This window comes from Porites lutea, chromosome 14 (genome assembly GCF_958299795.1).
Source record: "Porites lutea chromosome 14, jaPorLute2.1, whole genome shotgun sequence".
NCBI lineage: Eukaryota > Metazoa > Cnidaria > Anthozoa > Scleractinia > Poritidae > Porites > Porites lutea.
The window spans coordinates 12,810,230-12,882,318 of NC_133214.1; the positions used below are offsets into that span (position 1 = coordinate 12,810,230).

The following is a 72,089-nucleotide window of genomic DNA, read 5'->3' on the forward strand; positions in this document are numbered from 1 at the left end:
TTGGAGCTCGAGAGTAGAAAAAGTAAAACAAGTGCCCAAAACTATAAAGGTAAGTTAATTTATATTGCATGTTAGCAAATTAACTATCGTACTATAGAGATACATCAGGATTCTTCTGAAGAAATGCCAATGATCCCTTTCGGCAACAGCAAGCCGTTGGTGAATTATGCAAATGTCTCATATTTCACTCAAAATTTGTTCAAGTTCAGAAGGTTCGTCTGAAGCGCAAATTAAATTACCCAAGCCAGTTCTTACATATGTTTTAGTACAATGTTTAACTAACTTATAGCTTGAGTTTCAGGAAAAACCAAGGTGTAGCACATGCCTAAAAATTAAATCGCGACTTTAGGTCTAAATTTAAACTTCGTTGAGTTGAAAAAGAACCAAAACTAAAATAAAATTGCTTACCTTCCACATTATCGTTAAGATAAGGATTAACCGCCATACTAGGGCTAAAACCCTTTATAAATTGATTTATCGGGGAATATGTTACCACGCTTTCTTCCTTTTTGCGTGCGAGTGAAGTTTTAAGACCGCCTCATTTTGCCTCAAATTTTGGTTGTTGTCAAGTCGCCGACCACGAAAATTGATTTTGTCGATTTTCTCCAAATCCAAGCGGCCTTTTGAAAAACAAACTACACCACGTTTAGTTACTTACTAATAAGTATGTATGGACAAGATATGAGCGAAATTTAATTTTTGATCGTGGCCGCCGGTTGCTCGATTTTTACAGACATTCGCTCTTAAGTTCCCTAATGACACATAGCTGGACTGGGTGGTCTGCTGGGTAACCACGCTCAGCCAGCCTGCGCAGCGTACTGAAGGGTTTCTAATCGAGTTATTGCGCGAAAGTTGGAGCGAGATCGAGCAAAAACACTGAATTAAATTCCTCTAGCTTTTTTGCTCCCGTTCCATCTTTCTCTTCGAACTCGCGCTGAAACGCTTGCCACGCAGCTCAGGCTTAAGGTGATGGTACAAGGGACGATTCGCAACGACGATTTTTAGCGCAACACGGCGTTTCAACATTGTTCCAACATTGCAATGCTGTGTTGCGCTAAAAATCGTCGTTGCGAACACTTTAAAGGTGATGTTGCACAAGACGATTTTTAGGGCAACACAACGTTACAACATTGTTGTGACATCATTTCGAAATTCTGCAACATTGTTCAAACATTTGAACCCTGTGTTGCGCTAAAAATCGCCGTAGCGAATCGTCTCCTGTGACGTCACCTTAAAAAACAAGGTTAATATCAGAAAATTGATCTACTGGACTTCAAAATAGATCTTTTTAAACGATAAATTAAGGCCGGTTGACATCGAAAGACATTAATTTAAGACTAGCCCACATTACACGTCAAATTTCGTTGAAACATTAGACAGAGGGTCCACAATAGGGGTCTCAAATCCCCCATCTCCGCTTGTTTTTTCTTCTTAATCCCGCTATCCCGCCTGTTTTTACGTCCGCATCCCGATCCCGCTTCTGCTAAACAGCCACAAATTTTGTGGGGACTAGCGTTGCGTGACGACAATAAAAACGGCTGTGTTGCAGACTAGATCCCGCCCTAATTTTTTTTACGAGTTTCTTGCTTTCATTATTGAAATATTAAAACGTTATGCGTTCAATGCATAAGACTTGCCTTCTTTCAATAGGCAGCTTTGATGTTTAAGGTCTTGACTTAACCATTAATAGCCTGGGATCAGGCTTCCGTAGTGGGGAAAAAAGGCAAAAAACGGGATCAATTTTTTTTCTCCCTTTTTCCCCAATGCGGAGCCTGATCCCAGCCTAAATCATTAACGACTGTAACTTTATTTTCTGTTTTGCTTATGTGAGCGCATCAGTACACAAAAGAAGGTTTACTTCGATCTGAGTTCTGGCCCGCTGGAAACAGCCAGTCGAGTTGGGCAGATGTATTTTTCGATTAATTTACTGATAGGTTGCATTAGGCGATGAAGCCAATTGTCTACGCTGACTATGGGTCGTGGAAAGTGTACATGAACACACTGGTTGGACAGATTGATGAAATATTCTCTTTTATGGAAACCCAAACTCCTATGGAATCGAACAGTACAACCAAATGTAGACAACCCCCATGCGGAAATTTTACTTTTCGACCGGCTTCTTGCGCTTGGTCCTCGATTTCTTCCTCTTTTGTACTGCTACTTGTACTCATTCCTGTTTAAAATCTCTTTATTTTCTTCCATTCTTAAATCCGCACAAAAATAGGTGCCTGTGCCCGCGAATAGTAGCTAATAGTTTGCAAAACAGTCCTTTGTTTTTTCTCGCAATCGGTTTTAAAAGCTGCGAAGTACGGGCGAAGACTGTATAAAATTTACCGCGTATTTTTGGCGTCCCTCCCTAGTCTAATTCGTTTTTTGGCCTCACTCCAGAACTTTTCATTGACCGTTCACGCACACCGTCTTTACCAAGTATCGGAATAAGACGAAAACACGCAAAGATGATAATGGCTAAAATTCACAGGCATCATTTCCTTGGGGACTAGTAGTTCCTAGTACAAAGGCGGTGTACACAAAAGAGTCAAACTGTGGTCACGACAAAACTTAATTCCCGTATCCCTCTACTTTTCCCTTACGATTCCCGCATCCCAACCCAATAAAAATAGGAAATCCCGCTCCCGCTTATTATCAAACAACCTCGTTCCCAGGGTTCTCTCATACTCCGAGAGAGAACCCTGGGAACGAGGTTGATTGTCAAAATTCCTGCTTTCCGCTCCCTTTTTTTTAGCTCGCATCCCTAGTATCACCACAAAAAAATAGCCAAATCCCGCATCCCGCCAAACCTATTGTGGACCTTTTTTTGAGAAATTGTAAATGCCGAGACTAGGAATGTGTTCGAATAACTTGAACTACTTGCAAAAAAGGACATCACGTCTTTACCACATTCGACGCACGTAAATGTAAAAATAAATGTATAAATAATGTGATAAAGACGTGATGTCTTATTTTGCAAGTAGTTCAAGTTATTGTGAACCCTCTAGAAAGAAACTGACGATTTTTTTATGTCACGCCTTCCCAACCAACTTATCTATCGATATCTAACTTTTCCCTGATTGTACTTCTTCTTCTCTCCATCCGGACTCCAATGTTGAGATTTGCTTTTATTTGCATATGGTTGGTATTCGTGAATCAGGGCACAACGTGACAGGCCTTTCCACTAAAATGTGACGAGCATCATGAAGACTTGATTTCCGCCGCTCTCTCGGCCTCCCGAGAATACAGTCTTTTCATGGAAAGAGGGCGGACGTGACTCAATTCCCCGCCGAAGAGTGGCTAGTAATCGAGTCTAAGACTAACCTCGGCAGAGGAGAAATTCTAGCTTGATTGCAGTAAACCTACATATATAAAGCTACTAATCAACTATATACTTTTTAATCTACTGGTTAGCTATATTTCCGGTTTACCCAGTATAATTGTTGTTATATTTTGTATTGGGTGTGTTCATTTTTTGATTCAATATTGTGTGTCTAAAGATGTTCAAGGTCACAGAGACCTTCAAATCGCACTTCCGGCAGAAGGGAAATCCGACGGTCTCCACGATACTCAAGCCATTTAACCCAAGATAATGAAGACATGCACGTTTCATCTAAACGTATTGACTTATTTGTAGATAGTTCGTTCCTCTTGTTACACATCTCATATATCTGACGAGGCGAACAAGAATTAATCTTTTCTGTCTCTGGCGTCTTTAGCTTCTTGACAGGCCATGGCCAGCTCCTCTCCACGATCACAGATTATACAGGAGAAGACATGAGTCAGACATGAGAGACTACCTGAGTTGTGAAAGGAGGGGAGGAACAATTTAATTTTTCTTTTACCGTGCCTTCTTAGGAAGAGGGGTTTCTTTAACTGATTTCCTAGATTTTTCAAACACGATTTAATAGCACAAACAGCATCCAGCGGAAGACTCTCTTTTTCTGCTGGGATCTGTAAAATTTCTCTCGTAGCCGGGCACGAAAAAAAAACGAGAAAACAGCACAGAGAGGTCTGTTTTTGAGGTATGTACACTTTCATGTCTGGTGATGTGCATTTTAGAACTTACGATAAATTCACATATATGTAATTTGGCTTCTTAGAGACCCTCAGAGGCTGTTGGGAGCGGTTGGGAGCCTGGGTTCCCCGTACACGCACTGCACTTACCGACCTGGGGCACAACCCGGGGTGGGTATTCCCTTAAATGACCTAAGTATACAGGGATGTACCACTGAACAGGGTATATTTCGTCCTCTCTTCCCTAAGCAGGGTATCTAATTTTGCGCCAGTCTGTCCTAAACGCGCAATTGCAACGACGGAAGTCTGCCGTAAATAGTTTACATGTCCGGCTTTCAGTCAAAAGAGGGTACTGAATAAAATTGACCCTTGCGGCAAGGAGATGAGGAAGTACACAAAACAACAAAACAAAAAATATATATTTAAATAAATTGCCCAATATTTCGACTTGAAAACAAACCTTCTTCAAGGGCTAAAAGAAAAATGAAAATAAAACTCAGTCTTATTTGTAACGAACTTTTAGTTTTATTTTCTTTTTTCTTTAAGCCCCTGAAGTAGCCTGCGGAAGGTAAACGTTTCTCCTCACTCATCGCCGCTTAGGGACGTTTCGCGATATTTTTGTACAAGTTTAATTGTACTAATCCAGGTCTACATCTGGGAGATCCGCCACCACTCATTGGTTTGTTGCTGTGGGCTTGCTGATATTTTATATATAATAAAATTGAGGCTTTTGTCCTAAACAGGGTATATATTTTAGGAATTTTTTTATCCTAAACAGTGTCAGGGTTTCAAAGTCTCAGCGGCTCACCTCTACCCAAATATATTGGTTAAGTCCCCCTCCCCCCCCCCCCCCCCGTCACCTGGGACTTGAAACGCATGCAAACAGTTGGGTACAACAATGTACAACGAATTGCTGGGTTTCTCCGAGGATACATCTTTTTTATACTACCAGTTAAGTGTTTTTAGGCTTTGTTCATACTATGATATCGGATACCTTTGCGCCCGCAAAAATAGGGCTTCTGTTCACATATAAGAACGGTGATTTTGGTAGGATTCAGACTGTTCGCCTGGGTAGGATTTATGTAACGGAGCGTAGCCAAGCCTAGCTTGGGACCAGGCTCCACTGAAGGGGAAAAAGAAAAAAAAGGCAGTGAAAAGGGGGTCAATTAGGAAAATATCGGCGCGAATCTACGAGCGAAGCAACCCTTTCAGCTGACCCTTTCTCCTCCCCAGACTACCTCTTGTTTTCCCAGCCAGGCTGAGCCCTTCAGCGCTGATCTCTGCAGTTAGGGGAAGAGTCACATACTGGTAAGTGTGAAACTGAACTGTCCGCGCTCTCATGGTCGACACGAAACGCTGTCCTGTATGGCCGTTATAATCACAGTCTTCGCTAGTTTTCAGATACATTTTGTCAAATACATTCAGGTCACAGGCGTATTGTATGGCTACAGCAAATTTGATTATGTAGATCAGTGTGTTAAACAAACTTTCGTACTTATGAAATGGAATTTGAATATCACAGTCATGCAATTCCCCGGGGGGGGGGGGCACTGCCATATATGGGCTATATAGGTATGTGCCGCTGTGAAGGGTATGGTTTTCAAGCAGTTTACTCTAGGATAGGGTATATCAATCAGAGCGTTTGGGTCTAGAATAGGGTATCATTTTTCAGGAAATTGATCAGTTGGTTGAAGATTTTACCTAGACTAGGGAAACAGCTACTCTAGGATAGGGGGGATTTGAGCAGTTTACTCTATTATAGGATAGCAAAATTCAGCTCAACTAGCTCTGGTAAAGGTTAAGGGTTCCAGGGTCCCAGCGGCACACCCCCACCCAGAAATTCCTAAAGTACCCCCCCCCCCCCGGTGCAATTCCCCCCAAAATTCCCCTATCAGTCAACCGGAGAAAAAGGGTTTTTATCTGTTTTTCCTTTTTCGCTAGAGCAATAGTTGCATCAGTAACTTGGCTGCACATATACACGTATACGAGTGATAAAGGTTTATTTAAGTGCTGGTCGCATAGACGATGAACTGTCGGAATATAAATGTTTACAAAATGACAAGTGGTGGAAGAAGATCGCCAAGAATGTGTCCGTGCATAAATGTGGTGGACTGGTAACTCCGTTACAGTACATCACACGACACAAACATGGCGGCAGCGTCTGCGGGCAGCGTTTGGTATAAAACGAACAAAAAACATGACTTCCTAAAATTTGAGTGGAAAGAACCTTTCACCAATTAACGGCCCTCACTTCATGTTTTGTCATGAACGTTTGTACTTGAGCAAATGTTGATTTATTGGCATTCACAGCAAAAAATCGTTGAAGCTGTTGTTCTTGTAAAATGAGTCAACTAGAGGAGAAGCTTTGGAAGGATTTTCTGCAAGGGATACGGGACGATAATGAAGATCAAGTAAAGAGAATTCTTTTGGAGACAAGAAATCTCAACCTTGGTGGAGGAAAGTCCAATTTTTTGACGCGAAAAATAACAACAACTCAGGTAAGAATATTTCTTGGTTTCAAGGGTTAAGAAAAAAGGTAACGTGGAAGGGGCATTTTGCAGAAAATATGGAAACCAAGTCGATATATTGTAAACTAGCTGATTAAGCTAAGCGTAAACTCCGCGTTGAATTAAGTGTCGTGTCGTATATTTGAATCTACGTTACGTACCCGACCACTTATTTGCATCACTTGTCATGGAATAATATTAGCTCAAAAAAGAGCCATGACGTAATGGAGCATTCCATTTTTAAAACGTGGATTACGCGTAGCGTAGAACGAGTTATTGTGGGCACTGCGATATTCAAATGTACGGTGGCTTATAAGGGACATTTAGATACTTTTCATTTTCACTTAATAATTTACGATTTGTCTTATTCTCGGTTTTCACATGATGTCACCAAAATTCAAACTAAGAAACTATCGATTCTTCTGAGTTTCTGAGTTTCATGAGGTATAACAGCACCTAAACACCTTTATTTAAACAAAGTTTTGGTTTGAAAGGGTTCTTCATTTTGTGACAGAGGACTTTTCAATTTCTAGGGTTTTGCGTCACGCGGCATGTAGCCGGCAGCCGGGAAGGCTCTTATATGGGTTAAAAACATTACCAATTCTGGAAGATTTTGCTATCTAAATATTCCTTGTCTCAGAATAAATATCACTTTAATCCTTTATGAGTTTTTCAAGCGATGAATTCACGTATTAGTAGGAAAACTCAAAAACAGATGTTTCTGTTGGTTTCCGGCAGCCAAATTTGTGCCCCTCAAAGGGACACAAACATGGCGTCTCCATACAAAGCTTTATAAATTTGGGTAAAATGTTTTTCAAATATCTCGCATATGAAATATCGCACACCCCTGATTCTTGGTGAGACCTTTTGCATATTTATCTTCTTTTATTTCCTAGATTCTGGACGTTCTGTATTGAATGGTAAATGCAATTTTATTTTTGATTACGTGACAGTGAAAACCCCCAATACTCTCAATCAAATTTAATAAATAGCAATACAAACTTATATCTCTCGATTTCCACTCGAATGTCACGATAGTAAGTTATAACTCTTACTCGCAACTTCTAACTCGCGATCACCACATATAACTCTCGATCGCAACTGATAACCCATGATCACCACTTGTAACTTGTAATCACAACTTACAACTTGGGATTGCCACTTATAGCTCATGATCACTACTCACGACTTGTGATTGCTACTTACAACTCGCAATCACCTTTTATGACTGGTGATTGCCAGTTGTAGCTCTTGATCACCACTTATAATTTGTGATGGCAACTTACAACTTGCGATCGCATGCATGCTTTACCGCCAAATTTCCACATAATCACATGTGGCATGAAATTTCCTCTTTTGCTATGTGCTAAAAACAAGAATCGCCACATAATGCATTGCTAATAGAACTGTACTCCATAAAAGACCATCTAAAATCTACAAGATTATGAACTTATAATTGTGTGTTGGATATGGTATCAAATCATGATTAAATTGTCCACAACAGTTATCTTTTTTTGGAAGATGAAAGACATTGTCTGCAGCTTCAGAATGCAGGAAAACACATCTCTGCAACTGTAGAATTTCAAAATTTTCCGGGGGAGCATGCTAGGGATGCAAGGCTCAAAGGGCCTTTGCCTGGCTGTCAAACCTGCCCTCCTGTTCGAAACCCTAATGAAACCCCGGTTATAAAAGGCGATCATGAGTTATAAGTAGCAATTGCGAGTTGTAAGTAGTGATCATGAGTTATAAATAGCGGTCATGAGTCATAAGTAGCAATTGTAAGTCATAAGTAGCAATTGCGAGTTATAAGTGGCGATCGTGAGTTGTAAGTTGCAATTATGAGTTATAAGTGGTAATTGCGGATTATAAGTTGGGATGAAGGGTTATACGTTGTGATCAGGTGTTAGAAGTTAGGATCGAGAGTTATAACTTACTTAAGTTTGTATTACTAACTATTATTAACTTTGATCGAGGGTAAGTCAAATCACAAATTATTAAGCAGAAATTAATGAAAAATATATAGAGATGTCCCTTATGGGCCACTGTTCAAAAGTGTCACTCAAGTGTAGAGTCAACACTTTTGTAATGAGTTGGCTCGCAATATAGAACGCCCCATATATCAAAATGACAACTGCCATAGATTGATCGTTCCCATTCTGTGATCAAGGAAGCTTGCTGAACGTGGATTGTGCCCAGAGCTTTTGATTGTATAATTTTGTAGCTTTCACAGGACTGTGATAGATTTTATTCGAAACCAATAGATCTCTAACAGTACGGGCTTCAATTCCGATACACTTGCCAAAAACAATAGAGTTCCACAAAGTAACGGGCTTCAAAACCGATACACGTGCCTTCGACAAAATTACAATTCTCTAAATCAAAAAACTACTCCGTTCAAAGTGTCACATGATCACGTGTTCGAAACGTGATTGGCTACATCTAAGATCAAAAAATGTCACGCGCGAAATGTAACACAAAACTCTGTGACAAGGACGATAATTATAAGTTGTCTTCAAGTGGACTTTGAATGTTTTATTATTAGCGCTATGGCCAACTTGGAGACAGAAGTTTATGAACTTTTAATTAAAGCTTTTTCACTCATCCAGGAGATAAACATGATGAAGAGATTGCTTTTCAACTCCCTAAGCTGGTCCAGGCTCACGATTCTGCTGTTAGTCTCACAATTTTCTAACTTTTCTTACAACAGGACTCCTAATCCCATTGCTTTTAGGGAAATGTCATTCTGAAATGAAATGTTTCTTTGTTGAATAAAAACAGAAATATTTACTGTTGTTGAATCTTAATTGATTCTCCTCATGTAAATGCAGAGAATTACGAGCTGTACAACACCGTCAGCAAGATAAAGGTTTTGTGAGACACTTAATTGATATCACTTTAATTTGTTGGCCATATGTTCTTCAAATGTGACGAAATGAGTTAAAGTATGGCTTTTACCATCAAAATCCAGCTTATTTTCCTCGAATATATCTTCATAAATAAAGCTCTACCAGCTTCAAAGAGCGTCCACTGGCAGAATTTCATGGGCAAAAACGTTAAAGATTATTAATTAAACATCAATGCTTAACACTTGTTGTCATGGTAGAATAGATAATGCGTCGACCTTACATGTTAATGGTCTGGGGCTCAACTCCTGCTGGAGGAAAATTTTTTCCTTTCTTTTTGTTTTGGTCGTTTTGTTCTTGTTTTCTTAGTTTTGCTTTGTTTAATGTTTTGTTTTGTTTTTTTTTAAAAACATATTTTCATTTTTTGTGAGACTTAAAGTATACTGGTAGACTAATAATTAGTCAATTATTGCAAGTTCATTATCATCTTTCATTTCTAAAAATTAATCCTTCCGTCAGCCATAGGCCAGTGGGGGGGGGGGGGGGGGAGGGTACTCCTGGATTTGAATTTGCATGTATGTCCAAGGGTTAATCTAAAGTGTAGTCAGATCACAAGAAGATCTCAGGGTTGGCTCAAATTCTCAAGTGCTTTTTCATTTGTTAACAATCAATGGAAACTAAACGGGTTTGTAAATGTACCTTTTTCACTTTAAGCAATTCAACTTAGGGACTTGTTTTTCTAATTTAAAATAAAAGTATGTTTTCAGAGATACGTCAAACTTTCAAATAACATTTTAAAATTAAAAAAGGTTCAAAACTGTCATTACTTTTTTGTTGTTATTCTTATCTCTTAGGGAACACTTACAGTATTGCATTCAGCAGTAAAAAATGGTGCAGAGAATATCATAAAATTACTGTTTAAGAATGGAGTCAAAGTGAACGAAATCAGCAAAGTAAGATTTCTTTTCTTTTGCATTTAATCAGTGGTAATCAACCTGTTCCTCCTCTTCGGCACCTTACTTGGACCTCTAAAAGATGTTTTTATTGTTGCATTAGCAGGGCTGGAGTGCTGAAGTATATGGGTACTTTCCATTCAACAAAAATTCCGGTTTGAAATTTCGGAAACTTCACTTGGCCTTGCTCAATGGAACGGTACATTCCGGTTGCACAGACCTGACCCAAGCCACCGCGTGTTTTGTTATTGTGGCTTCGCAGCACACTCATAATGACGCTTTAAAAGAGAAAAGTAAATACTGTTTATATCCTAAAGAACACTCAACTGTCGAAAAGGGGTGGTGGAAAACTAAAGGCAGAGGAATCCTATTTCGTGTAGAAAGCCTATGAATGCAAGTGAAGGTAAAAAATTCTTGTGAATTGCAGCAATACGTTTCTCAGAATATTCGAATGATTCGAAGCAATTCCTGGAACTGTACGGTAAATAAATTTGGTGTTTTAGCCGATTTGTATTCAGCCAGGCTTTGTTGTATTCATTTCAGCTTAATTGATAAATTGCTTTATCGTTGACAGGTTTCAGACAAATAATACGCTGATTCTTACTGACTTTTAAACAATTGTAGCTTGATTACACACACTTTTTCTCACCTACGTGTCATGTTACGTCAGTTATTTGACACTGTTAACCCATTCGCTCCTAGAGATTTTGCCGAAAAACGCGTTTTGAAGCTAGTCGAGTGGTTTTCTGGTTACTGTCGTGCTATAAAGAGCTAAAACTTACCACAAACTGGTTTACAGGTCGAACACTTCGCGGTCTTCCGATCCAGATGCAAAATATCAGCTTGCGAAGTTCGGGCATGCGCAGAAAGCAAAATTTCGACATAGTTTTTGGGTTTAAAAGTGACACAGCAGTCTTGACTTTTACTTTTCGCTTTCTCTCCTCCCTTCTTTTTTTGCTTTTCTTGCCTCATTTTTTTTTTCTCTTGCTGGGCATTTAGTAGGCTTGATTTTGGTGGGAAGAGTTTTTAGGAAAGCTTTTAGGATCTTAAGATTAGGCGAAAGGAAAGGTAGGTGGGTAATGGGACAAGATTTTCATGGAGATTTTCAGGTCAATGTCACCTGGTTTTTTGCTTGTTTCTCCGGTGTCCTTGACTGAATTGTGCTCATTCTGGTATGGTTTGAAAGATCTCTTCACTCTGCACAAGTTAGTGAAGAAAGTTGTCCTTGACCGTTAAAACTGATGACGTCACAATGGGTAGAAAGGACCTGGATCCGCACGGGCGGTTACGGGCGGTTCAGGGGCGAATGGGTTAATGGCAAATATCAAAAATTGAAAAAAATTGCAACTGATTCAAACTATTTGAGATGTCATGCTGTACTCACAGCACTTCACTTTCCATTGGAAACTACTTGGTCTTGTAAGTAGGATAGAAAAGAGCGGTACTGGGGACAACAATTTTGGCAAATGGAAAGGGACATTTCGGTCCGACCGACCGAAATGACCAGACCGGTCACAGTGGACCACCTTCAAAGCTGGTCGCGAATATTCCGGTCGGACCAAACCGAAATGGTCCGTCCCATTTGATGAACCAACCAAATTTTCCGGAATTTTGGGTTGAATGGAAAGCGCCCTATATAAAGTGTGATTCTCCAGGCACCCCCCTCCCCCGCCCCATAGTAACCAAATATATAACCCTGTATATCCTAAAGCATTATAATAAGAAATATATATGGAGATTGAAAAGTGAGAAGATTGCACATATGTTGATATTGGGGCTCAAAGGATTAAATTTTTGGAGGTGATCTGGAGTCATGTCTGAGATCAGCCATTAAATCAAATCTAAAAGTCCACAGCTGATCAAGGAACCAACTTTCCACTCAGTGTATACATTAACCATTTTTAAAAATAATGTCAGGTAAAGATACGCTGTAGATTATTGACTCAAGATTGTTATTAGACCAAAAAATGAATGCCAAATTGCCACAGTAATTCCACATTTGATCTGTTTGGACCAACACCGAAGAGCTCCTTGTGCTTCCTCTTAATGACCTCAATAAATTACTGTGTGACTTCTATAACTGGGGCCACCTAGAAAAAGTGAACCAATTGGATGGCAGGAAAATAGCAATACAGTCTGAGAAAATTACTTGTCAATGATCATAATTACCACAAAACAAAATAAACAACATGGATCAAAATCAACCAATTACAACCTTAACAGACATGACCTTTTGAACTGGCTGGAAAATAGCCTATGTTTTACTGAGAGGTCAGTTAGAGTGTCAACAGAGGGAGAAAATGAAAACATAAGGCATATTTTTGACTTGAGGGTGCATGTTATTGCAAAATGTGGCAATGGTCGCAAAGAAATTGCTGGTAGATGACAAAATAACAGCTTGTGTCAGACATATGTCTCCAGGGCGTTATTAAAATGTAAAGTTTCGTATAGAAAAATAATTGTTGTCTGGTGAAACATTATGCTTTCTTGAAAAACGTTTGCTATCATTATTTAAATTTTGTGCTTTGAGTAAACTATTGTTTTCTTACGAGCTGCTGATTGGCCCATTACCAACTTTCTTGGAATGTATTGTTATTTACCTGTGATCTGGCCGGTCAACTTTGTCTACGGTGGCCCCGGTCACAGTACTCGCACTGTACATTTGTTGCTGATATTTGCGTTATTAAAAATACAGTGCACAAACAATTGACCAAATAGGTTATGTTGTCAATGCTGATTATTGAAACTTTCTCCCTCACAAGGTCAATGGAAAAGGATTTCTTCACCAGAAACCATGAGACTTTTACCAGCAATCAAATGGCTGCAAATGCTCAAAAGCATGTCACAGGCCGTTAAGATTTAATGATGTTGTTTTTTTTTGCTCCACAGCCCCACAAATTCACTGCTCTTCACATGGCAGTAGAGCAAGATAACAATGGAATAATTCAGTTGCTTTTGTCACGAAAAGAAATTAATGTCGATGCATGTGATGAGGTCAGTTTATAAAGTGAAAATAATTGAAGTTAACATTTGCATTTACTTACATGTATGTGTGGGATCAATGGACAATGTAGATGATATGCATTTATCATTTTTCATTATGACCCCTTTTTCATCAAGTGCTATAAATTACTTCATTGCCTTTAATTTTTTCCTATCTTCACTTTCATGCCTGCCCTGTAAGGTTGTAAAAAATCTCTTTTAAATCACCCCTAGCTGGAAAGGCACATGAATAATATAAGGGATGTGTGGAATAATTTAAGCCGTGGGTGACTCGTGATGTGAAATTGCGTCAAATTCTCTCTTCATTTCCCAAGCATAATTATTTAAAAAAACTATCAGAAAAAAATCTACAGCCCCAGTTATAGCAATTTCTGAAATGCTTGTTGATTGTTGTCCTTCTTCCTCTTCAATGTTGGTGTTCAGTGGCAGATCCAGGGGAGGGCCCCACCCCTTATTTTTAGACCAAACTGAGGCCTGAAGGGCCGAAAAAAAATTTGGGGGGACCACCCCCCCTTATCTCAAGGTCTGGATCTGGCACTGGGTGTTGACAAGGTAATGAGGTCCAAGCAAACCTGTCAAACCAACTTTGAAGGGAAGAGTGGGGAGATATATGTGTGTTGCAGTTAATTTTTTACTTCAGTAAGTTTTTGTTTTTCCTTTGTTTTAAATTCATTAGCATACATAATTCTCCATACCCAAACACAAATTTGGAAAAAAATAAAATAAAAGGAAATAATTAACTGAAATAAATAATTAACTACAACATGTGCCTATACAGTACTACACAGTTGAGTCTCTTGTGTTCTCTAGAAGTGTTCCAAGGAATTATAGCATTCTATCACAAGTCACTCATGTTTTTTTTTACCAAGCATCCCATTTCCTATAAATTGAGGCTGATAATTTAACTGGGAGTTTTTTGTCATATTTTTCTCCCTCTGTGAGGATCACAGGTGATTCTCTATATGGGCTATTTGCACCAGAATCAAAGTTGCGTAGATAATAGATGAAATGATAAACTTTATAAATTAAAAATTAATATAAAGAATTGATTATAAGTTCATGAATAATAAGGAGTATGAGACAAAGGAAATAGAGAATCAACCATAAAGGTTAAAAAATCTTAACCTGAAATTAATTTTGAACTGTAACATATATACAAGTGGCTCCTGCTCCTAAAAGAATAAGGAGACCCCCTGATTTTATTTAAAAAGTGAATTTTTATTAACAACATCCTGCTGTAAATTATAACAACCAGTTGGTAAAGTTTGAAGAAATCTCACTGCAGGTTCTTTTGCAGAGGATAAAACTCTGAGCAATAAAAATAAGACTGTAAAATGTAAAAACATTAATTATTTTTTTTATTTCCATGGGAAATTGAGTGTTTCGGGAAAACTTTTATCGTATTTTTGTCTTGTCTTTCTTGTAGTATGGGCATACTCCACTAAAGCTGGCAGCTGAGAAAGGAAATCAACAGACAGTTAAATGGCTTATTGAGAAAGGAGCTGACATAACCAAAGCTGACTCAGTAGGTTTAATGTTTTTTAGCTCTTCAAAAAGTGTTTTTTTTTAAGCTAATACTTTATATTAAGTGTCATGATTTGTTTTTAGGTCTATTACTATCCAGGAATGATAATATTTTTTATAAAAAAAGTGATAGTCACCATTTCCATCTTCATTCAGCTTTTGCCATTGGGACAGCGATGCTCTGTACAGTGACACCTGATCCAGAAGTAAATTGTTTGTAAGAGTGTCCGTGTTGAATCCAGAATCCATTAAGACCATAATTATCTGGCCATGGATTGCGATTTCCCCTGAATATACAGGGCTGTTAAATTGTGCTTTTAAATAAGTTTTTGTCTCTTTTTGTTCAGGTTGACAACACAGCCATTCATGTGGCAGCTGACAAGGGGCACTATGGTGTGTTACAGTTGCTATTGTTGTCAGAAACTTTTGCTAAGAATCAAGGGATCATTGGCAAGCAAAATAAGGTACAGGTTTTTAAATTCTGCTTGGGGCAATGGGGGTTGTGGGATGGGGGAGTGGTGTGGATTGAAGGAGGTATCAATTAAATCCACACCCTTTCTCCCAAAGCACTAAAGTTTACTTACCCTGTTATGTTAATTCCTCCTTCGACCTCGCTCAATCAGAAACTTTAAGGTAATTCCCTTCAAATGGATAATAATGTACTGTCCAAAATTTTTTCAAATGTGGCACAATTATTGAAGGTCATGTATAGGACATTGAAGAAGCGATGATGATGGGGTCACTGGCTGTGTTTTTTCCCAGCTTGCCTGTTATACTTAGAGTTTTTAACTGCATGTTTAAAACTTGAAAACTGTCAAATGCTTGTAATTCTTTTTGTATTATTTAGCAAGAACTACAAAAATTGATAGTCATGTATAAGACATGCAATAAAGGAAATGCAATGAAAATATGGGCTCACCACTCCGTTTTTTGTCTGAGTGTTTTTTCTGATTTGCGTGCAAAACATTCAGATCTTGAAAACTGTCTGTAACAGGACAGTGAAACGGCAATACAGTTATTTACGCTTCAAATCAGTTTATTTTATGCCAAGGGACTGGGTTAAAACCCTTGGCCCAAAACTTATTTCATCTAACCAGCCAAAAAATGAAACAGAATTTACCAGCCTGGGCTACTGGACATTACTTTTGCATTCTGCTACATCCAAACTATACCCCTGCCCCCCCCCCCCCCTCCAAAAAAAAAGATTTCATCTCTATTCTCAGGCACAGTGTAGTATTTTTTTTCAAAGAGAAGTGAAAAGAATTATGGGCTGTATAGAGAGAAGTTGTCCCTGGTAGTCCCAACTAGCTACCTGGACTACCCTGGGCGAGCCAACTTTACTTGCATGAGAAACAAAAAGCAAGGTCGGTTAGTAGCATGGCCCGGCTAGCCAGGACTCACCCTTTTGTGATGGTAGGGGCTCCCCAAGGGGGGAGGGGGGTATTCCCTTTTAGTAAAATCCAACTAGTGGTCTATTATCAATGTTGCATTCTGATTGGTTGAACTACTACTAAGCTATATGTTATAGCCCACTAGTAGCGATAAGCACAGGCTTTGAAAACCAAAACAACAGCGGCTGAATCACGTTTTGCTAGTTAAAGTTGTTTTGTCCTGATATTTTTGACCAACTAGTTGGATTTTACTAAATCAATTATTCCTCTCTCCCTCATGGCCACTGAGGCAATAGCCCATTCGGCCTTAGGCCTCATCCAAGTAATGATGACAATATTTCTTAGAGTCCAGGTCTGAAAACGGGTGTTAAAAATGACATTTTTTGGTCTTAAGTAGGGTCAGGATTTGGACAACCGGGCGGCACAGTAACAACAAGAATTCCCAGGAGTACCTCCCCCCCCTCCAGGGGCACCCTCCTAGCTGGGCCAACTCTCCTCCATATAAACAAAGCCAAGTGTGTCCTTCTTTGTTTTAGCAATTTAATATGTGCTTGACCATTATCTAAACACGCTTAGCATGCAGCGGAAGCATGTTGTGAGAATGCTTTGGAACATCTTTAGCTTCAAAATCCTGTGGTGGGTGGATCACATATAAACAATTTAGCTTGCCTAGTTGGGTCAACTTTGGTCAAGGCAAGACAATCAGAGCATACGCAAGTGCTGTTTTGACAATCAAAGCGTGCACTAAGTGATGTTGGCTTGGGCAAAGGAGTCAACTTTTCCTCATGTAATCGCTTGCTAGGGTTCAGTGACTCGGCTGAGACAGGTTTTTTCTGTAAAACAGGGCCTAAGCAAGCCTGAGAAAACAGTCGACATTTGGCGACGTTAACCACTGGTTTTCCCGCCAAATGACGTCAGCGAAAGACGCGTCACTACCCAGATCTGGGTAGTGCTTCTGATTGGTCGTGCCGCGTGGGAAATTTGATTGCACCAATCAGAAGCACTACCCATTTCTAGGTAGTGCTATTTATTGTCGCTGTTGCCATAATTTGCACCAAACGTACATGGTATCAAGTGTAAAACTGACTGCAAACATTGATCTTTAAAGACGTTATTTACATGTATTTATGTTGTAGAATTATGTGTAAATAATCCTAAGAATATATCTTTCCTTTATTGTAGGATAAAAATACTCCTCTTCACTTAGCTGTCGCGCGGGAGTGCAAAAATTCTGTTGCTCTGTTGTTGTGTTATGGTGCTGTTTCTTCACTGGAGCTAGAAAACAGGGTAAGAATCCAGCCTCAATGTATTGTGCACCGGCAATGGCGACAGCAACGAGAACCACAAAAAAAGCAATAGGTTTAGATCAGCAAAAGAAAGTTTTTCACGTTCATCACCCTATTGTGTACATTTTTTTACAAACTGCTTTATTTCACATTTTGTTGTAGACGTGAACACAAACCAACTATTTCCTAATTCTTTTTTTAAACTTACAATACAATCATTTAGAATTCAGCCCCAGAAAAGATCACCAGCATTTGACAAATTGAACGACACCGTTTAAGTGCGATGAAAGCTCTCTATTCTCTATGTCACACTCTTATAGATCATAGGTGTTTCACTCAGAAGTTTGGGATCATAACTGGGCCTGAGATGTAGCTGAGCTGGGGATGAGTGCCTCCTACTGGTTGAGGCCACGGTGGGGTACTCAATACGTATAAATTGGAAATTGTAGGCTAAGAAAAATAGTAACAAATACCGAGATCTAAAACCTATGAATAAAAATTATATCGTTTTTTACATTACTCAGTTGGTTAGTGCTATTTACATGGAGAAAATCGACGCAGTTGTGATATAAAATTAAATTCTTGCAAATTAGCCAGGATCAGCGCCCCTTTAAGGCCAATCCAGAGCCTCTGTTAGCACTGCAGTGCTCTACCAACTGAGCTATGAAGACCCATACATTGGGAGTAGGTCAATTGTTGAGTTCCTACGAAAGTTAGCGTTATGTTGCACTTAGCCTGAGAAAAATAATTGGAACATCATCTGCTACTATCGCAAGAAATATTAGCCCTTGTCCCCCGGCTTGGCTCTTGACCACTATAACGTGCACAGAAAATCCCCGGAAAATGTAGTCTGCTACACAGCCGTTTTTAGTGTCGTCACCTAACGCTCCGGCTGTGTAGTAGACTACGGAAAATGGAAAAGTGAAATGATTAAAGATGCTGTAAAGCTCATAGAATTCCAAAGAAGTAAAACAGACAATTTTTCAATGTTTCAATGTCTCTCTTTTTTTGCTGAGATAGAATCGAAATGGTCTTCATTGTGTAGATTACCAAGTTAAACCGAGTTTTTTCTTATAGTCCTCGAATAAACGCCGCATTTTTCTGATTATCTAATCTAGGATGGAGTTTATTTGAATAAATACGGTACATTATATAATTTCGTTGAAAATTTTTTCGAGTAAAAGGTGTACAAGTGTTGATTTCAATTTGACCCGGTCTCAAGTTGTAGGATAATGCAGTACTGTGTATCAGTTTGCACTGGTAACCCATGTGGTACCAGTTGGGTGAGCTATTAACAAAATCAGTTCCTAATTACTGACTTTGCAGCATAATGAAACACCCAAGCAGCTAGCAAAAGGCAACAAAGGCATCCTGGATCTTCTGGAGAATCCTTTTAAAGCCAGACAGGTTAGCATCATGAAACATCATTTCTCTTACGGGTATTATCTCCACCCATGGTCCTAGTTATAAAAGAAAACTTACTTGGTTTGTTTTGGTTTGCATGTACAGCATTTAATGGAACCGACCAGACCAGTTGTCAAAGAGATTGGAAGAGGTGGTTCAGTGGAAGCTGACAGTGGTACATTTTAGACTCATTACACTTACTGTGAAACTCACACAACCGTGAACACCAGAAATATTTATGGAATGTTATTGTGGTGCGAGAAATAAGCCAATAAGGCGTGAGATAACTAAACCGCAAACAGCAACGGTAATTAGTTTGTGGTTTTGAGGTTTGCTTGTATATCCTGAACTTTAGTGTGATTGGCCAGTACACAATCAACATTCCTGAAATTTTTCAGTTGTTCACGGTTTTCTGAGTTTGACAGTAATATAATTATGTGGTACAACCAAGAGATCATAATAGGACAAGGGAGGGAGTAACTAGCCTGCGTAGCAAGCGTTTCCGTTTAGTTTCGGAGCAAAAAACGACCGAGGAACGGGATTTTCCATTTTGACCGCGCGAGAAATGAAACGAGAGCCAAAAAATGAAAGAGGGGGAGGGGGAGGGGAAGGGGTTTCCTTCCTTTCTTCCCCACACCCTCCCCGCTCTTTTACTTACGCCATTTTTCGCGCGGTCTTTGACTCTTGTTCTTCGTTCTTTGCTCTTAAACCACACAGAAACGCTTGCTACGCAGGCTAGGGAGTAACCTGAGATCAGGCCCAAATTTAGCGGTTCTCATACATTCTCTTTACCCACCGGAATGTTATTTACAAAGCGAAACGAAAATTGAGCCTGATCTCAGGTTAGGGAGGGAGTGTCCCACTGCAGTGATGCCACTGGGATATCTTAATTTCAAAAAAGTTATTTTTAGAAACTATGCAGACCATGTGGAAACAGTTTCCGGTAAACTAGTTGACTTCCCATTGATACAACACATTGTATGCAACCTTCTTAGTGTTTTGTAATTCGTTCCTTCCCACAAAGATCTAAGAAACATTCCACGCCACAAGAACATGTCTAAAAGAATCCTAGTATTGGTTATTTTTTTTATGTACAGAATTTCCACTTTGAGCATAATCGAGTTATTCTAATTGGACTCACTTGTTTCTTATCTACATTATGATCGTCTACCCCCTCTCCCCCTATCGAAATTGCTAGAAATACAAGACCATAAATGCACAGAAGATCATCACAGTTAAATATAATTTTTTTTCTGCATTTATTTCGTCTTTCCGTAGTTCAAATAATTATATGAAAGTCATAATTATATTCATCATTCCAGTACAAGACCTAAAAAGCCTGTTTTACGTCGGAGGGACTCTTCGTTTTTGCAAGTAAATGTAACTTCAAAGGTGCATTTTTCGGCAAAGTATGATACGTTCTTCAGTATCCTTCCCTTAGGGGATTTTATAGCTTAATAAGTGAATCCTGAATTTTCTCTCTCTTGGTATTTTAGTTCCTTATTTTATTCCCAGCACAGTTTAATGACTATCGAGCTACATATCTCGTATAGCATTTTTTGTTATCTAAGGTCTAGGCCAAGCGTCGATGTTTCCATGAGACGAAGTAAACTTAAGTTCGTCTGAATGAGTTTGGATCGTCTAATACCGTCGTTCTATCAGTCTGCTTTTGAACGCTAGAAGATCGTCTCCGGGTCGAACGTCGATCTTCACATGCGACGAACTAAACTTATAAATTAAAAATTTGTTTGATAATGTATATTTAGCCTCGTTCGATAGAAAATGTATTAAAATTGCTTTTTGGTCTGATTCAGTTGATTGGCTCGACGCGTCCTAAGTTTCACGTCTGATGACCCAACAGACGATTTTAACTTAATTTAGGTCGATCCAAAGTAGAGTTTGGTTCGTCTCATGAAAAGTTCAACGTTTGGCCTAGGCCTAAGCCATCTTATACCTTTGCACGCTAGATCGTTATCCTGTAACAGAACAAATTGTGTCACAACCCACCAGTACTTCACTTGCAACAGTGTTATCACAAGCGACACCTGGCTTTCAACCAACCAGTAAGTTGTGTATTAAGTAGATGGTTGAATAAATAAATGAAAATAAATAAGTAAATATTAATAGGACTAGGTGGAATCCGTTTCGGTCTGTAATCATACGTATCCGAATTGTTTAATCACGAGTATGATTACAGACTGAATTGGACAACACGAAATAAGAGCCACGAATTAATCATAACTTTGAAAAAAAATTGCCATATTTTAAATAAGCTTGTTTAAAATTAAAACGCAGGATCTTCAGGTTTTACAGAACTGAATAAATTGTCTGGTGTACATTTTAAAGGTTCTGCTCTTCGTACACAATTCTCCCCTGCTGAACATAAACTGTACCAAGCCGTATCTTGGTCCGCTATATAGAAGCTATAACATCGTTCAAATTTTAAAGTGTAAGATCCCTAAAAGAGTTCTCCTCACTGGAGCAATATGTAAAAGGTTTTCAAACGTTTCACCCCTGTGAAGATGTGCGGCCTGTCACCTCTTGTAAGTTTTCAAGTGAAAACGAAGAATTTGAGGATTAAAAAAAAAAATTGTACTTGTTGTTCAAACAACGTAATGACCAGGCCCGGGTTGCTCGAAGCATGGTTAGTGCGTTAAATACCATGGAAACCTATACATTTTGATACCTCTTAACCAACGGTTAGCGCTAACCAGGCTTCGAGCAACCGGCCCCAGGACTGTTACGAATGATCAGAAGAAACGATACGACAGTTTGCTAACCAAGTGAAAGTTTCATGGAATAATAGACAAAACAATGAAAGGCAGTTTAAGAATAAAACGGCAAGATGCTGCAGTGCAGTATCAAAGCTTTATTTTCACTGAAATAGTATAGTTTGGAAGAAGGAGATTTCTAACACCAGAAAGCTCAGAAAAAAATGCTTGCTCCGGGTGAGATCGAACTCACGACCCTCCGAGTTCTAGTTCGGACGCTCAAACCACTGACCTACTGGAGGTCGGCTCTATGGCGACGAATGAGCAGGGTCGAAATTTAACTATAACTACACCGGTTAATTAATAATATACATAAGTATTACAAAATGTATATAAATAATTTATAAATTGTCACTGTAGCGTCTTATTTCATTCTTTTCTGTCAAGTGGTTGTTTTGGAGTATGTTTTATTATTGTTTACAACAGTTATAAAAATAAGTTCGATTTATATAGGGTTGAAACAAAAATAAACTAGGGGCAAAACATATATCATTTGGGGTCAGCAGGAAGGTTTGAGTCACTAAGGGTAAAATTATGGGAAATGTATGATGCGGTTTTAATGCGAGTTAACGCGGGATTCGAGTTTTCGGCTTCATAACTATACAAAACAAGCATTTCCGGACTGTTGTAATGTGAAATGGCGGCCTTGAAAGTGAGTGAGTACCCCACAGGTTAACAAATTGGCCTCAGCCGATATATTTGCAATGATTAAGCTGGATTTCCAGCCTTTGTTCGAAAAATAAGTCTGAGTTTCTCCCCCTCGAAAAGAGGAGGAACCAGACCGTACCCTAGAGAGCAGCGAAAATCGAACCTGACTTGAATCCAAATCTGTTTGTAGCTGATACTATTTTGTTGTTTCAGTAATGTATGTAACAACACCACAAGTTACAGTTAAGAATGAATACCACACTAAAGTTGGCAATGGTGGATATGCAGCGATTGGATCCCACAGTAGGCTTCATGTGGGACAATCAGCTATGACTACTGGGTTAGTGTATGATCTTATCTTAGGTCATTGTGATGTTAATTTGAATCTGTTTGCTTTGCACGGTTTTCCCTTGAAATTCAGAAATGTGGAAGCGGTGTGGGAGGGAAATTGCGTATCTTTGACTTAAGATGTCAGTGGTGGTTTGAAATGAGTTGAATCGTAGAGGCAACCATATGAGATACTTCTGACGTATTTGGAAAGATTCTGTCGTTGGGTGTCCCAGACGAGACAGAGTCCTTGGTTACGGTACAGTATACAACTATCCCCCGAGGGGGAGGTGATTATTGGTCGATGTCAATATCTGTCTAGCCAAGGAGAAAAAAGCATATAACCCTCTTCTGACCCAGTAATATGCATCGGCCATTAGGGAATAGCCCATTTTACAGTATGTTACAGGTGCAAACGCGATTGACCTACACCCATCCAAACCTCTTATTTCATTGGTGCCTGTAGCCTGCACTACCTATTGTTTTCAGGGATAGGGGCATTGTTATGTTACCATCCCTGTTGTTTTCCTAGCCAATCACAATCGTTGTTTGGAATAGATGCGGGTCGGCCCGTGCAAACGATGCTGGAGTTGACCTTGTTTTGATACAACCCTTCCTGCTTTATTATGTAAATCATGTTGTTGTTATACTAATTATTGTTTTTTCATTTAAATTTCCATAAAAAAGAAGGAGGTTTGTATCACGACAAGGTCAAACTGAGCCTCACGTCCACTCAAAAGCTAGGATACTAAGCCCACAACTTTAAAATGGTCTATAGTCGTTCGACTATTTAGCAAACCCTTTAATAAACTAATGACATTGCTTCGGGGTGTTATTGACTGTAATTTGACGATTTTGTCGCAATGTCAAAACGAAACATATAAGCAAAAAATGTTCAGAAGTAATGTACAGGCCGTTTTTATGCAACCTATCGTTATATCGCTCCTTTCTTTTCACTGAATGCAACTTGTGGTACAAACTATAGTCTGCGATGCTGGCGTATTTTTGAGCAGGTGAAAGCTGCCTTGTTATATTCGTATCCCTGTGGCCACCATGTACAATGTTCAACATAGGGATATTTTGGTGAGCAGGAATAGAGGGACGAGGAAAGAAGAAGACGGGCGAGGTGGGAAAGAATTCTCCCATCCTTCTTGCCCGCTTTGACTTTCCCCAACTCTTCGACGTTTTTCTCATTATGGCGGTTACAAGAGCAGAAAGATTCGGGCACTAAAAGAAAACTCATGAGAATGTAAATTTTGATTTGTTCTTGTACAGTGTTCAGCCCCAGCTTCCTTCCACTGGTGAAAGTAGCTACATTATCAACATGTCTGGTGGACATGCCAGTATTGGTGACCACAGTGTAACCAATGTGGGAACAGCAACACCAAGGTGACGTATACCAAATATTATTTATTGTTTAATGACCGTTGTGCTACGTTACTGTTCTTTAATACTGTAATCGCTAAAGGACCCTATACAATCAAAGCGCTCGTAACGGACCAACTTGGTTTGTTTTGCGGGTCTATAGCAGGAGCCCATAAAACAGATCGAGCAATGTCCATGTTCTTGTGTCACGGCGTATATTTCAGAACGATTGTGACGCGAATTGAGAATATGACTCAAACAAGTCAGCTGAAAATGTTTTTTTTTTTACCTTTAAATGACGCTTTGTTTTGCATATTCATGCCTTATATACTTCAAATGAATGCGTTTTTAGAAAGAGTGCAGCTTCCAATTTCGCGGAAAAACTGCTTTAAAATTCCATCTAAAGATAAGCCGGTCCGTGAAAACGCTGTATAGTTCTTGCTCACAACCTCCGACTTAAAAATCGTAAAAAAAGGAGCTTGTCATAACGGCTTTTATGTAGTCACAGAGTGTTCATGTCCTGTATTGTAATTAGCATAGGTTATATCTTTCAGAACTCCAAGTACTACAGAAAGTATCGAATCTCCATTTGGGTTTCCGGAGAGTAGGAGTGGTACAAACCCCGTGACTGCTAGCTCAGGAAACCCTACAGAAAGTGAAAATATCTCAAATACCCCTGAAATACCTACGGCAGTTCCTGAAGTGGGCAGTGTAGGATCTTCCGAGCAGATTGCAGTTGCTACTGGTTCTCGCGGAGCATTGTCCGGCAGTCCTGTTCCAGAGACAAAAAACTCAGGAACCCCCCCTGGAGATTCAACCGATGTTAATGTCCCTGAAAAATTACCTGTGAGCGTTCCTGAAGCAGGCAGTGTAGGGTCTTCCGAGCAGATTGCAGTTGCGACTGGTTCTTGCGTAGCATTGTGCAGTCCTGTTCCAGAGACAAAAAACTCAGGAAGTCCCTCTGGAAACTCAGCCGATGTTCAGAGCGTCTCTGAAAAATTACTTGCGAGTGTTCCTGAAGAAGGCAGTGTGCGATCCATCTCGGAAAAGGAAAATGCTGTCAAGGGTCTTGGAACATTGTCCTACCCTGTGACTGAAAGTAATCATCCTAAAACTCCCACGGAAAATTCAAGTGACGCTGCTGATAGCCCTGGGAGATTGCCATATCCGATTCCTGAAGAAAATAAAAAACCGGAATTGGGCGAATTAGAAAGGGCTGTTTGCACTTCTCGCACTGAAACTACAGCAACTACTGCAGGTAGTCAGGATGCCGCCTTGTCAAGTATTGAAGGTTCAGTAAACTGTAGTAGTTCAGAGAGATGCACACCACTGTCTGGAATTGGGAAAAAGTTAAACCACAGAAAAGCGTCTGAGGAAAGTAGAGCAACTGCTCATTTACAGATGCAGCGTACATGTAGAGATGAAAAGATAACTGCTTCAGCTTCGTCAGCAATGCAGGGACCTTCAAGTAAGCCTTGTTCATTTATCTGGGTACTTTACACCGTTGTGCAAGTTAGTACAACACCTTAGAGGGTCATCTCTTCGATGTATTTTTTTGGCAATACTGTGATATTAGACGGGCATTCTTTGCACAGGGGTTGGAGTGAGTAAGCCTACCTTCAATGTGGTAGCAGACCGTTCATAGCCTAGCATGCGTAGCCGGTGTCGAAAGTGGAGGGGGATTGGGGAGAGAGGCACCTTCTTTTTTCCCTTTTGTGCTTTTCCCCCCTCTCTCTCCCCTTTTTGCGCCTACCCGACACGCAGGCTATTCTTTAGGAGGTAACCTCCTACGCAGATGTTCTTAGGGCTTCTTCCTCCGGTGGAACTCGTGACGAAGTCCTTAGAACGTCTGCGTGCGTGGCTTATTACCCCAGTATCAGCTATAGTGGAACTGCCCACCTACCTCTCCCTTAAGCCAACATTCTGCCCCAAGTGAGAAGTAAGTTTTAATGTTGGCTTAGGGTAGAGGTAGGTGGGCAGTTTCCAATAAACTTATACTGATCCGTAATAGAAAAATATATGAAAAAGAACCTCGATATAGCGAAACCTCTGTGTAGCGAACCAATTTTGCAGGTCCCTTGGGCGTTCGTTATGTCTAGGTTCCACTGCTGCAAAATTCCTACGGGCAGGGAGCAAACAAACTAATTTTGGAATCGGCTTATCCTATTTTCTTTTGCGTTAGATAACATCAAACTGCCTTTAGCAGGGAATACCATTCCACCGACAAATAGAGCTGATGAACTAAGCAATAGACTACTTGGACAATGTAGTATTTCGGGGCCGCCACCAGATCACGCTTTTGCGGCAGCATCTAATGCAGTTGGTGAATTCAAGAATTCAACCGCACCTTCAAGGAGAAGTTCGTCGAAAGAAGCGCCACACAGAAAAGAAAAATATGTGAGAGGTGACTCCTTTCCCGACAGTGATGTTTTGGTAAACCAAGATCAGAGGCAGATAACAGAATCAAACCAAACAACGAGAGTTGTCGGACACAGCTATCAACACAGAGTTGGTGACGGTGTGGGTAGCGAGAACAGAAGTGAATCAGCACAGAATGAAAATAGTTGTGTTGTACCAATTAATTCCGATCCTGGGGATGACACAAAGGGAAAGGAAAGGTGCGATAAGGATTGTAACATCATGTGATCTTGTTAGGTGATTAACAGCGCATTGTGTCTAACTCTATAAGCAAATTAAAACTAGACGTCAAGTAAAAGCGGCGACGTCCAGAAGATGACACAAGGCTCTTTCTGCTAAAAGTCTATCGTATATGGATCATTTGGATAACCACGACCAATGGACACGGCTAAATAACTGCATCCTTTAAAGGTGGACATCGGTTTGTGTCTACACAGTAGTGAAGTGGGCATCTCACAGGTGGACTTCTCTATGTAAGAGCTCCCATGATTGGTCCAATATCGCGTGGACATATTGACTCTTGACCGATGACAGGGCGGCAAATTGAGAGCCGAAAGTCCCGTCCAGTCCTTTCCACGCGCTTTCCCGTCGTCAACTGACGTTCCCGTTCTGTTGCTAAATCAGCCTAATAGCTTCCTTTGGGCAGTTTAGAGAAATACTTCTAAAAACTTTCTTCAGTTTCGAATACATTGAATTCTATTTGCAAAAGTGTTGTCAAAAAGCCTTTCGTCATTGAGTGGCGTGCGACGGTATTATTGCAGTGTTCTTTTTACAGAGAAACGTTGTTAGCTTCGTGCCATTTCAGTATTTTGTAATAATCTGACGTTGTCATTTTGTTGAGTAAATGAGGACATTACGTTGTTTACCCGTGACCTGTCTGCTTAAAGATCGGAAAACTTCAGCACTTTTATGGACAGGTGTTATATGAAAGGAAGTATCCTGAAAACATTTCAGAAATTGTGATGGTAAAATTTAAGTGGTGTTGTCTAGGCTATTTTTAAGCTTTATAGCGGTTTATAAAAAGATAGGTGCCGTTATAGATGTAAGAAAAGGCTTTTTATAAGAACCTACAAAAATCAGTGTGAATCCGGCGTTTAACATCGTTTATTATTTTTTAAAAAGAGTAGATATTTTTGTTGAAGTAGGTTGGCGTTTTGTTGAGTAAATGAGGACATTCCGTTGGCTACCTGTGACCTGTATGCATATAGATCGCTAAACTTCAGCACCTTTATGGCCTGGTATTGATGAAAGGAAGTATCCTGAAAATATTCCAGAAATTTTAATGGGAAAATTTAACTGGTTTTGTCTAGGCCATTTTTAAGCTTAAGCGCTTTATAAAAAAGATAGATGGCGTTATAAATGTTAGTTAAGGCTTTTTGTAAGAACCTGCAAAAGTCAATGTAAAGTTTATTATTATTTAAGAAGAGTAGATATTTTTATTTAAGTAGGTTGGCGTTTATTCTATAGCTGACTGGGATATTTGCATAGGTTATACCCTGTTCATAAGACATGTTCCAAGAAAGGTGACGACGAAGCAAACTGTCTTAACCATGGGAAAAGAAAAAGATAAATTTGTTTGAATTTTAAACAATAGGATACTTAACAACTTTTTTACAAAGCTGTTTAACTTCAAATTGGTGTGGTTTTAATTGTTACAAAATAAGGGGTACCAAACTTAGAAATGGCTTGCTCGCAAAAAAAAAGTTAGATATCTTACTGTTTTTGTTAGTTTTTTTGAACACGGACGAAGAAATTTACATTAATGGTCTCTTTCATAGAAGAAAAGTACCGGCATGAAAACAGTGAATGGTTGGAAGAATTTGTTAAGCACTTAAAGTGCATCATATGATTTAATGTGCTGTGTTACTCGGTAAAAAGACAAAGTCTATTCAATAAATCAGTTAGTTGGCTGTAATTTATGTTACCTTTGCTTGCTAAAGTTGAATGTGGAACTTGTTCTGGAATGTCATTCATCTACCGCGGACGACTCCCCCTCACTTTTACGAGCTTTAGTTAATTTAATACATGCAGTCCCTTTCACATCAAGAATGCAGTTCTTTAGTTTTAACGCTGAGATCATGCTGTGATATCTATTTTTGGATTTTCATTTTTACCCTTCGCTTGGAAAATCCCGAAAAGGATTTGAAAAACTGTTCTTAAGAACAGCAGTCTTGCACGCGAACGCATAATTAACAAAAAGAACACCGCTGTTCACGAGAACAGTTTTGCAAATCCTTTTTTGGATTTCCCATCGAACGGCAAAAAGGAAATCCATGAAATCCGGATTTGGATTTCTTAATTGAAATCCACCCTGAGGACAGATTTCTCGGAGGTGAAATCCGTTTTCGGATTTCGTGTTCGTTTGCAAAATCCGAAATCCGGATTTCCCAACAGAACGCAAGGGAGGGGGTTTAGCCGGATCTGTTACCGAAGAGTAAGGCCCAGTTCAGACGTCGTGCTTCTGCCGCGGCGAACTAAATTCAGGAATTAAGTTCGACAAAAGCACGACAGAAGCACGGCGTCTGAATCAAACTTTTGAATTAAGTTCGGCAAGCAATTAAGTTCAACAAGCGCTGCCGTGCTACACGGCTCTGGCACGGCAGCGATTCAAACGTCGTGCTTCTGCCGCGCTAAACAAAATTCATAAATTCATGATGGGCTCCTGATAAATTATATTAATGTATTTTGGCGAGATTGCGCTCCCACGGGGAGTTGGGAGAAGAATTGTTACGAGGCATCAGTAAATCCTGAATTTGGTTCGACTCTGGCACGACGTCTGAATCGAAGTTGTTTTCCTGCCGTGCTACAGTCGAACCAAATTACAATTAAGTTCGGCACGGCAGAAGCACGACGTCTGAACTGGGCCTAACGATGGTACTACATTTTGTGTTTATGTCTGAAGTCCTATTTGACAATTCAGAAGTACCTTTCTTTGGTATGATACCGTATCGTTTAGGCTACGTCCACAGGGATTCCTAAATTTTTGAAACCGCTTCCCTTTCACACGAATCGGCCTTCCGACTACTCGAGCTTAACCCTTTAAACTCTAAGATCAAAATTTGAATTCTCATTTGTTGCCCCTATTCATTTGCTCAGAAGTAGTGGGAAGAAGTGGATAAAATATCAAGTAAATTCATCTCGTGTGATCACGTCCGTAATTCTCATGACCACTGTGTCTTAAAAAGCTTGATATTACAAGGAGAAATTTGATGCTGATCACTCTTAGGGCTTAAAGGTCACCTAAAAAGTGAATTTGCGCTTAGTTTCAAACTGTACTGCGTCTATTTCACCTCGTTCAATCCTACAAAGGTTGGCGACTTTTTCTGAAGATGAATTCTAAAGGACTGGATGGATCGAAGTTCAGGAAGAGAAAAAGAAAATCGTTGTCTTGTGTTTAAGTCCTTCACAAAACGCGAAATTAGGCACTTTCAAGTCGTAGTCGTGCAACGACGGCAAAGGAATGTATGAACAAGCGTGATGCACATGCAAAATTGTTGTTTTACTTATCTAAACCTTTTGCAGTTTGCCGTTCTCGTTGCCGTCGCCGTCGTCCGGCGCGTTGCTTAAGCTCCCTAAAGAATCCGGACACCGAAACCGAATTGTTTGGAAATTGCTTTCCAGCAGAGCGGTCACAAATCCGGATAGAAATATGCGTTTTCAAAAATGCCTGAATTTGTGTGGACATAGCCTCAGTGCTCATTTAATGTTCTTTGGTGAATTTTAACCACTTGCGTTATCATTAAAGGCTTTTTACAGGTTAAGGTCATTAATTTTAATCACAGGTAGCCCAAGCTCACTATGAGAGCCCTGACCAACATTATCCTACTTAGCTAATTAATTATTCATACAGCGAGAAAATTATAAGACGTTGTATGGAGAAATATTCTTTGCTCACTAAATTAGCAAAATGTACATTGAATATCGCTTTGAAGCTTACCTTTAGCGTCTTCTTGTTTTCCTTTGTATTCTGACTGCATTTCAGACCTCCTAGGCACTGTTTAAGGTCTTTTTTGGAGCGACAGTTTTTCACCCAGATGACAGTAGAGAGAAGAGAAGAGAAGGTTGGCAAACCTCTCTTGACCGGCTCCGTTCTCGGCGGCGATAAATTCCGTGACATTTGCGACATGGAGACAATTCCGCCAGAAACAGATGTCCTGATAAATAACGCACATTTTCCATCATTCACATCGCCAAAATTCCCATTTCGAAGGTCCTATATCGCTAACGAAGTGGGCAATACACGGCTGAGGTGAGGCGTGTCGAGAGCAGACCCGCAACGGACTCCAACCGTCACGTCGACAATTCAAACCGACGCGGGCTGGCAGGGTCAAATTGTTCAACCGTCAAAGGACAATTGGAGCATTTAGCCTACTGGGCACAGTAACTGATTTTTCACTTCTCACATTGCACTCCGGGGTCGCGGAAGTCAAGCATCGCGTGTGATAGTGACATGTAATATCAAAACATGTCGCGATTATTCTTTAAATCAAGGCGAATCCAGGGTATTATTTTTTCTTACCAGAACTTTGCATCAAGAGAATAGCCAAGGCCACATTTCTTTTTAGGCACAAAACAATCGTCCACCGAATTTTCATTTAAGCGCTTTAGCTTGGAAAGCATCATAAAGAATAATCGTATTCGTAGCTCTTTGCAGCAAGTGAAGCCGTTGAAACCGTTTCACTCTTTTATTTGATTTGAACTAGACTAGCCGGCAAAACTGTCGGATCAAAACATTAACAACGCGACATGTTTTGATATTACATGTCACTATCACACGCGATGCTTGACTTCCGCGACCCCGGAGTGCAATGTGAGAAGTGAAAAATCAGTTACTGTGCCCAGTAGGCTAAATGCTCCAATTGTCCTTTGACGGTTGAACAATTTGACCCTGCCAGCCCGCGTCGGTTTGAATTGTCGACGTGACGGTTGGAGTCCGTTGCGGGTCTGCTCTCGACACGCCTCACCTCAGCCGTGTATTGCCCACTTCGTTAGCGATATAGGACCTTCGAAATGGGAATTTTGGCGATGTGAATGATGGAAAATGTGCGTTATTTATCAGGACATCTGTTTCTGGCGGAATTGTCTCCATGTCGCAAATGTCACGGAATTTATCGCCGCCGAGAACGGAGCCGGTCAAGAGAGGTTTGCCAACCTTCTCTTCTCTTCTCTCTACTGTCATCTGGGTGAAAAACTGTCGCTCCAAAAAAGACCTTAAACAGTGCCTAGGAGGTCTGAAATGCAGTCAGAATACAAAGGAAAACAAGAAGACGCTAAAGGTAAGCTTCAAAGCGATATTCAATGTACATTTTGCTAATTTAGTGAGCAAAGAATATTTCTCCATACAACGTCTTATAATTTTCTCGCTGTATGAATAATTAATTAGCTAAGTAGGATAATGTTGTTCAGGGCTCTCATAGTGAGCTTGGGCTACCTGTGTTTTAATGTGAAAATCATTTTGCTGCCAAAGCAAGGTGGGGAAGCTGTCACAGTAACAAAAAAATTGTTCCCAAAACGTGCATATATTTCTAGTCATTTTATCCATGCCTAAACCGTTTAGACTATGATTAGTTTTCATCCTGCTATAACGTGGATTTAAAGTGCAAAATCAATGGGATCATTTCCAACAAGACCTTTTCAAGAAAGCAAACCACAGAATGGTGAACCCGGCGAATTTTTTTCCAAGCCTCGAAGAAAAACAAAAATTTCACCTAGCATAAAAATTTCAACGCCTACGGGTTGCAGAAGGCCAGCATTTACAACTCCGCAATCAACGAGGAAAAAAGTCGACAAAAGTATGTTATGTATATACTGGAAGCCTAAGAGAAGATTTTCATGGCCAAATAATGAAAAATTACAAAGAGAGGAAAAGAACAGTTTTTTTTAAGTGAATAATAACTGACCCACGATAAAAAACAATGCGCCACATTATTCGCACACACCGGAATTAAAATGGAAATTAAAGAGAAATGTACAATGCAAAGTAAAAATTGTTAAAAAGAGAATTAATACAGTTGGAACTTGATGCCAGGAATTTTTGCAAGCATTAATTTATGGCAGGGAAATTCATCATAAACTAATCTTGAAGTTCAAGTATCGCTGCCCTTAGAGGGCAATAAAAACGGGACGGCAATGCAAGACTCCTCAACTTTTAAAAACCCTCCAATACCGATTATTATCATATTGAGCCATATTTCTCCTTTTAGGCTAGTTTTTCACCAGAAGAGATTTTCTGGATTCAAAAATGTTTCCGGAATGATTACTTTATGTACTCGGATTTGAAGGCGTTTTAATACACAATTAATTCTTCAGTTCAATTCGAGAACTTTACTCGGATACAAAGACTATGTTTACTATAGAGGACATTTTTCCTGATTCATAAACATCTGCAGATATATTAAACTTAAGGTATATACTTGGATTAGCGCGCGTATACACACATCACTGAGATAATCCTAGAATATTCAATCGCCGGATACAAATTCACTTAAGATCAGGGTTCAAAATCTCCTCACGCGCAACTAAACTGGCACGATTTATTTCGAATTCACGCCTGTGCGTGTAAATGGCAGAATTAAATCAACCTGTCAGACCATGTGATCCGAAAGAATGTCCTCTTATATAGACCTCGCCTTATGTTAGAGAATGAAGGAGTTTATCATCAGATACGGTAAAGCTTGCCTTAAAATTAAAATATACCTTCTCCTGAGCCCTGACTGATGGCATTCGTACCTCCACTACTATTATATCGAAAGCCAAGCGACCACTTTGCTCTGTCGCTTTGGTTTCCGTGATGAGGACGTTTGACGGCAATTACATACCAAGATTGAAGTTGTCACATGACAGCCGAAAGGACAACTAAGGGGGTTGTCTAGTTGTTTTTTAGCGGGAAACGATGCTGATTTGAGAATGAAAGGAATAAGGCTAGAAAAGGTATACGAATAAACCAGTAAGTCCGCTAATGAGCTCAGTGGCACCTGTAGACTATCTGCTCTTTCTTCACCAATTATTCCCACTAATTTTTTATTTTCAACCCTTAAATCCAATGATTTCCAATTTTCTATAATTTTAACCAATGCATGGATTCGATTTATTGATTTAATGGTCCACGTTGAATGGCAAGATTTGAAAGAAGAAGGTAAGAAATTTATGACCAAAAAAGGCTTTTAACCAGACAGAGTACCCCTAGGGACCGGTCATTATTTATCACCTGGGGGGGGGGTCGGAGGATTTTGGGGGGGATCACTTGATTTTTAGGAGAACAGAGGGGGGGATCAGTCGTAACTGAGAGCCCAAAAGGGGGGGATCACTGAAAATTTTGGAAGGATTCAGAGGGGGGACCACTCAAATCTGCTTGAACAATGCCAGTTTGAAAGCATACAACATAAATGTGCCCATTCTGCTGGGAGATGATAGCATTTGCAATCTCAATTTGTTCTAACACAACTTTATTTAAAAAACGGAAGTCTGTCACACTGGCGAATGTGTGCATTTCAATTTATATCGAGAAAGCTTTGTTTTAACGCTTTTATATTTTTCCTTTTATAACGTGCTCATGACTTAGCTAATATTCATCTTTAAAAATGACAGGTGAATTCTAAATTGTGAACTATATAAAGTTCTGATAACTGAAACATTGTAAAAAGCGTGTTTGTTTAAACATAAACCATTTATCGCCTCTCCAGGAATGGGCGTCCTGTGTCAGCTCTATACTAAATTCGATTCAACTGCTTGATCTGCCTCATCTTGAGCCTCATCATCCCATTCAACAGCAACATTTAGTCCCCTTCGGCAGGTTGACCCTGGACTTTGTGCCCTTAAAATGGCCGCTACTTGCTCTAGATTTTTTGCTAGGGTCGTGCTAAAAATACCCTTTCCTAGTAGCCATAGCAAAGGGTCTAGATGCAAACGCCTTGTTAGTTTCTTAGCAAAGTCAGCATTGATGCTATCTACAGGAGTAACTCTATCATTCTCTTCGATTGAACCGAAAATTTGCCCCGCGACCTCGATTGAGGTCAAGTTTCCTAAGAGATGACGTGCCCTCTGCTTGAGTCGCTTGTCCTTGGTTTTTCGGACCTTCCTCTTATTTTCCTTCTTTCTTCTTGACATTGTTGATTTTCTCGCGCACAAAGGAAACTTCTTTGACAGGTTAATATGCGCTGTTGTCAACTTGTTGGATGCGGACTGAAGTTCCCCGTGCAGTGTAGTGATTCGCCTATGTGCCTCTTCTAAATAGGCCAACTCATCGCCTGCAAATGACTTTAGAGTGTGGTCCTCTGAAAATTGTCGCTAAATATGACCTGCTGATAGGGACTTGGCGGACTGCTATTTGGCACTCTATAAAAAGTAATTTTGCAGTTTCAAGCACTGATTGCAGTTTTAAGCAAGATTGCTTGTATGTCAACTGAATTCAGATGTCTGGATCCAGACTAGAAAAAAACACGGATCAAGAGACACTTTTAAAAAAAGACTGCGCGATAACGGCTTTATTATGCTGTAAGTACATCATAGTTAGAAATACTACCTGTATATGAACGTTTAAAACACTAAATATATATGAAGTAATTTCTATGTTCTAACTGACAAGACAAGACAAGGAGTCTGGGTATGAAAGTGAGAAAATTGCTTTTGCTCATCAAGATCAGGTAATTTCGTGAGTAACTACGTACAATAAACTATAGAGGTAAAGATGGCTCTTGAAATGGTCTGAATGATCACGTCTCAAAGATACCTCTTAACATTTCCCTGAACAATTTCGATTCAGCCTAAGCAAGTTCAATGTTATAATGACCAGAATTATTGGGGTGAGGAAAAAACATGGACCCGGGGTCCCTAGACACCCACTTTGGACCGAGTCCATATGGACCACTTTCATATGGACCGGGTCCATATGGACCACTTTCATATGGACCGGGTCCATGGACCCTCTGTCATGCACCGGGTTCATGGACAGTTTTTTTTTTTAATAATGAGAAATGAACAAAAACAGAGAAAGTGCAAAAATAAGATTTAAAAGACAACAACAACAACAAACAATGCTGGATTGGTCAGTGATATTTAATTGTGCTTACATAGTGTAAAAAAAGGGGGGGGGGGGGGTCGGTAGGCAACACACGACTTCTACCTCATGCCAAAATACTGCTTGTTCCGATGAATTGTTTTCTCTGACGGTTAGATTATGCTTTGGAGGAAACGTTTTGACTGAGAAAATGTGAATTTTTGCGGCTTAGTTCACACTCAGAGATCGTGACACGCATATTGATTTTCTACGTCTTTTTAAATGTAAAGCTCTTCATTGCGGCTGATTAAGGGTTTTAGGTTGTTTAATTTCTCCAAAGTGCCCCCTAGATCTGAATACGTCTAACCCATTTTTCTCTTGTCCGTGATCAATGTCACTTTTTCCTGCAATGTTTTGTCACGCTGGGACCAGGTTGTTAGCATTTTTAGGGGTTATAATTCTCATTCTTATTTCAAAGAATGCTTTAATACTAAAGGTCGCACTAAGAATCGTGACATTGATTTTTTCAGATTGTTTTCACTTGGATTTCAAAGATCATGTATCAAGACGGAAGAACTATGTTACACGCAATCTATCATGTAAAAAATGTGTGATATATAACTTTCCCAGACCAGAACATTTCTGACTATAACTCTGATAATATTTGAACTTAGAGGCTGTAAATATAGTGGTTCTACTCCATGTAGTCATTTTTGCTGCCCGTTGTTTTTAATTACGACAAAAGTCCCTAGACACGTCAGCTCTCAGAACAAAGTGGCTTTGACGATAATGGGGAGGGGATCGAAGGGCCTCTGCTCTCAGGGTAGGTGCAAAGAAAAGTGAGCGGGAAAAAACAGCCTGGGGAGCAGGGGTAGGGAGAGGGGGGAAGGGGTAGGGAGATATTCCCTCTCCATTTCTTTTCGTCCGTGTTCTTCAGTTCGAGCCTGACTCGCCACAAAATTCAACCTACATGTATATCTGAACGCCTGGTCTGGAACAGTCTAAACCAGTATAAACTATCTTTAGTTTTCATCTTGGACCGTGCTGTCGATACCTGCCAAATAAGTTTCCCTAACCTCCCGTCCCTGGGTATTGTTATTCTGTAGCATCAGGTCATGATATTTTCTCCAAACGCCTATCAACAGGATAAATTTCGTCTGGACACTTGATAGCGCTTTGTTGGCACATTTGGCTTTTTAGGTGGAGCGAAGAGTACTCAGAAAGCCCACGATAGTGAACCGTTTACAGCACAATTTCTGAGCATTAATAGAAACGTGAGTACCCATTTCTGTAGTCATGATCAATTTTAAAATCGTTTGATCCTGGCCCACCGAAAGGCATGCAATTTTATGTGAAGATCGAAGTTTAGCTCAGATTGCCTTAGCCTAGTTGGATCAGGGTTATCTTAAAGGCCTTTTGTATCATTATAGCTCGTGTCTTTAATGCTGAATTTCTCGAAGAAAGAGCAACCCGAAGAAAGAATTATCCCAAAAAACGTTCTGTGGAAGCTTTAAATTCATGCTCAATTTTCAACTCCTTCAATTTGAGATCTGACTAATATTCCCTTTTCATCTGACAGGGCTTGTGCGCCGCTCGATCAGTTCGGCAAACTCGACCATCATGTTTCAAATCATATTAACCCATTTTTGTCTGTGAAACTTTGACTGTTTTTACTAGTCTTTTATTTGAAAGCAAGCAGATTAGAGGCATACACAACTCAATCTAGGCAGGCGGAAAAAGGAGAATTTTGGTCAATAACAGGAGCCCTTCACATAAAACGACCATAAGAACCGCTACGAAGGCCTTTACACTTAATTTTTCTTCTCGCAATTTTTCAGTGCGTTTAATGACCTTTAAATCGACGTGCTTGTAGATCGGCAGCAATACTTCAAACAGCGTTAAATGCATTCCATTTGGAGTCACTTCTCAGATGTATGTCGGATTATTTTGTCAAACCTAATTGTACGGCATTTGACGTATTTTAGGAACATACTGTAGAACCTAGAGAGTTTTTTTTTGACATAATAATGTCCCATCTTCGTAAAAATTGATTTCTGGGTAAATGTTAAAGTTGATTGAACCTAAATTGATTTTTGGTTGACTCAGACGTTGATAAATGTAGTTCTATATGGCTTGGTATTTCATCGCATTTTTTTTTTCACTCTTTACCCTCACCTTTCTCCGAAATTCTGAGAACAGTCCATTCAAACATGTAGAATCATTTAGTCAGAATATAAATGCAAACCAAAGACACAACACTCTCGAAAGGTCACAAAATAAAACCTAGTATCGGGTAAACCCTAGAACTTCCGGTAATCCTCTTTTTTTGGCCGCCTGCCTTGTTTGTTTGCAAATTTGACTTTCACTTTCCTTTGCTACAGATTAGAGACGATGACATTTGTACCATTTAACCTGAGTGCTCTCGGCTAATACAAACAACGTAAGTACACCATTCATCTTTGTACACAGTACATTTTTTAACACTCTGCTGTATTTTGCATAATTATCAATAAAGCGGCTCTTCTCAAAAGAGAGGAAAAGTGTGACGTCAAGTTACCATGGTAGCAAAACTTCTGGATCTTGATAGAGAAGGCCATTTGCATTTTGAAAGAATGGAAGAAAAGTATGGGCTACCGTTTTGCTCCTGAGTACACTCACGCACAGAAAAGACCGTATCCAGAAATTTTGCTACCATGGCAATTAATACACGACTCCTACCTTATGCCAAAATGCTGCTTGTTCCAATGAATTGGTTTCTCTGACGGGTAGATTATGCTTTGGAGGAAAACGTTATGACTGAGCAAATGTGAATTTTTGCCGCTTATTTTATACTGAAAGGTCATGACACGTATATCGATTTTCTACCTCTTTTTAAATGTAAAGATCATCATTGCGGCTGATTAAGGGTTTAAGGTTGTTTAATTTCTCCAAAGTGCCTCCTGGGATTTGAATAATTCTATTAGCCATTTTCTTCTTGTCTGCGAATGTCACTTTTTCCTGCAATGTTTTGTCACGCTGGGACCAGCTCGTTAGCTTTTTTAGGAGGATGATTATAATTCTCACGGATAGTGATAATTTTACAGATCCAAATCTCAAAGAAGTGGATTTTAGCTTAACCTGAAGCTTAACATCAACTATGGAGAATTTCGAAGTGACTCAGTCATGATTACTCTAAAAGTAATGAATTCTAAACTCCAGCTTGTTTTCTAAGGGTAATGCAAGTCTTTGTACTGGAGCGCGTAATTCCTCCCTTGGTGATAACTTCTAAATTAGCGGTCGACAGCGTCTCGTCAAATCATATTTTTGCACTATTTCTGTTTTTGTTCAATTCTCATTATTTAAAAAAGAGTGTCCATGGACCCGGTCCAAAACCTTTCTATAAAAATTAAAAAAAGTATCCATGGATCTGGTCCATGACAGGGGGTCCATGGACCGCTGGTCATGTTTTGTCCTTTGGATCCAAAGCAATCACAGGATCTAGTTTTCAAATTTAAGCTTTCGCATCGCTCATTTGCCTGGCAGGCTGACTTGTGTGAATTCGGGGGAAATTTTTGTGGCGGATCCGCCATCCAGCGGGTTCATGAATGGCGGCCGCCAAAATTTTCCCCCCAATTCACACAACTGGCATGAGCCTCCCATGGAAGGCTAATCACTCATCTGATCGCTTATACATGTAAACTCTATAAACGCTATGGGGGAGTGATGTTACAGTTTTGACCTTTCAATGCTTATGCTCATCCTTCAACATTCAGTTTGATCGTGATCCCTTTGATGTTTTTATATGTTGTTCGACTGTTATTTTAAAGAATGCTTTAATGCTAAAGGTCGCACAAAAAAATCGTCACATTGATTTTTTGAGATTGTTTTCACTTGGATTTCAAAGATCATGTATCAAGACGGAAGTACTATGCTGCACGCAATCTATCATGTGATAGATGTGTGATATAACTTTCCCAGACCGCAACATTCCTGACCGTAACTCTGATAATATTCGAACTTAGGGGAAGAGAGGCAGTGAATATGTTGGTTCTACTCCATGTAAGTCATTTTTGCTGCCCGTTGTTTTACGACTATAGTCCCTAAACTCGCGAACTCTCAGAACAAAGTGGCTTTGACGATAATGGGGAGGGGATCGAATGGCCTCTGCTCTCAGGGTAGGCGCAAAGAAATGTGAGCAGGAAAAAACTGCCAGGGGAGCTGGGGAAGGGAGAGGGGGGAGGGGTAGGGAGATATTCCCTCTCTATTTCTTTTCATCCGTGTTCTTCAGTTCGAGCATCTTGCCACTATATTCAACCTACATGAATATCTGAACGCCTGGTCTGGAACAGCCTAAACCAGAATAAACTATCGTTAGTTTTCGTCTTAGATAGTCCTGTCGATGCCTCCCAAATAAGTTTCCCTAACCTCCCGTCCCCGGGTTTTGTTATTCTGTAGCATGAGGTCATGATATTTTCTCCAAACGCCTATCAACATCGATCAACAGGATAAATTTCGTCTGGTCTCTTGATAGCGCTTTGTGGGCACATTTCACTTTCAATTTCCCCTGTTTTAGGTGGAGCGAAGAGTACTCAGAAAGCCCGCGATAGTGAACCGTTTACAGCACAATTTCTGAGCATTAATAGAAACGTGAGTACCCATTTCTGTATAGATCTGTATTAAGTCATGATCAATTTTAAAATCGCTTGATCCTGGCCCACCGTTAGGCATGCAATTTTAATTGAAGATGGAAGTCTAGCTCAGATTGCCATAGCTTGGTTGGATCAGGGTTATCTTAAAGGCTTTTAGTACCATTATAGCTCGTGTCTTTAATGCTGAATTTCTCGAAGAAAGAGCAACCCGAAGAAAGAATTATCCCAAAAACGTTCTGTAGAAGCTTTGAATTCATGTTCAATTTTCAACTCCTTCAATTTGAGATCTGACTAATATTCCCTTTTCATCTGACAGGGCTTGTACGCCGCTCGATTAGTTCGGCAAACTCGACCATCATGTTTCAAATCATATTAACCCATTTTTGTGTGTGAAACTTTGACTATTTTTCTAGTCTTTTATTCGAAAGCAAACAGATTAGAGGCATACACAATTTCAGCTAGGAAGCCGGAAATAGGAGAATTTTGGTCAATAACAGGAGCCCTTCACATAACAACCCAAAGAACCGCTACGAAGGCCTTTACACTTAACTTTCTTCTCGCAATTTTTCAACGCGCTTAATGACCTTTAAATCGGCGTGCTGGTAGATCGGCAGCAATAGTTCAAACAGCGTTAAATGGATTCCAAGAGTTTATCATTTTGCATTTTATCTTGGAGTCACTTCTCGGATCTAGGCCGGATTTTTTTGTCAAACCTAGTAAAATTGTACGACATTTGACGTATTTTAGGAACATGAAGTTTTTTTTTTGACATAATAATGTCCCATCTTCATAAAAAAATGATTTCTGAGTAAATGTTAAAGTTGATTGAATCTAAATTGATTTTTGGTTGACTCAAACGTTGATAAATGTAGTTCTATATGGCTTGGTATTTCATCGCATTTTTTTTTTTTTTTTTTTTTTTTTTTTTTTTTGCTCTTTACCGTCACCCTGAGAACAGTCCATTCAAACATGTAGAATCATTTAGTTATAATAAATGCAAACCAAACACACAACTCTGACTCTCGAAAGGTCATGAAACCTAGAATCGGGTAAACCCTAGAACTTCCGGTAATCCTGTTTTTTGGCCGCCTGCCTTGTTTGTTTGCAAATTTGACTTTCACTTTCCTTTGCTACAGATTAGAGACGAAGACATTTGTACCATTTAACCTGAGTGAGTGCTCTCGGCTAATACAAACAACGTAAGTACACCATTCATCTTTGTATACGTTTTTAAACACTCCGCTGTATTTTGCATAACTTTTAATAAAGCGGCTCTTCTCAAAAGAGAGGAGAAGTGCGACGTCAAGTTACTATGGTAACAAAATTTCTGGATCTTGAGAGAGACGGCCATTTGCACTGTCGAAAGATGGAAAAAAAGTATGGGCTACCGTTTTGCTCCTGAGTGCAATCATGCACAGGGAAGACTGTATACATGTCATGTGTTTCGTTTTTTTTTTGTTTTGTTATCATGGTAACGTGACGTAACGACTTCTCCTCTATTAGAGAGGGAACGTGTCCTCTCCTCGTGCTTTTGCCAAGGTCGCTCGCGCGTAACGTTCTCGCCTTGCGCAGACAGTCTTTAGGAACTCCTAAAATTTTATATTTACATTATATACGAAATTTGAGAGCACTTTCATAAAGTAGTCAACCTCTATACAACTACCAGAATCCTTCACTTTATTGCTTTCTGGTGCAAATTAGGGGTAGTGTTTTTTAAACCTCACCAGGGTTAATAACTTTAAATAAGAAAGCAAGAACGAAAATTGAGTTGTGGTAGTTGTAGTCAAAAATCGTCATCGTGAAAATGTCCTATTACGCGTTTCACGTAGACGTCCTTTGAGACTACATTCTCTAGCTCAGAAGGAGGCCGGGCACCTCATGAACCCTACACACTGAGAAAACCTTATCTTAATTTTTTTTTACGTTTTCCACAAGAAAGAAAAAAAAAAGCAAAGTACATGACTTGTATGTAAATGAGAGCCAAGGGGAGCCTTGAAACCGGTTTACTTCACCTCCTTTATGCCTAACCTGTCTACACTAGAGGAGCAATTGGTGCAATTAACCTTAATTGTACTACACCTTTATGGAGTTTTCAAAACAGTAAATATGAATTAACCACCGACCTCAAAGCAGTGTAAAACATAGTTCTATTTTCTCACTTTTTTTCCTTTCAAATTGTGTTCCCTTCGTCTTTATTTTATAGTATTTCTATGGAGTTTCCGAAACAGAAAAGAAATTAAGCTGATTAGGCTTAAGCACTGACTTTGAATGGTTACCGAATATACATCCGTCCAAAACATATATAAATGTAGGTCTATTTTCTCGCTTCTTTTCCTTCCAAATTGTGTTCCCTTCGTCTTTATTTTATAGTATTTCTATGGAGTTTCTTGAAACAGAAAATAAAAGCTAACCATTCAAAGTCAATGCTTAGGCCTAATCACCGAAAACACATCCGTCCACATGAACATAAATACAGGTCTACCACTTCTTTTCCTACTAATTAAATTGACTCCCCTTATTTCAATTTCTTCAGTTACTGAAGTGTCCGTCGTCCTTCGTAGACTCTACTCAGCTGAAGTTTTTAATAGCGTTTGCGTGAAGAGCCAAAAAAACTTCTGAGTGCAAAGCAAATGTAGTCTAAATGTGTACGCCCGGCTATTTCCGGAGTGTGACTACATTTTCGCGGTATGAGTTGGAGTGCGAAAAGTAGCATCGGCTGACAACCGTTCAGTTTTCTATTGTGCATAGGCAAAAATTCGTCACGCGATTCGCAAGGAACTGAAATTCGACACGTCTTTCGTCAATTTTGCGCGAGTTTTGCGGGAATCAAACTTGCGAACAACCAACCTGCTCAAGCTTTGTTTTGTTTTCCTGCTTTTCTCCCTGACTGGTTTAAAAATATTTCAGGACTTTGGTCGCAGATATAAGCGCCACTAATTTCCTCGGATGCTTGGTCCTTTTTAGGAAAGTATATGCTCCCATTTGCAGTATTAATAAAGTCCTTTCTGCTTTGCGGGGAGCACATTTAACTATAAAAACAGTTTTTCTGCTTATTATAGTAGCAATACACTCATGTTAAAGAAGTTTTTTAAGGCAGAGTTTAACCGTCCTAACGCCTTTGTAAAAATTGCTACAGACGAATGCTATGTATCAAAAGCCTGAAAATGTTCTAAAAGGTTTCACGGAGCATAACCCATGAACGACTATTCCACCGGCGTGTTTTTACGAACTTTTCATTTCAAAAAACGGAGTGCAAATAGGCTTTCAAAAAATTTTCTTATTTTGTCTGTTTTCAATCTATAACAACTAGTAAACCATAATTGTGCTCAAAATGAAAAATGAAATTCGCCTACCACCCTACTCAGAAGTGATGCTTGAAATAAATTGGATGCTGTAGTCTCACGATTGTGTTTTCAACTAATTTTATGAACGAACAAAGACGAAACAAAACCCATAATTTATCCTTAAAAACAATTCACGTAACACTAGCTGGATCGTGGATCCTTTCACGAAAGTAAGAGCAGCCGGCGCATTTTGCAAGTCAAGTGATAAAACATCTATCAAACAACTATAAATACATAAATTTCCTACTGGTACCTGAAAACTCTTTTAAAACTTTGCTGTTTTGGTTTCAGCTGTGGTTTCTTTCCAGAACAGGAAAAGCTCTCCCCCGTGAAGAAACCAACAACGCTGAAGTCCTTGAGGGCAAATTTCTCCACTTAAGGCTTCTTTTCTTCTTCTTTCACTAAAAGAAACTGATCAATGATTCTTCTGAACTTTCCGTTTCTATCTGTAAAGAGAGATACAGTCTCATCAGTATAGGAAGCGATGCATAAAGGCGCAATAATGGTCACCGTTCATTCGCTGAGGCACGACTCACACAATGTTCTAAACCGGTCGAGAACAGGTAAAAACCCGTTTTTTAAATTTATTCGTCCAGGTTTCTGGACGGATTTGAACGGTTGTCGGCAGAGGCTACTTTTCGCACGCCACCTCATACCGCGAAAATGTAGCCTGTGCTCGCAGGGTATCCGGAGTGTGACCGCTACCACCCAAGCTACAAATGAATTAGATTAATGGGCATTAACATCGGAGGACTGGGCGGAGGCAAGGTAAACTTAACATTAAGCGCGTTTTTCCTTCAGGTTTTCATTCTAAAAGGCTTTCACTATTCTTTCCCACAGGCTAACAGGCCAACAAACTAATTTCTACAATTTCACGGATCTATAGGCTAAAAAAGCGTAAGTACATTTTTGTTGCCTATACTTTGCTCCACCCCTTTTGTTTCATGCATGAAGAAGGCGAAAAGTAAGTCAACGAGTAAGTCGGGGGGGGGGGGGGGTGGGGGGAGGCGGGGGGCTTCGATGTAGGATTTCTTTGGAGTGGGTAGCGGTTTTTAGTCTGATTTTATTCTTTCGCTAATCTTTTACTAGATCCCAATTCAAAATGGAATATACTCCACAACAGTTAAACTATTTCAGAATATGTTATATTGCCTTCAACTTGGTCCCCGAAGGACTTAGGAAAGTCTTCAAACAAGAGTGGAATTTCCTTTACATGACAACCCCATTTGGGGAATGGAAAGACATTTCACAAAATGGCAGCGATTTCTACAACAACGAAACGGGGAAAAGTCGGAAAAAGAATCCTCGATATTTTGCGACAATACAGAAGGGAAACACAGCAGAGTGGGACTGCAGTTCTCTACTTTTTGCGATATTGTTTTCGGATAGCATTGGCACCACTCTGAGTTCGACAATCAGAAAAGAGGTCGACGATCTTCGACAGGTGCGAAACGACATCGCTCACATAAACGAGGTTGAACTTACGGATGCTGAATTCAAAAATTATGTAGCAAGAGTGATAGCTGCATTTACATCTTTGAAACTCTCAACTGATGAAATCGACGATGTAAAAAACCAGAGCAGCTTTCCGACAGCAGAAGTAAATAGCTTAAAGATGAAGGCTGATGGACTTAAAGCTGATTTAAAAGCAAAAGATGAAGAAGTCAAAAATCTAAACTCCGAATTACAGAGCAAGCAGGAAGAAGTAGAAACACTCACTCAGGAAATCAGTTCCAAAGTCGAGTCTTTCTGTAGTCTTACATTCAAGCCATCGCACCAAATCATCAGACGTTCCTATGATGTCCTAAGAATCAAGAACAAGCTGGAGGAACTTTATAATGAAAGCAAAGGGGCCATCAGCACCATTTATTTATCAGGAATTCCGGGCTGTGGCAAAAGTCAATTCGCTCGTCAAGTTGGACAAGAAGTCTATGACAAAAGTTTACGAGCAGACGAAGGTCTAACTTTTGTTTCAACTCTGAATGCAGAAACCCTTGACTCACTTGCCGACACCTATTTCAATCTAGCTAAACAACTGGGAGTTACGGAATACGCTCTGACCAACCTAGCAACCTCCACGAAGGTCGACTCAAGTGAAAAAATTCAACATTTGATGCGTTTTATTGCTCCAAAGGTGAAACAATTTTCTGTCTGGCTGATTATTGTGGATAATGTTGTTGACCTATCCTTGGTTGGTAGTTATCTGCCTCCAACCTCCAGTGAAGAGTGGGGTCATGGTCAGATGATAGTAACTACTCAAGATACTCAGTCAATACCCTTCAATTCCCCTCATACTTACCATGAGTCTCTCAGTAAAGGAATGCACCCAGCTGATGCAGTGGACCTTTTAAGAGAAGTGTCCCAAATTTCGAATCAACAACAAGCTGAGGAGGTTGCTGAAGTTCTCGAGTATCAGCCACTTGCCTTGGCAGCTGCTGCAGTCTACGTGCAAACAATTGTCAGCTATGGTACCCCTAATTACGGTTGGACAAAATACCTGGAAACATTGAATAGCGAGGAACGCGAAGCCAGAGAAGAGCTTTTCGCGAAAAAAAACAGAGCATATCCCAAAACAACGGCTACTGCAATCAGAGTAGCAATAACTCGAGCTTTGGAAAGCGACAAAGTTCTTTGTGAAGTATTTTGTTTGTTTTCACTATGCACATCTGATTCTCTACCTATTGAGGCTGCAGTTGACTTTGTTAAATTTCGTAACAAACAAAAAAAGAAGAATTTATCAGAGCTAAAATTCTGGAATCCACCATGATAACTTGCTTGTATGATGTTGACGGCACACCCACTTACTTAAGAGTACATAACGTTGTTCATGAAGTGCTCAAGTCCACTGTAACATCTGTCCTGAACCGCACACACAAAGCTGAGTACTTTTCTGTCGCTGTTAAGATTTTCAGTTCATTAATTGAAGACAACAGGAAGCTGCTACTTGCAAGTGAGAGTGCGTGCATAAAGTTAAGACTAACTACCAGTCATTGTAAAGAATTATATCAACATTTCAAGACTCATTTTACCGACACAGAGTTAACAAATGATGAATTATTCCCCTCCATAGCTCCTAGAAATTTAGTATCCTGGCTTTCCTCGACTGCTGAAGTTAGTCGCGCCTTGAGTAATATATCGGACGCTAACCTCTTTTGTACATTATGCTCTGATTTTGTAAATTATCTTGATGACGAGCTAAGAGATAAGCTGGAAAAGGCGAATTATTTTCAAGTGCAAGGCCTTGTTTCCAAGGATCTTGACAAGTACAATCAAGCTAAAGAATACTTTGAGAAGTCTCTTGCCATTAGAAAAGAGATTTATGGTGAACACCATGGTGACGTAGCGGAAGGTTACAACAACCTGGGAAATGTTTACAGTGAGCTTGGTCAGTACAATCAGGCTAAAGAATACCATGAGAAGTCTCTTGTCATTAAAAAAGAGATTCATGGTGACCACCATGGTGATGTAGCGACAAGTTACAACAACCTGGGAACTGTTTACAGTGACCTTGGTCAGTACAATCAGGCTAAAGAATACTATGAGAAGTCTCTTGCCATTAGAAAAGAGATTTATGGTGAACACCAAGGTGGCGTAGCGGCAAGTTACAACAACCTGGGAAATGATTACCGTGCCCTTGGTCAGTTCAATCAGGCTAAAGAATACCATGAAAAGTCTCTTGCCATTAGCAAAGAGATTTATGGTGAACACCATGGTGACGTAGCGGCAAGTTACAACAACCTGGGAAATGTTTACAGTGACTTTGGTCAGTACAATCAGGCTAAAGAATACTATGAGAAGTCTCTTGCCATTAGAAAAGAGATTTATGGTGAACACCATGGTGATGTAGCGACAAGTTACAACTGCCTGGCAACTGTTTACAGTGACCTTGGTCAGTACAATCAGGCTAAAGAATACCATGAGAAGTCTCTTGCCATTAGAAAAGAGATTTATGGTGAACACCATGGTGACGTAGCGAATGGTTACAACAACCTGGGAACTGTTTACAGTGACTTTGGTCAGTACAATCAGGCTAAAGAATACCATGAGAAGTCTCTTGCCATTAGAAAAGAGATTTATGGTGAAGACCATGGTGACGTAGCGGCAAGTTACAACAACCTGGGAGCTGTTTACAGTGACCTTGGTCAGTACAATCAGGCTAAAGAATACCATGAGAAGTCTCTTGCCATTAAAAAAGAGATTTATGGTGACCACCATGGTGATGTAGCGACAAGTTACAACAACCTGGGAACTGTTTACAGTGACCTTGGTCAGTACAATCAGGCTAAAGAATACTATGAGAAGTCTCTTGCCATTAGCAAAGAGATTTATGGTGAACACCATGGTGACGTAGCGGCAAGTTACAACAACCTGGGAAATGATTACCGTGCCCTTGGTCAGTTCAATCAGGCTAAAGAATACCATGAGAAGTCTCTTGCCATTAGCAAAGAGATTTATGGTGAACACCATGGTGACGTAGCGACAAGTTACAACAACCTGGGACTTGTTTACAGTGACCTTGGTCAGTACAATCAGGCTAAAGAATACCATGAGAAGTCTCTTGCCATTAGAAAAGAGATTTATGGTGAACACCATGGTGACGTAGCGGAAGGTTACAACAACCTGGGAAATGTTTACAGTGAGCTTGGTCAGTACAATCAGGCTAAAGAATACCATGAGAAGTCTCTTGCCATTAAAAAAGAGATTCATGGTGACCACCATGGTGATGTAGCGACAAGTTACAACAACCTGGGAACTGTTTACAGTGACCTTGGTCAGTACAATCAGGCTAAAGAATACTATGAGAAGTCTCTTGCCATTAGAAAAGAGATTTATGGTGAACACCATGGTGACGTAGCGGCAAGTTACAACAACCTGGGAAATGATTACCGTGCCCTTGGTCAGTTCAATCAGGCTAAAGAATACCATGAAAAGTCTCTTGCCATTAGAAAAGAGATTTATGGTGAACACCATGGTGATGTAGCGACAAGTTACAACTGCCTGGCAACTGTTTACAGTGACCTTGGTCAGTACAATCAGGCTAAAGAATACCATGAGAAGTCTCTTGCCATTAGAAAAGAGATTTATGGTGAACACCATGGTGACGTAGCGACAAGTTACAACAACCTGGGAACTGTTTACAGTGACTTTGGTCAGTACAATCAGGCTAAAGAATACTATGAGAAGTCTCTTGCCATTAGAAAAGAGATTTATGGTGAACACCATGGTGATGTAGCGGCAAGTTACAACAACCTGGGAGCTGTTTACAGTGAACTTGGTCAGTACAATCAGGCTAAAGAATACCATGAGAAGTCTCTTGCCATTAGCAAAGAGATTTATGGTGAACACCATGGTGACGTAACGGCAAGTTACAACAACCTGGGAAATGATTACAGTGCCCTTGGTCAGTACAATCAGGCTAAAGAATACCATGAGAAGTCTCTTGCCATTAGAAAAGAGATTTATGGTGACCACCATGGTGATGTAGCGACAAGTTACAACAACCTGGGAAATGTTTACCGTGCCCTTGGTCAGTACAATTAGGCTAAAGACTACTTTGAGACGTCTCTTGCCATAAGAAAAGAGATTTATGGTGAACACCATGGTGATGTAGCGACAAGTTACAACAACCTGGGAACTGTTTACAGTGCCCTTGGTCAGTACAATCAGGCTAAAGAATACTATGAGAAGTCTCTTGCCATTAGAAAAGAGATTTATGGTGAACACCATGGTGACGTAGCGGCAAGTTACAACAACCTGGGACTTGTTTACAGTGACCTTGGTCAGTACAATCAGGCTAAAGAATACCATGAGAAGTCTCTTGCCATTAGAAAAGAGATTTATGGTGACCACCATGGTGATGTAGCGACAAGTTACAACAGCCTGGGAACTGTTTACAGTGCCCTTGGTCAGTACAATCAGGCTAAAGAATACTCTGAGAAGTCTCTTGCCATTAGAAAAGAGATTTATGGTGAACACCATGGTGACGTAGCGGCAAGTTACAACAACCTGGGAGCTGTTTACAGTGACCTTGGTCAGTACAATCAGGCTAAAGAATACCATGAGAAGTCTCTTGCCATTAGAAAAGAGATTTATGGTGACCACCATGGTGATGTATCGACAAGTTACAACAGCCTGGGAACCGTTTACAGTGCCCTTGGTCAGTACAATCAGGCTAAAGAATACTATGAGAAGTCTCTTGTCATTAGAAAAGAGATTTATGGTGAACACCATGGTAACGTAGCGGCAAGTTACAACAACCTGGGAATTTTTTACAGGAAGCTATGAGAAGTCTCTTGCCGTTAAAAAAATTATTTACGGCGAGGAGCATTCCTCTGTAGCGAACAGTTATTTCGACCTTGGCAATATCTATTGTAGCGTTAAACAGTACCCTGTTTCTGAAGGATGCTATGAAAACTCTTTGAACATTTATAAAAGCCTGTATGGCGAACAGCATGCTGTTGTGAAAAGAACTTTCAACGAGTTAGGATTCGTTAAAAGGAAACAAAGAGAACTTAATCAAACTCGTAACAAATGTTGCATTGTGTAAGAATAGCACCAATACACTGGGTAACTTCTACCTATTCCACCGGACCTAATAATTATACCTCACTTTAGGATCTTTGCAAGTCATTCATTTGTTTATAGGGTAAGTTTTTAAAAAACCAAGTATTTGAGCGATTTAAAAGCACCCCATTCAAATAAGCGCTCCCCAACCCCATAATACCCCTCCCTACCGAAAATCCGATATTGGCAGTATGGATATCTTCCGATAAATTCAATCAATGACACATCTCCAATAACACACCTTTTATGCACCCTATACCCTCCCCATTCCCTCCCCCGTTTTGAATATCTTTTGTTTTTAATTTCTCCTGGCGTATTTTAGCATTTGTAGTGGCAACATTCGCTCTGTTCCTTCTTCTCCTGATGAAAAACTGGGCTTTGAAAAGGCACCATTGTCAAGAATCGGGTCTCTTATATTGCAACTAAAAGAAGCGGCAAAATTCTAAATGATGGCATGTGTCATTTCTGCTGAATTGGCAACATTCCTTGGTGCAAATTCCATCAGCAATTAAATTTCTAGGCTCCATAATTTTTTTTAAGGTAAACAAAACGTCGTTACAAAAACAAGTAGTGTTGTTGCAGAAAGGTGTTCTTCTTTTGCAAGAAAATCCTTACATGTTGCGCATTTTACTGGCCCAAAGCAAACTGTCAAACTTGTTTTGCAGCCGGTGACGTGTATCGCGTGACTCGCGTAATTTTATGAAATCGGAAGTCAATATTCAAGCAATGCATGGTGTCTTGATTGACATTATCTTGATATTTTTTCCTAGACAGAGTTTCTATAATATACTTTCTTAAAGCTAGAGCTTATGTACATTTTCATTAATATTATTCTAATTATAATCAATTTAATGTACTTAGGTCAGCAACTATTTCGAAACACACTGTAATAAATTATTAATATTATACTGATTATTGTAGTTGCCTTTGATCCTTACATTACCTTTCTTGGTGGCAATGGTGACATATTGCTGGAATAGGTGGTGGGGGGAGGGGCTAGTAACACTGCGATGCACTATTTGAACTAGCATCCTATCCAGGGGGGAGTATGCTTAATGCTGCAAAAAGCTCGTTAAACTCCTGCTGTGTGGGCTTCGTCAGGGACGGCGGAGCCCGGGAGGCTAAAAGAAAAAGGCTTTAGCCACCTCCCCCCCCCCCCCCCCCCCACACTCCTTCGCCTCCCCACTTCAAGTCATTAGCAGCCCCTTCTCCCCTCCGCTTGGGAAAATTTTTCGTCTTCCCTACTCCTTGGCTCGTGTCCGACTTAATGTACATTATTTGTTTATTTATGCAGTTACGTATATTAAGTGGCGGGGGTGAGCAGCAAGTTTGTAGCCTCCCTTACCTTATATATATTATTTTGCTTTAAAGTTCTGTTTTTTCCCACCCTATTTTTGTTCGGAACCAATCTTTGATACCCCATCTATTTCAGTCCACACAACGGTAGGGACACTTATACAAGTTCCAAGTTTCCAAAAGCAGCTGTGGGTTTGCATCAACATTACCCTTACAATGGCTTAAATTATACGGATTTCTCAAGACGGAAATAAAAAGTAAAAGGGGCGTTTTCTAAGGGCCTGTTTACATGGACGTGGGGGACCCCAGGTAGGTGAGGTAACCCGCTTAGGTGGGGTAAAAAAATAACTCTCTTTACATGCAATCTTAAAACCCCGCGATCCCGGGGTGCCCTTTCTCAAGATTATTGAATGGTCGCTAAGCACGTAAACAAGACAAATGCTGGCAAACCACGCGTTTTGGCGATTAATTCACTTCTACAATTGTTGCTCTTCAACCTTCGGTGCAATGACTTTCTATTGTTAACTTTAATAATGATGCAAAGCCACCGCCAAAGTGAATTTTGCGCTAATTTGATGTATCACTTATCCGACCCCGGCTAGGCGGGTTACCCCACCTTGAAACGTTTACATGGCAAAATTTGACCCCGGCTGAGAGGGTAACCTGGTGTGGTAGACCGGGATACCGGCCTTGGCGGGTCACCCCACCTATCATGTAAACGTAATCAAATTAAAATGAGAGATTTGATGTATGGACAGGGAGGGTACCCCACCTAAGCGAGTTACCTCACTTAACTGGGGTCCCCCACCTTTATGTAAACAGGCCCTAAAATTCCTACCCAACTTCAGATCAAACCGTTTATTAACCTACTTCAAAACACGATCAATAAATTAAAGCTACAGGCAAGAACAACATAGGCTCAAAACCTACTCCCTCTAATACCGCACACACCTAATAGGCTTAAAATCAATAAGGGAGCGCTTTCCCTACCCCACCCATTTCTAGCCTGCATTACAGGCCCATAAGAAGGATAACGCGCGAGATAAGCGTGCGAGAGAGGAGAGAACGCGCGCGCGGGGAAAGAGCGCCATCGTCCCTCTTTTGCATCCTTTCTGAACCCCTCACTTTTTCTCGTGTCCCTGTTTTTCACAATTTCATACACATGTAGTATTAGACAACTCTCCGACAAATTCCCAAGAGGATTTTTTAGACACCTGAAATTATCTGCAGATCAAGAACAGACGTTTTACTCCACGAAAGAATGTACTGAGCTGCAAACAGTGCGTGAGGTGACCATTTAGTTTTGTTTCTACTCCTTTTTGCTCTGCTTAATTTTGTTAGACCACGTTTTTTTCTCATACTTGTGTTTCGAACCCAGATTTCGGTAATCCACCTTCCATCGAGTTATCATTAATACCGTGCAACAAAATCTACTAAAAGCGATGCTGAACAACCCGGAAAAAACTTCGACAGCCTGGTCAAAGCTTCCAGAACCCAGTAACCAATCTTATTTAGCAAGTAAATATTCCAAGGCTAATTGAACTTTCACGCTGTTTGCTTTTCATAGTTGTTTCCTCCGCAAAACTGTTTCTTCTAGAACCTGAAATTGGCACATCGTCCTGGTTGGTACTGTCGCCGTCTTTAGAAGACAGTTATTCAAATCGCCTTTTTTTGCAGTCATTATAAGCTTCCGTCATTATTTCGTTCCCCTTACAGGATCATTGTTCATTGTTATTACTTGATTTTTCTTCTGAACACTTCTTTGCGTTCTTCTCGCACAGTGACCGCAAAACGCGCGTAGTACTAACCCCTTACTGCTCAAGCAAACGCTCAAAGAACAAGTGAGTAATCAGCGTTGTTCTTAAATTGCGGAAAGTAATCACCAAAACCAACTGTACTCAAAGTCGTGAAAGTAAATTGAAAACACTTGATATATGACCATTCCTTGTGTCTCACGTAAACCTTGCAAGAGAGCCATTAATGGTAGTAGACAAACCACAGTTACCACAATCGTTGTGAACGTAACTTTTAGCTCCACTTTTTGAGTCAGATGTGATCTTTTCAAAACGTTTTTCTCAAAGTTGTCTGTTTGTAATTAATTTTGTGAATAGTTCCATTTTTTTTATCTCTGATGGATTGACGAGTCAAGCATGTTCCAGGGATTCCAATAAGTGCGTAGAACACGCAAAACAGAAGCCCTTGAACTGTTGTTTTGGACAATGTTACCATAGCCTGCAAAAAAATCATTTTTGTATAAGAAACAACCAAGGAGGATTATAGTGGTTTTCAGATAGGGAAATATTTCGTGATTACTTTGGCTTCCGGCCACCTCGCGATGCATTGCTAAAACATTTTCTTGCCACGTTTTTAACCAATCAAGGACAACGCCAAAGCCAACTGAACTTGCTTGAACGAGTCTTCCCTCGCATAATGTCCTCTTGATGTATTTGCTCTACAAAAACTTAAAGCTACTAAAGTGCAAGAAAGCGTGATGGTAGCTATTTCAAAGCTTCAAGACGCAGCTCAAGGAATTGATGTAAAAGTGGCGGTATAGGAGCTTGTCTTAAGGGAAAGTAAGGAGAAAGAAGGCCTTAGTGTTGCTGTGTTTTGAAGTTGTTCCTATGTAATCGGCCTTGCAATATTGATTTAGATGTATTCGAACGTATCTGTGTGTTTCTTTCTGTATGCATGTTAACAGCCATCAAACGGGATTAATTTGCCAAAGAAAAGGCTATTAAAGATATTCATTTTCATTTTTTTCGCATATTGTTATAACCTTGTCTCGTCATTTTATTTATATATTAAAAAAAACAACCAAAATACACATAAATATTATTGAATTGAAAATATATGATGTGGTTTTAGTTTTATTTTTTTTAACCAACCGAAAATTCAGTGATGTACCACTTAATGTATATTTTTTTGTCAGTTCAAGTCTCCTCAGATTTGGTGATTTCTTTTAAAATGTATGCGAATAAAAGTTGACAGAATTAAGCTCTATAATTCAGTCTCTCAGCGGGTACAATATTACAATCATTTTTATTTTTCTCAGTACAACTGAAACCCGGGGGCCACTCTCTAAAAATCGGGCCTATAAGGGGATACTCCGCGCGACAGGGGTGCCTTTTAAAGACTTAGGGTGTATCGGTGGGTCATTATACGTTTATGGGAAACTGCCCATCTACCCCTCCCCTAAGCCAATATTAACACTTACGTCTCACCAAGGACAAAATGTTGGCTAAGGGGAGGGGTAGGTGGGCAAAGGGTAGGGAAGGATTAAGAACGAGTTGAAGTATAAGCAGTACATAAAAGGGTAGGAAAATCTTTTTTTCAAGTATTTGAGGTGGCTCGATAGCGTTTTTCAGGGAAAATACCTCCCAAGTTTGGGCATAAACTACGTTGCGAATAGGTAATGGCGTCATTTCGTTGCTGTGGCAACTGCGATGTCATTGAAGCCCTGGTCATAACAAATTTTCATCTTCATCTAACCAAGAGAAAACTTGGGAGCTAGGTATTGACCCCGAAAAACCCTATCGAGCCACTTTAAAAGGGCCTTTAATGAAAATGTTTCGAAAAGATGCGCCTTATGATTCAATCTCTTTAATTTATAAAATTTTTCGCGAAAATGACAAGAAGACTTTTTGTTTTAGCGATTTTTTTTTATTAAGTAGGTATGTTGAAGGGGTAATTTTTTTCAATGTTATTAACCCTGAAAAAAATACCTCTGAGCGTTTCTGAAGCAGGTAGTGACCAATCCACTACGGAAAAGGAAAATGCTCTCAAGGTTCTTGGAACATTATCCTACCCAGTGACTGAAAGTAACCATCTCGGGACACCCCTTGAAAATTCAAGTGACACTGATACCACTGGAAAATTGCCATATACGATTCCTGAAGAAAATAATAAAAAAGAAAAAAAAAAAACCGAAGTGGGCGAAACAGAGGCTACATGCACTTCTCGCACTGAAACTACAGCAACTACCGCAGTTAGTCAAGATGCCGCTTCGTCAAGTATTGCAAGGTTCGTAAACTGTAGCAGTTCAGAGAGATTCACACCACTGTCTGGAACTGGGAAAAAGTCAAACCATAGAAAAGCGTCTGAGGTAAGTAGAGCAACTGGTGATTTATTACAGCAGCATAGATGTAGAGACGAACTGAAAAACTGCTTCAGCTTTGTCAGCAATTGGACTTTCAGGTAAGTCTTGTTCACCCGGTTTGGTTACACTTACTTTACGGCACAGATGTGCAAGTTAGTACCACACCTTAACGTGTCATCTCTTCAATATATTTTGTTGGCAATGCTGTGATATTAGACGAGCATTCTTTGCACAGGGGTTGGGGTGTGTAAGATTGGGAAGAGAGGCTCGCTCTTTCTTTTCCCTTTCGCGCGTTTCTCCTTCTCTCCCTCCCTCTCTCCCTTTTTCTATTGCCACGCACCGCCAGGCTATTCTTGAGAACAGGGCGTAAGAAGCTATGGGCCTAGCTTCTTACGCCCTGCTTGAGAAGGGTTTTTTTTTCCAATACAACTTTATTGAACATACACACGTACAGTTGACATTTACAAAAGACAATCTGCAACAAAACGAAAACTACAGCTTGAAGCTGACAAAAAAAAAACTTAACACAATAAAAACATTAGTGGTAACTAAAATTAAATGGGAGCGCAATCAATTAAGTAAACAGAATTTCATACTGTATTTAAAAGAGACGGAAAAACAGACCATTTTGTTCTGAACCCTTTTTCGCGACCAGTCGTACAAGAAATATATTTTTCTAGGCTAATTTTATCACGAGCTAGGGAGACAAATTCATAAAGATGTAAAATTTACCGTTAAGAGCTTTTACGTAGAGAAAATACCTTCCTATAATGACTAAATGATTGAGGGCTGAACAGAATTTAGAATCGTTATTAATAATGCCAAACATAATTTCTTTTATAATTAAAAGCGATAATTTTGAGTTCACCATGCGCGAGGCCCAATCCAGAAACTCTTTCCAGAACAAAGTGGCTTGCGCGCACTCAGTGAAAAGATGTATGGTATGACCTGCTAAACAAAAAGGGCAGCGTGTGGAATTTTCTTTCTTCATTTTAAATAATAACCCGTGCAAAAATTTAACCGAGATCTCGCCGAGATTGGCGAGATCTCGCCGAGATTAACGAGATCTCGCCGAGATCTCGGCGAGATTTGTATTGTCGCAGAGATCTCGACGAGATCTCGCCGAGATCTCGGCGCGATAAACGAGATCTCGCCGAGATCTAGGCGAGATAAGCGAGATCTCGCCGAGATCTAGGCGAGATAAGCGAGATCTCGCCGAGATGACAGAGATCTCGTCGAGATCGAGTTAATCTCGACGAGATCTCGGCGAGATTTGTAATGTCTCTGAGATCGCGACGAGATCTCGCCGAGATGAAAGTGATCTCGTCGAGATTAACGAAATCTCGACGAGAACTCGGCGAGATTTGTAATGTCTCTGAGATCGCGGCGAGACAACCGAGATCTCGCCGAGATCTCGCCAATACCTCGCCGAGATTTGTAATGTCTCTAAGGTCGCGGCGAGATAAATGAGATCTCGCCGAGATCTCGTCAAGACCTCGGCGAGATTTGTGATTTCTCTGAGATCGGCAAGAGATGAAAGCGATCTCGGGCGAGATACTGACGAGATCTCGCCGAGACTCGCGCGAGATGAAAGATATTTCTGCGAGACAAACGAGATCTCGCCGATATGAAAGAGATTTCTGCGAGATAAACGAGATCTCGCCAAGAACCCAGGGAGATTTGTAATTTCTCTGAGATCGCGACGAGATCTCGCCGAAATGAAAGACATTTGGGCGAGATAAAAGAGATCTCGCCAAGAACTCTAGGAGATTTTGCGAGATCTCGGTGAGATCTGGTCGAACCTAAGGCCCCTAGGTGGGGGACCCAAGGTAGGTGAGGTAACCCGCTAAGAGGGAGTAACCCGCCTGTCCATATAATCTCTCATTTAAATGTGATCACGTTTACATGTTAGGCGGGGTGGCCATATAGCCGTATTTGTTTAGTGAATGCGTGATATAGGTACGCATACTGCGGACATGAGTTGTTCATTAGATAAAAATCATTTTAGCCACTGATTAGTTGATTTGCGACCTTTTTATTTACACATTGGCTAACTCCTTTTTAAGCTGATGTAGAAAAGATACATCAAAGGGGGAGTACTGGACAGAAGATCCCGCAAAAATGACATACCGCGGTTAGTGAAATTGTACCAGTTATTGGTCTAACTTTGGGCGAAAAGAAGAGAAAGACTTCTGAAATGTACACGGGTCAAATCAATGCAGACGCATGGACATTTTAAGACTGAGACCAATAATACGTCATGTAAGGGTAATAACTACCGACAAGGAAAATTTGGTAAGTTCATTAAATCAAAATTCAAAATTCTGACTTGTGTTGTTTTACTGGGACGGTTAAACACGATGAGGGGAATATCAGCAGGGTTATATGACAAGGGGAATAAGAGCATTATGATGAGGGGAACATGAGTAGGGGAAATATGAAATATATATTGCTATCAACTATATATCTATTGTCTCAGCCTCGCATTACCCTGTTACAGTCAAAACCACAACCAACTTCTCCAACATTTGCTATTTGCTTTTAAAATCTTTTTTGACCAGATGTTTGTACATTACAGATTTTTGTACGTTTTATGGGAGGTTTCAACATGAGGTGCAGTTATGACCAAGCTGTTTTTTCAACGTTTATGCCACGCATTGTCTTGTGTGGCCGCCCTTATGATATAACAGCAAGCTGGCAAAAAACATCCCATTGTTTTTAAATCTTTACCCATTCATTCAAAAATCACCCTTTAAGTACTTCATCATGCTCTATCTTAATTCTGTGGTTTTCTCAATAACTATTCTTATCCACAAATTTGCATAATGTTATTTTTAATTGAAAATTGATGGTCTCTCTTGTCTAGACTAAAATCTTTAAACAATTGATCAGTGTCCTGGAAATGATACCCAATTCTAGAGCTGATTTATATGCCATATCCCAGAGTAAACTGCTTGAAAACCATATAAACCTTCAAAGTGGCTCATACATGTACCTTAATATAGCATATATGGCAGTACCCCCCCCCCCCCCCGGGGGAAATATGTACTTTTGTATGTGACGTACCTATTTTTAGAATACAGCTGTAGTTCATAAATATCATCAGTGTTACAAAATGGTTCGTACCTGCACCATGAGTCATCAGTGTTATTTGCTTTTAAAATCTGTTTTGATCAGATTTTTGTAGTTGGAGATTTTTTGGGGAGGTTTCAACAGAAGATGCAGTTATGACCAGGCTGTGTTTTCAAAGTTTATGCCACGCATTTCCTTATGTGGCCGCCCTTATGATATAACAGCAAGCTGGCTAAAAGCATTCCATTGTTTTTAAATCCTTACCCATTCATTCAGAAATCACTCTTCATGACTATTACAATGTATTTTCATCATGATCTAACTTAAATCTGTGGTTATCTCAATAATTATTCTTACCCACAAATTTGCATAATTTATTTTTAATTGAAAATTGATGGTCTCTCTTGTCTAGTCTAAATTGTTAAACAATTGATCAGTGTCCTGGAAAATGATACCCGATTTTAATCTAAGACCCAGACTCTCTGATTTATATACCCTATCCTAGAGTAAGCTGCTTGAAAACCATACCATTCACAGTGGCAGATACGTGCACCTATATAACATATATTGCAGTACCCCCCTCCCCCCACCACCCTCCCCAGGGGAAATATGTACTTTTGTATGTGAGATACCTATTTTCCAGAATACAGCTGTAGTTCATAAATATCATCAGTGTTACAAAGTGATTCCTATCCACACCATTAATCATCAGTGTTATTTATATTAATTGCTTTTAAAATCTGTTTTGATCAGATTTTTGTAGTGGGAATTTTTTGGGGAGGTTTCAACAGAAGATGCAGTTATGACCAGGCTGTGTTTTTAAAGTTTATGCCACGCATTTCCTTATGTGGCCGCCCTTATGATATAACACCAAGCTGGCTAAAAGCATTCCATTGTTTTTAAATCCTTACCCATTCATTCAAAAATCACCCTGACTATTACAATGTACTTTCATCATGATCTAACTTAATTCTGTGGTTATCTCAAGAATTATTTTTATCTACAAATTTGCAAAATGTTATTTGCATGTATATTTTACTTTGTCCCGAAGGGTACTCTAGAAATTTTTGGGTGGGTACATGTATGTGCCGCTGGGATCCTAGAACCCTTAGCCTATACCAGAGCTGAGTTCAAGTGTATTTTTTCCACCCTACACAAGGCTAAATTTACCTGTATACCTATTTTCTAGAATACAGCTGTAGTTTATAAATATCATCAGTGTTACAAAATGATTTGTACCTGCACCATCAATCATCAGTGTTATTTGCTTTTAAAATCTGTTTTGATCAGATTTTTGTAGTGGGAATTTTGTTTCGGAGGTTTCAACAGACGCTGTAGTTAATGACCAGGCTGTGTTTTCAAAGTTTATGCCACGCATTTCCTTATGTGGCTGCCCTTATGATATAACAGCAAGCTCGCTAAAAGCATTCCATTGTTTTTAAATCCTTACCCATTCATTCAAAAATCACTCTGTGGTTATGCATTAATTTGTATCTCAAGAATTATTTTTATCAACAAATTTGCATAAATGATATTTGTATGTTACTGTGGTTTGTGAGATGCCTTAATTTCTAGTAAATAGTTCATAAACATCATCAGTGTTACAAAATGATTCCTACCTGCACCATCAATCATCAGTGTTATTTGCTTTTAAAATTTGTTTTGATCAGATTTTTGTAGTGGGAATTTTTTGGGGAGGTTTCAACAGGAGATGTAGTTATGACCATGCTGTTTTTTCAAAGTTTACACCACACATTTTCTCATGTGGCCGCCCTTATGATATAACACAGCAAGTGAGCTAAAAGCATTCCATTGTTTTAAATCCTTTAAATCCATTCAGTCAAAAATCACCCTGACTATCATTTCATCATGATCTAACTTAAATCTGTGGTTATCTAAGAATTATTTATAACATCATTGGTATGTATAACTTTTTCCCAGGGCCAGGGGTACTTTAGGAATTTTTGGGTGGGTACATGTATGTGCAGCTGGGACCCTAGAACCCTTAGCCTATACCAGTTCAAGTGAATTTTTTCTTTCCTATACTAGACTTAGTAAATTTCCCAATTCCCCCTATTTTAGAGTAGCTGCTTTCCAGAAACTAATGAGGTCACTTAATTAAGCACATTCCAGCCAAAACAAAACCGATTCATTCGAAAATCACCCTGACTTAACTTCATCATAATCTAACTGAAATCGGTGGCTATCTCAATTTATTCTTATCCACAAATTTGCATAAATTATATATGTTTTTTGTATGTATATATTACTTTGGTTTGTGAGTCAATACCTATTTCTAGTAAATCGTTCATAAACGTTACCACTATTACAAAATAATTCGTACCTGCACAGTCAATCACCAGTGTTATTTGCCTTTAAAATCTGTTTTGATCAGATTTCTGAAGTTTCATTGACAGTTATGGGAGGTTTCAACAGGAGATATACCAAGAGTTTTCTATATGTGGCCTCCATCATGATATCACAATAAGCTGAAAAAAAAAAAAACATTCCATTGTTTTTAAATCCTTACCCATTTAACAGACAGATGTGATGTCTTGTTTTAGAGTCATTTGAAAGCAGGGGAAATTTTTCAGTTTGGTAGCAATTTCTTGCACAAACTTTATTGTACTATCCATGCAGAGTACCTTCTTGAGTTTACCCAATCTTCACTGAGCGAGTTCCTTGCCCTGGGGGGGGGGGACTTCCTTATTTGGCCTATAAGCGTATGTGCCACTTTACAATTAAGGTATGCATGGTTTTCAAGGTCTTGAGTTTTAAACAGGATGTACAATTTTTACTGTTTTGAATAGGATGTTGTTTTGGACTGAAATCCTTTAAAAGAGTGTGGAGGCTAATGCATTGGGCAGTTTTATCCAGTGTCTTATTTCATACCAATTCAAACTTTAACAAGAAATAAACAGAATTGTTTAGCCAGTACTTTGCTAATGCTAAATTCACACACGTGTTAAAAGGTTAGTATTAATATTCAGTTAGAAAACTTACCAACTATCTATAGTATGCTAAATTTGCTTTGGTGGCCATTGAAGAGACATGGCCAGTATGGTGGGGGAGATGGACTGACACCATTTTTGGGGAATAGAACATGTTTGGCTCTATAAAATGCTTTTTCTAGCATGTTGACAAGCAACACCATGAAAAGAAATCAACAAAAAAATAATTGGGCAACCACTGCTATGAAAAAAGGTGGTCATTAGTGGAGGTTTGATTATGGTAGCAATTTCCTTTAAGTCAATCTGATAGGGGATAGGGATTTCAGACAAATTATACTTCAACAGTGTAAAAAAAAATCTTGCTCAAACTATACCCCCCTCCCCCACAAGGTAAACACAAATAATATTAAATGCATATAGTAAGTTTTATGATTCAGTCTCTCTAATTTTATCAATAGAAACATTTTGGTTTGCAACCACCTTAAACCAGCTGGCTGGTGGCCATATTGGTTTTCATTACAATAAATATACTACCTTTTTACAAGGAAGGTCAAGTTCGATGATACATGAAAATGATGTATTAGTTTGTATTTGTGATCATTGATAGGATAGTTTTGGTCAAGAAGTTAAAAAAGGTTTAAACCAAGCTAGCAAAAATAATAGAGCTCTGGAATGTTGTTAATATCTCTGTTTAATTGTTCATTCAAAATATTTCTTTGTTTCTACGGAGCTAAAAATCCCCTGGGTAATATTCCTCATGTCCAGCTACCATTGACCAGTTTAGCAAGACATACATGCCAATATCAGAACAGTTGAAACCACTATAGTAATGATAATTGTGAAAAAGGGATAGCAGGAGCACAATAGTTTAACTACTTTGGTAGAGATACTGAAAATGGTGGAGATTCAGTCTCAAATTTTATGGAGAACAAACAAGCAAACTACCGCCTAAAACGAATAGGTATGAACTGCTATTTGAAGAATATCATTCTTTAGTATATACACACTCAGTGATCTTGGTGATTTAAGCAATCTGATTGGTTCGGTCTATTCAACAATATTCACCTCCTAGCAAGTGGATAATGTGTGAGCTCAGTTTTTTTCCCATTTTTTTAAGAGAACAATGTTTTAAAAATCGACAAAATCCTAGGGCTGACTTTTTTAAGGCAAGAAAAGACTTCGCTTTTTGAATTAACCTAAATTTTGGCCTAGGAAGGATTCAATAAGGCGTTTTTCAATTTACTGTAGCTGAGTTTTGTGCTCGATTGATTGTTTACATTCCGTGTATTCACGTAGAAGAAGCTGTTTCGTGAACTCAGCGTTTTCCAACAAGAAAATTTTGGCTCAAAAATCGAAGTTTATTTATGACAAACAAATTTAAAACGAAATGTTTGCAGAAATTCCACGTTTCAAGTAAACAAAAAAAAGAATGATACAGGAAGACGACGTCTTACCTCGAGCAACCGAGCCACCATTTTTGTCAGCACTTCATGCGAAGAACAACACAACAAACCCTTTTGGCTATAAACTTGGCGAGTCAACAGAAAACAACAAAGCTCTACTTTTCTTCTCAGGTAAGGAAACAGTTCAAACTTTTAGTGGTTCCATTTAAGCCATTACACTGTTGTTTGCGAAATGATAAACTTGTTGGAAATTCTGCAAAGATCTATTTTTAAACTTACACGTGATTTGATCTGTCAATCAAATCGTACTTTTTAATAGTTTCCTCTCTGATTTTGTTAAGATCACTTCGTGTGTATACACTAAAACAATTATTCTTTTCAGTCTTGGTGAATAGTGGCTTTGGGAATATTTACCTCGCCGCCTTCGGGGCTCGGTAAATATTTAGGCACTATTCACCTCGATTTCAAAGAATAATTGTTAAGTAATCTAGACTAAACATCCTTTTATGTTTTGAAACTGCCAAAGAACACAAAAATTGACATGAAAGCAGCAACTTACATATTTGACATATTTTTAGGTTTTACCTTGGAAACAATTTTGAGTGAATATTAAAACAATTATTGGATTTGTCTTAAGTAAGAATTTTGCAGCTTTCAAAAAGCGGCGTCAATCTGCATAACACTTTGTAAAAACAGTGACTCCAAACTTAATGCAAATGGACGATATGAAACTCCATAGTAACTTTCACTGAAAACCAAAGGTGCTAAGAAAAAGACTAACTTTTGTCCAACATATTCAATTTAATCAAAGTGAGGTTGTTTATTTCCAAATGAATTTCACTTAAAGAAAGAAAGGAGGGTTTTTGACCACAAGAGTAACAACTTAAAGAATCAAGTAACAACTTAAAAGAAGGAAACATCTTGGTTAGAGGGGAAAAAAAACTTACTGTAAAAGTTCAAATTTAGTGGTGAAAAATGAAAAACTTGAGAGGAGACATGAACATAGGCTTGTAACATGTATCGATCTGTTTTGCCTAATTCAAGTGGTAAAATCTCCAGCCTCGCTGTGAGAGTAAATTCATTCACTGGATGACCCTATCATAAGCATCATACTAAAGTAAGTCTGTCCACCCCAACTGAAGAACTGGGTCAAGAATGACAAGAATTTATTAAATTTGAAATTTTATTGTGCTAAATTCATATTCAGGAAAAGCTCTCAGATATGGAATTTATGTCGAGGCAATAAATATCCGCTCAAGGTTCTTTTAGTTGTTCACATTTTATATTCTTTGACCCGTAGAAGCAATTCTGAAGATAAGAACGCCCGTAAAAAATGCTGATGGGAAAACCTTGACTGGCCGCCAAGCGCCTGTCTGAGAGAAACTTTTTACCTACAGTAGGAGCTACCTTGCAATTGCATTCGTGCATGCATTAAATTGTGTAGTGTAATTAAAATTACCAAAAATACAGCCGTAAGTACTCACCTTAACGTGCCTTTTTTCTTCCACTCGGCATTGAGCTTCTGCTACTGTATAACAGGTAAAATAGCGGTAAACGGGAACTGCAATGATGACAGTGTGATGACTTCACTTGCGAACTCAAAGCAATGTACGAGGCAGTTTTCTTTTACTCCGACCTCAGTTCTGATTTCATGCTTGTCCCCCTCATACGTTCACTAATTTAACCGGTGAAAAAATCAGCATATGCAAAAAGATCTGAAAGGTCGATCCGCCGCCGCCATATTGGAAAGCGAGAAGACCCTGGGTACGAGCTTGACCCGTGCTTTGATTTTAGCTTTGACGGTTTTGGCGCGAATTTCTAAACGTGGCTGCCAAACTCTCTTCATTCGTTCAATCACAACAAGGACAGAGATGACGTGTGTATAGGCTGAACAGAGAACAAGAACAAAAACAAGACTTATTTTTCCCTACATCGATTTATAATCCTTTTCTTCGATGAAGTTTTCATTCAGTAAAATAATCAGAGACTGGCCGAAAAGGCTAGCTAAAATGTAGTTCATTTTTGTAACCTAACAAGTAAGCTTATCGACATCTTTCCACAAAAGGGTAAAAAATATATAAAGAGAAACCCCATTTATCGAAAGGAAAGGAGAGCACTTACGTTCATTTGAAGTTGAGCTGTTAATTGTTTTAAACAACACTGCAGCAAAAATCTTGCAAAGAACGCTATCAGTTCGGTTCCATGAATTCACTGATGATTAATAAGGATTGATCGCAAATCGTTTTCCGTATTTACTGTCCTATGTTGTTTAGATTATCTTTAGGTGTTTTAATTTCACAGCTCGGTCTCGGAGCGAGTAAGGCGTAATATCGAAGACAAAGCATTTTTCATTGTCAAGATGACTTGCCCGGCCGGCAGTTCTGACTTCTGGAAAGCGCCCTATGTTGAGAGAGTACTTGTTCCCCAACAAATCTTCAGTTTTGATAATCCACGGACTAAAAAACTAATTCAATGTTTTGAATACACCACAGTGACAATGCAATTCAAATGACAGGCCATTTTTTTCATTTGGATCATGCAAACCTTCCGGTAAGTGATCATACTTATATTTTTTGTAAACTTAGTTTTTGTCAAATAGTTTCTGAAATGATTGCTTTTTTAGGTTCTGGAGTGAGAGAGTGAATTCCTGGGTTAATATTAAGAAAAGGGTTATATGAGCTGCCCCTATGTGGTATTGAAATAACACAGTATTTGTTACAGATGAGGAATTTTCTTTTTTTTTTTTTTAGCTTCAGTAACGAGCACCTCTGTGCTTTATTTCAGATTTTGTTGTCGAACTTTTTGCAAAACAAAATAGCTACTTTTTTCTGTCACCTGCCTGATTATAAAAACTACCATACTTATGTTCTTAAATACTTTTCTTATGAACAGTAATATAACCTCTGTAAAATTGTCTGTGCCTTGATGGCCAAGCTGAATCAAGGACTCAATATACAGCATTCATTCCAGTTCATCTGACAAAACGTTTGTGGTTATTTGAAGACTACTGATGTGAGTACCTCTACACTTTTTTTTAAGTTAAAGACCATCATCAATCAGATAATCAATCAGGTTCTGAGTGATTATGAGAGCTTGGGGTGTTTATAATGTACTTGAACTGCCTTAGTGATAATTTGTATACTTGTATGGCTACAACATTGGACAAAATGTGTTAAGAATTTTGCACTTACTTACACACAGGACACCTATCTCATTAAAAACCATCCACTCATCCAACCCTTAAGTCAATGTGGTTCACTCAGCACCAGAAAACGGACTTCAATGTTGTATTTTTTTTTGGGGGGGGGGGGGAGATATGACAACATAAATTTTTTTCTTGACATTTTTGTACAATATTGGTAAATCAAAGAGGCAGCTTAATAATAAATATTTAATTTTCATGTAAGTCAAAGGTTACATTAGAAAAAGGCCGGTAACTGAGACTGTCACTTCAGGAGGTTACAAAGTTGCAAAAATGTTAATTAAGAACCTGTTTACATGAAGGTGGGGTACCCCAGGTAGGTGAGGTAACATGTGGCGGGTTACCCCACCTAACATGTAAACGTGATCACATTAAAATGAGAGATTATATGGACAGGCGGGTTACCGCACCTAAGCGGGTTACCTTACCCGCCCATCTGGGGTACCCTACCTCCATGTAAACACTGATCCTAAGTGTGGCCTGGAAAGCATGGAAATTGATTCTTAGCTTTCCTAGCTTTTCTAGTGTGGAAGAGCCATAACAGCCAGAAATCATTCTATGTAAGAAATTCCAGGATTTTTTGCATGTAAGGAAAATCATGGAAAGCTTAGAAATTTTTTTCTTGGGAGCTTCCAGACCAATCAGGTTTTTAACATTCATCTGATGGATGTTTTTTACTTAAAAAGGCCATCCCAATTTAATGCTTCGTTTCCCATCGCCCGACCGACTCATTCTTTTGGAAAAGTAAAATAAAATAAAAAAATTCCAGAATCACTTGTAAAGAGGCAAGTACTTTAATTTACAAGCACACGATCTTGTCTTATTATCACCAATTGTCTTAAATTATCATCGATACTTCGTTTTTGTAGTCTTTTTAGACATTCGATAGTCCTGTTCATATACATCTTTTACCGTTAGATTTTAAACGTTAGATTTAATATGCAATCATGTGTTCATTCTTTTTTTTTTTTTTTGCCATACCGACCGACCCACCTTCACGAGAGAGAGGGCAATGAGAAACGAAACATTTTATTGGGATGGCCAAAACAATAGCGTCCTTGCGAGATATTCTCCGCATGATATTCGCAGCAGGATTTTGGCTGCCGAGATTTAGGAATCTCGGCGAGATTCGCGGCAGGATTTTGGCCGCCGAGATTCCTAGAGATCTCGGCAGGATTTTGGCCGCCGAGATTTAGGAATCTCGGCGAGATCTCGGCAGGATTTTGGCCGCCGAGATTTAGGAATCTCGGCGAGATCTCGGCATGATTTTGGCCGCCGAGATTTAGGAATCTCGGCGAGATCTCGGCAGGATTTTGGCCGCCGAGATTTAGGAATCTCGGCGAGATCTCGGCAGGATTTTGGACGCCGAGATTTAGGAATCTCGGCGAGATCTCGGCAGGATTTTGGCCGCCGAGATTTCTGAATCTCGGCAGGATTTTGGCCGCCGAGATTTAGAAACCTCGGCGAGATCTCGGCAGGATTTTGGCCGCCGAGATTTAGGAATCTCGGCGAGATCTCGGCGAGATTCTCGGCAGGATTTTGGCCGCCGAGATTTACGGATCTCGGCGAGATCTCGCCGAGATCCAAAAATCTCGGCGGCCAAAATCCTGCCGAGAATCTCGCCGAGATCTCGGCGAGATCTCGGTAAAAATTTTGTACGGGAAGCTCTTAGTGCACAGAATATTGTGAATAATTTTGTACTGGAACATTGATAGCTTTACTTCTTTTGTTACTTCAAAAGGCAATAGATATATTTTTCTCAAATCATCCTTCTGGTTTAGCCAAAATTTAAGAGTCTTCTCACAAGTCGGCGGAGGCTTTGATCGAAGAGACAGCAGCTTAGTAAAAATTTTTTTGCAAGTCATTTCCTCTAGTAGTATTTGCGGTGTTGAGCTTTGTTCGAGGGAGTAATTAAGGAGTTTTTTTCCAACTTTGAGGGATGGCGTTAACAAGGCTAAAGTACTGTAAGAAATTTCATCTTACGTTAAATTTATTACGAAAAGAGACGAAGGACGGAAAGCAGTTTTGCTGTGTATCAAAGAGGTCCTTAATTTTGAGAATTCCTGCGTAACGCCAATGCTGCAAGTACATAGATTTCTTATCAGACTTAATAAACTTATTATTCCAAACTATCTGTTCAAAAACATCATTTTTGCTTTTTGGGTTGGTAGCTATTAAGTCTTGCCAAAACGTGATTATTTCGTGATAAAAAGCTGGAAGGCATTTGCTTAGATTAAGGTGACCGATTTCATAGTTACATTTGAAAAGCTCTGGGCCCCCAACATTCGCTAGAAGGGACTTCGGGATGTACTGCCGCGGCGCGTCTGAGTTTGAGCAAAGTCGCTTAACCTAATTTAACTTTAAAGCCTTGTTAAATAAAGAAAAGGCCTCCCTCTTGCCTTGTTTTGATGAGCGTAGTGTATTTTATCTTGGGTGGTTTGTGGCCCTAAATAAAATCTAATACTTTTTTGTTTACGTCATCAGCAAAAAGTTTTGGAGCTAGATACCAGTTTGGAGAGCGCGAGGGATTTCACTTGATCTATTTTGCCGTAAAAAGAAATGTCCCTTTGAGCCCTTATGTTTAACAGTTTTTTGGAAGGAAATTAACTTATCCCAGAAGTTCCTCTGTAGAACCGTGTCACGTTCGTACGCAAAATGAACACCAAGCGCGTAGACAGGCTCCTCTCTAATTTGTAAATTTAAAATTTTATCTTTTCTATGGCGCCATGAACCAAGCCATAACAGTTCCGATTTTGATTGGTTTATTTTAAGGCCAGAACATCTTTCAGAAAGGCTTAGCAATTCAAATAGCTGCATGACGGACTCACTATCCCTCCAGAGCGCTGTCGTGTCATCGGCATACTGAGATAATTTTATTTCCTGAGACCCATTGTACCCAATTTCAATTCCTTTGATCATTTTGGAGCGTCTTATCTTTTGCGCAAGGACCTCAATGGCTATAACAAACAAGAAGGTAACCACTCAAGCAGACGTTCTTAGGGCTTCCTCATCCGGAGGAACTCGTAACGAAGTCCTTAGAACGTCTGCGTCTGGAAGGCTAATTAGCAAAATTTCTATCGGGAGGGAGCAAACAATCTAATTTTTCTTTGGATAATACTATATAGATTTAGCCACGGCTAAAAGAGAAGCTCTCGATAGTATTTATAGTTTGTTTAAACAAAATATAAAATCGGGTAATGCTAAGCGGCGAAGGCAACACCGGAGAACGGTGAAAAACAGCAATAGGTCAAATTAGCAAAGAAAGCAACTTTGGACGTGCAGCGCACTTTTGTTATACATTTCTTGCCGTTGTTTTGCACGACTTCAACGTGAAACTTCCACAAACTTTTTTATGGAGGAAATGTCGTAAGTGTTCCCATTCACTGCCGCTCATTTTCTCCTTACATTGGTGGCCGCTTGCTTTTCTTATTTTCTCACTACCGCTACAAAATTTTCATGTTGCTCTTCCCAAAAAAAAATGTCTCCTTTGTTTTTTATCTCTCGCTCTAGATTTCTCTCGTCCTTTTTTTCGTTGAGTTTCGCTGGCCTGCCGCCTACTTTCTCTTTTTCTCTGTCTTTCTCTTGCTCTATATATTCCAAATTTGTGGACATGAAAATTAATCTAAGCTTAATACTTTAGACAACTCGGATACAGGAACAATTTCCGCTTTCCGTTTTCGTCTTTATTGGGGTGGCTATGCGATTTCCCGCCAAAATAACCTCGAGTTGCATTTGGGTTGCCATACCTGTTGATTGAGTTATTTTACGTTGGTATGCCTCCGGTGCGGACGGACGGTCGCTCGGGTGGTCGGTCGGTGTACAGTCACGTGATTACCAAATTTTCTCGGATGGGTAGATTACCATATTTTCTTACCCATGGTGCTCCGCTGCGCGCGCTTCGCGCGCGAGAGCTCCGCTATCAAACTGCCTGTATAGCAAGGAATACCATTCCACCTACAAATAGAGCTGATAAACGAAGCAATAGACTAGTTATACAGTTTGGTATTCCGGGGCCGCCACCAAGATCACGCTTTAGCGGCAGCATCTAATGCAGTTGGTGAATTCAAGAATTCAACCGCACCTTCAAGGGGAAGTTCGTCAAAAGAAGCGCCACACAGAAAAGAAAAATTTTTGAGAGGAGACTCCTTTCCCGACAGTGATGTTTTGGTAAACCAAGATCAGAGGCAGATAACAGAACTAAACCAAACAAAGAGAATTGTCGGACACGGCTATCAGCACAGTGACAGTGTGGGTAGCTGTAGCGAGAACAGAAATAGAGCAGCACAGAATGAAAATACAGTCGACTCCCCATTACTCGAACCCTCAAGGGAAGGTTTGAGTTATCGGGAGTCCGAACAAAATAGCCGAAAGTACGGTAAAAAACAGTTTTTACTGCACAGTGAACATTTTAATCACATTTAATTGTAGAAATAACAAGTGAAAATTAAAAGATACTTCTAGACTATAAATCAGAACGTAACGTAACAAAAGATAGCCTGAATAGAGCATGCGTTTTACTGTTTTGAGAGGAAAAGCTGCTTTACGTTAGCCTGTGACAATCAACATCAGCTTCCACTAGTAAACTATACTCCTACAAGACGTCATTAGGAAATCCAAAATTCAGTGTTTCGGACGCCAGTATAAGGTTTTTTTCCCGACTTTTAAGGTTCCGACTTTTCAAGGGCTAAAAATATGGTTGGAGTTATCGAGGGTAAAATGATATAAGAAATGACCTGAGGGGAAACGAAAATTGGTTCGAGTTATCGAGGGTTCGAGTTACCGAGGGTAAAATTACAGTGAATGTATGACGGAAATCCAGTGGAATCGATTGTGGTTCGAGTTAGCGCGAGGTTCGTGTTAGCGAGGGTTCGAGTTATCGGGAGTCGATTGTAGTTGCGTTGTACCAATTGATTCCGATCCTGGGGACGAAACAAAAGGAAAAGAAAGGTGCGATAAAGATAATTGTACGCTAGGTTATTATCCTGTAACAGAACAAATTGTGTCACAACCCACCAGTACTTCACTTTCAACAGTGTTAATTATCACAAGCGTCACCTGGCTTTCAAACACGGCCGTGTTTTAAGTAGATGGTTAAATAAATATGTAAATGAAAATAAATAAAGAAATAAATAAATGCTTATAGGACTAAGTGGAGTCCTTTTCGGTCTGTAATCATAGGTATCCGATTTGTTTAATCACGAATATGATTACAGACTTAATTGGACAACACGAAATTAGAGTCACGAATTAATCATAAGTTGAAAAAAAATTGCGATGTTTTAAATAAGCTTGTTCAAAATTAAAACGCAGGTTTTTGCTATAAATGACAATCCCATTCAAGTGCGCGCACGAATGAGAATTTTGTCCTACTTAAAGTTATGATTAATAAGTAAATGAATAAAATAATAACAAATATTTGATGATTACAAAAAAAACAAAAGTTGTACATCGACTAGCGATAGCGCGAGCCTTTAATGGAAGTCAAACGAGGTTCTAGTCACCGAGAGATGCCAGCAGTGACCAACAATCATGTAACAAAGTAGTGATATGAAAGTTAACATGATCCTCGCAGTAGAATGAACAACCTAAGCAGTTGAAAAAAAACCTGAAAAAATTTCTGGCTTGACTGGGAATCGAACCCTTACCTAGCTTTGCGATGATCGGACCAAACCCTCTATCCATTAAGCTAATCAGGCCCACTGGAGAGCAAACCATTGTGAGTAATTGTCTACGTATTTGACTGCAGTTCAAACAACGTAATGATCAGGACTGTTACGAATGATCAGAAGAAACGAAACGAGAGTCTGCTAACCAAGTGAAAGTTTCATGGAATATTAATATAGACAAAACAATGAAAGGCAGTTTAGGAATAATACGGTAAGATGCTGCGGTAGCGTACTGCAGTATGAAAGCTTTATTTTCAAAGAAATAGTATAGTCTGGAAGAAGGAGATTTCTAACACCAGAAAGCTCCGAAAAAATTTTGTGCTCCGGGTGAGATCGCACTCACGACCCTTCGAATTCTAGTTCGGACGCTCTAACCACTGACCCAGTGGAGGCCGGCTCTATGGCGACGAGCAGGGTTGAAATTTAA

General features: G+C 39.5%; 1 protein-coding gene, 1 long non-coding RNA gene and 1 pseudogene across 2 annotated transcripts; all 3 read left to right on the forward strand.

The window, feature by feature from the left end:
• Window positions 1–3,729: 3,729 nt before the first annotated feature.
• On the forward strand, window positions 3,730–28,360 carry LOC140924072 (uncharacterized). Its single transcript, XM_073374069.1, has 13 exons — window positions 3,730–4,013; window positions 6,316–6,503; window positions 13,198–13,302; window positions 14,738–14,836; window positions 15,183–15,299; window positions 17,409–17,513; window positions 18,839–18,919; window positions 19,022–19,091; window positions 20,884–20,979; window positions 22,549–22,675; window positions 23,938–24,051; window positions 24,582–25,495; window positions 26,210–28,360. Exons 2-13 carry the CDS (start codon window positions 6,348–6,350, stop codon window positions 26,671–26,673), a joined length of 2,448 nt encoding a protein of 815 aa, XP_073230170.1. The 5' UTR covers window positions 3,730–4,013; window positions 6,316–6,347; the 3' UTR covers window positions 26,674–28,360.
• Window positions 28,361–36,591: 8,231 nt separating this feature from the next.
• On the forward strand, window positions 36,592–41,255 carry LOC140923893 (uncharacterized). Its single transcript, XR_012164194.1, has 4 exons — window positions 36,592–36,714; window positions 37,822–37,880; window positions 39,993–40,066; window positions 41,205–41,255. It is a non-coding gene; the product is annotated as an uncharacterized lncRNA (long non-coding RNA).
• A 2,959-nt stretch (window positions 41,256–44,214) lies between these two features.
• LOC140924938 (uncharacterized) lies at window positions 44,215–50,888 on the forward strand (annotated as a pseudogene).
• Window positions 50,889–72,089: the final 21,201 nt, after the last annotated feature.

Bases quoted from the DNA above. Each gene is read 5' to 3' on its own strand.
- LOC140924072 (XM_073374069.1), top strand. From the start codon at position 6,348: ATGAGTCAACTAGAGGAGAAGCTTTGGAAGGATTTTCTGCAAGGGATA. The intron at 15,300-17,408 runs GTACAGGTTTTT...CCTTTATTGTAG, and splicing joins TCATTGGCAAGCAAAATAAG to GATAAAAATACTCCTCTTCA. The intron at 18,920-19,021 runs GTTAGCATCATG...TTGCATGTACAG, and splicing joins ATCCTTTTAAAGCCAGACAG to CATTTAATGGAACCGACCAG.